The sequence below is a fragment of the Thalassophryne amazonica genome, chromosome 9 (assembly GCF_902500255.1).
Source record: "Thalassophryne amazonica chromosome 9, fThaAma1.1, whole genome shotgun sequence".
Lineage (NCBI taxonomy): Eukaryota > Metazoa > Chordata > Actinopteri > Batrachoidiformes > Batrachoididae > Thalassophryne > Thalassophryne amazonica.
This window is the reverse complement of record NC_047111.1, coordinates 85050423-85122511: the sequence shown is the minus strand read 5'-3', so window position 1 is coordinate 85122511 and position 72089 is coordinate 85050423. Positions and strand designations below refer to the sequence as shown.

Here is a 72089-nt window from a genome sequence, read left to right as displayed (position 1 = left end):
TGTGGAAATGGGCTGTTAATTATCTAGAGGCATCGCCTCAGACTTTGAAAAATTAATTTTATAGCCAGAAAATAAACTAAAATTGTCAATAATGGTTATGACCCTGTGGACTGATGTAGATGGGTTAGACAGAAATAATAAAACATTGTCTGCATATAACGAAATTTTGTGAACTACTTTTTTAACTGAAATGCCACATACTGCATGATCACATCTAACTACTTCAGCCAAGGGTTCGATGGCGAGGGTAAACAGAAGGGGCGAAAGGGGACAACCTTGTCTATTGCCCCTCCCCACCACAAATTTTTTTGATCTGAGTCTGTTTGTAATAACTGCTGCTCTGGGATCCTGATACAAAACTTCAATCCATTTGATAAACTTAGGACCTAGCCCAAACTGCTGCAGAGAGTAAAATAAGTATGACCACTCAACGCGGTCGAATGCCTTCTCCGCATCAAGGGAAACTACAATGCCGTCCACTGCACGTTGCTGACACAATTGGACTACATTAAGAAGACGCCTAACATTATTAACCGAATTGCAACCCTTTATAAAACCAGTTTGATCATTCTTTATTAACTGAGGTAAGACTGTTATGTGCAGATGTGGGTTGAAGAGCGGACCTGCGTCTGACTGAACCCAGCGCTAAATAACCAGAAAGCGGTTCCAAAAACAAAACAATTTTATTTTTCTACTGTGCAATAATTGGTGTACAACATAAAAGTGAGTTTGTCTGGCGGAGTGAAGGACAGCGCGCTCTCCAGCGCCCAAAGGGATCGAAGCCCAGCGCTTCTGGACTCACATTCACCGCCAAGCACCCCCCAGGTGGATACGACAAACTGACTCTGTGAAGGATGGAAAAGGTGAGGTAAGTCAACAGCTACAACTAATATCCTTCAAAGGCACACACTATCAGCAACACATTCAGGTCTGAATTTAAGCTTTATGTAAATGAGCAGCTTCTCACAACAGGTGGAGGATCATCATTCCGCACGCCACGGCCGTGAGAAGCGAGCTGCACAATTCTCATCAATGTTCAAATATACTGCGTAACAAAATACCAAATTACTGTTAACACTTATTCAGACAATCAATCACCTCTGATGTGTGCTGACAGCATGTGTCCCTCACCCGTCCTCCTTCACAGGCACGATGTGTCAAACCCAGGCGCGGTCCTCAGCGTCTCACAAACGAACGTCACAAGGTCGAGTTCCCGGCAATTCTGCTCGAATCACTCATGGCTTAAATGCAGAATGCCATCTCATTATCTGCTTCAGCTGAAAGTCTTTAAGGTTGCACGTGAGCATCATCCACAGGTTGTTGGGAAAGTGTAGTGACACGGACCCACAACAGGGGGCGCAAATGAACGGTCAATAGATGAGCCAAAAAGTAACAATTTAATGTTGTGAATGTGCACAACGAACATACAGACAATCACAGAATATCATAACAGTCAATACACAGAGGTGACGTGTGGGCAGGCTCGAGGACAGAAGACGTCTGTCCTGAGAAGAGCCGGAACCACACGATTTCCGCCGCCCCAGAACCTGGTGAATACTGGAGCCGCCAAGTCCCGAATTCCCAGGTGATCACCGTCCCCGACTGTCGGATCTGGTACTGCTGGCGAAGAACAAAGACAGTCAAGTGTGGGTGTGTGTACACCCAGTAACAACAACGGTGGGAATGCCACCTCCACCTCTCATTCAATATGTTGCAGCGGTCTCAGCTGAAAAGGAGCGCCGTCTTGCACAGCCTCCTCACAAACGACCGGTTCTCCTGCAAATTCTCACAATAACAGAGTTACACATCTCACAAAAAGGCTGAGAGTATTACCTCCTATGAAGTATGATATCTCGGCAACGAGGTGGAGATGACGTCTGGTCTTTATGGAGTGAGATGATGTTGAGTAGATGGGTGACAGCTGTCAAGAGGTAATGAGCGACAGCTGTCACCCCCGGCTGTGTCCATGGCGGCAGCGCCCTCTCGTGCCTGAAGCCCGCACTTCAGGCAGGGCGCCCTCTGGTGGTGGGCCAGCAGTACCTCCTCTTCTGGCGGCCCACACAACACAGGTGCTGCAAATCATGCTGATGAGGGTGAAGGACTCTTCTGCCAGCACCTTCTCCACAGACAAAAAAACAGTTTGCATACCACCTGGAGAGCAAAGACAAGAAAACAACACCAAAATGTCCAGCCAAACCCCCCAACACACAACAAAGACACCTTCAAGACGTAACGAGAGTATTTTAGACAATATTTTAAGATCTATATTAAGTAATGAAATAGGCCTATAAGAGCCACAATTTTCAGGAGCTTTGCCCGTTTTGAGAATTAAGGATATGTTTACTTCCCTAAGAGAAGGGGGAGGACACCTGCCCCAAACGAGTCATTGAGCATTTCCATATATGGTTTAGTTAATAAATCCTTGAATTCTTTATAAAATTCGGATGTTAATCCATCTGTACCCGGTGCCCTCCCACTCCAAAGGGACTTAATAGCTCTGTGTATCTCCAACTCTGAAATATCTGCATTTAGTATTGTCTTTTTGTCTTCTGAAACGGTGGGAAGATTAATTTTAGAAAAGAAAGCTTCCATCTTAGATTGGGCATTTTCACACTGCTCAGACTTATATAAGTTGCTATAAAATTCAGAAAATGTTGCATTAATGACCCCAGGGACAGTGGCGCCTCCGGGCCAGGCTCAGCCGGTGGCTCTGAAGTTGACTCTGTATTAGCATCCATGCTAGCGCTAGCCACCGTGGTAGCAGCTGTCTTGGCTTCAGTTGTTTTCACATTTTTCTTGCCGCTTTTAGGTGGTATCGTGCTGGATCGATTCAAAAAATATCCCTCAACACTCATAGTATCAAGAAAAATCAGAAAGCACCGGGGGGAGCGTCAGGTTATGCTCAAATAAAGGAAATGTGGTGCGCAGTGAAGCGATACCAACCACTCCCTATGCCGCCATCTTGGAAAAAGCCATATATATATATATATTTTTTTTTTTTTAAAGTTAGCCCAAGTTTTACTTTTTTCAGTGCAGACTAAATGAATAAGTGAATGAATGAATGAATAAATAAATATCGTGTGCATGTGTGTGTGTGTATGTGTCAACCTTTTAAGACTAAATTATTCTTGGTGGAACATGATTTTACAAAAACATCCAGTTGATTCATTTGTTGTCTATATCCACTTACTTCAATCAAGGATCACAGAGGGGCTGGAGCCTATCCCAGCAGCCAGCGGGGGCAGGCGGGGTGCACCCTGGACAGGACGCCAGTCTGTTGCAGGTCCCCATATAGACAAACTATTCAATTTCAATGTAATTCAATTCAATTTATTTCATTTATATAGCACCAAATCACAACAAAGTTGCCTCAAGGTGCTTCACACAAGTAAGGTGTAACTTTATCAACGCCTAGAGCAAGCACACAGGCGACAGTGGTAAAGAAAACCTCCCTCTGATCATTTTGAGGAAGAAACCTCAAGCAGACCAGACTCAAAGGGGAGACCCACTGCTTAGGTCATACTCGTAAAAAACATTTTTATCAATACTGAGGAACATCAATATTTTTGAAAATTATTAAGTCCACGCAGACATCCAGGACAGCACCAGTTGTTTGGGTGGGTCTCGACCTTCATTTGCACTCATGGGTGAAACACACACACACACACACACACACACACACACACACACACACACACACACACACACACACACACACACACACACACACACACACACACAGTTTACCTCCTGTGTCCATTTTTTATTGTTACTTCATCCGTGTGTTGGTTTAGTTTCCTGTTTTATTTTGTTGGTTATCTGCACTTGTTTTTGTTTAATTTACACATCCTGTCTCCTGCTCACACTTGTAGTTCCTGTCCCTGTGTGTGTTTGTCTTGCTGTGTGTGTTCAAACTCACCTCGTTTACGTCCTCTCACCAGTGTTGGTTTGGAGCTGCTGTTGCATGTTCCATGTTTTTAGTCATGTTCACCTTTACCTGGATTTTATTGTTCCAGCATTGTGTAAAGTATGGAATTTATCAACTTGGATGTGGACTTTATAAAAGCATGTAAATATAGAGCTGTCCAAACACCTGGGCTGCTTAGTGGTGGCGCATCATCACCATTTTTTCTGTACAATCTCACTTTGAATGTGCGTTGTTTACTTAATCTCCTCTTGTCAGGGGGTCCTTTTGACCGTTGGGGTTTTACATAATTATTGTATGGCCTTGCCTTACAATATAAAGCGCCTTGGGGCAACTGTTTGTTGTGATTTGGCGCTATATAAAAAATTGATTGATTGATTGATTGATTGATTGTCAATCTGCAAGCTGTACATTCATGACACCACACACTGTTTGATGATCTTTACGAATAAAACAGACATTGTGTATTTAAAAACAAGGAAATAATGTCCATTTCAAACTTGCTGGCCACTTTTCCTGCATCAGTACCACGCTATGAAAGAGATAAAGTCCAGCCCAGTCTCGTGTTTTTTTTTCATGCTCCCGTCACAAAATGAGTCAAATTTTCATGACGGGTTTTTTTTTTTTAAACTTTAACTTATTACTACTGACCCTACTCCTACCCCTAACCCTAACCTTAACCATAACCTAAAACTACTCCTCCCCCCCACCCTACCTATAACCACCCCAACCCCCCATTTCACTTTTAATTTCGTGCAGCCACCACAGAATGAATTACAACGAATTTGTTCTACCGTGACAAAAATGAGGCACTTTTCGTGACAATATCACAAACCAATAGATTAATGTATATTTTGTGCTGCTGAATCACGACTTGCTGTGAGACTGGGTTGTGAGTTCAGGTCATTTTAAAAGATGCATTACGGGTTTGTGTTAAACTCTGCAGCAGGGCTGACAAGCTGTTTTTTAACAAGATACCTTTTGTTGGACTGATTCCGATCAGACATCCTGAGATTTAATCATAATAGACTTAGTGCACGATTTAGTGCTTGTCCTGGATGGACAACTCAGACAAACCACTAACTTACACCAGAGAGTTTGTAGTCGCATCAGACAACTGGACAACCAATAATACCAAGATAGGGGTCCACATTCAAGTAAAGCAGTTCTCAGCAGTAAGTATGTAGCAAACCATTCAAGTTCTAGCATTGCTGTGTCCATGACACTATCCCAGTCACAACATAAATAATGTAGCCAGCACTCACCTCCTCAGTACTGCAGTAGCAGGCTGTAAATTTTAACATCAAGATACAATATTCCAATTCAGTGTGTGAAGCATTTCCGTGACAGCTGTAGTTGCCACCTTTTCAATATGGCGTGCATATGCTGCACATGGAATTGTGGGTATGTGACAATGCAGGCAAAAGAAGCTCTGAGGGATATGTGCACACCAGCTAGTGGTAGAACAGGGGAAATGCAAGAACATGTAATTTCATCCAAAGGTGTTCTTTATTTCCTTGAATTAATAAGTACACTACTGTGTACTGTTCTGTTTGCAATGAAATAGAAATCAAAGCATATGTAAGAATCACTGTGTTTTATGTGCATTTTCTATATTGTCCAAACTTTTTTCTGATTTGTGGTTGTAGTAATAACAACACTATAGCAGTAAAAAAAAAACCAAAAAGCAATCAGAGATTTCTGATGTCCACCAATCCGGATCTGGAAAACTTCCAAAATTTCATGGAGTCTTCCATGACCTGATATGTATCTGTGTTGTAACTTTCGCCAAAATCCGTGAAGTAGTTTTGTCTTAATCCTTCAAAGTGTAAAATCTTGATCCAGAATCCGGATTCGGATCCAGATCACCTCCAAAATTTAATGGAGTCTTCCATGGCCTAATACAGTAGTGTTCAGAATAATAGTAGTGCTATGTGACTAAAAAGATTAATCCAGGTTTTGAGTATATTTCTTATTGTTACATGGGAAACAACCCTTACCAAAAAGTAGTATATGCAAGTATGTTTCACGTATACTTCTAGTTTACTTTTTATATACCTATCAGTACTATTTTTTGGTAAGGGAAGGTACCAGTAGATTCAATAGATTCTCACAAATCCAACAAGACCAAGCATTCACGATATGCACACTCTTAAGGCTATGAAATTGGGCTATTAATAAAAAAAAGTAGAAAAGGGGGTGTTCACAATAATAGTAGTGTGGCATTCAGTCAGTGAGTTTGTCAATTTTGTGGAATAAACAGGTGTGAATCAGGTGTCCCCTATTTAAGGATAAAGCCAGCACCTGTTGAACATGCTTTTCTCTTTGAAAGTCTGAGGAAAATGGGACATTCAAGACATTGCTCAGAAGAACAGCGTAGTTTGATTAAAAAGTTGATTGGAGAGGGGAAAACTTATACGCAGGTGCAAAAAATTATAGGCTGTTCATCTATAATGATCTCCAGTGCTTTAAAATGGACAAAAAAAAAAAACAGAGACGCGTGGAAGAAAACAGAAAAAAACCATCAAAATGGATAGAAGAATAACCAGAATGGCAAAGGCTCACCCATTGATCAGCTCCAGGATGATCAAAGACAGTCTGGAGTTACCTGTAAGTGCTGTGACAGTTAGACGCCTGTGTGAAGCTAATTTATTTGCAAGAATCCCCCGCAAAGTCCTTCTCTTAAATAAAAGACGTGCAGAAGAGGTTACAATTTGCCAAAGAACACATCAACTGGCCTAAAGAGAAATGGAGGAATATTTTGTGAACTATTGAGATAAAATTGTTCTTTTTGGGTCCAAGGGCCGCAGACAGTTTGTGATACGACCCCCAAACTCTGAATTCAAGCCACAGTTCACAGTGAAGACAGTGAGGCATGGTGGTGCAAGCATCATGATATGGGCATGTATCTCCTACTATGGTGTTGGGCCTATATATCGCATACCAGGTATCATGGATCAGTTTGGATATGTCAAAATACTTGAAGAGGTCATGTTGCCTTATGCTAAAGAGGATCAGGGTTGGGAGGGTTACTTTAAAAACGTATTCCGATACAGTTACTAGTTACCTGTTGAAAAATGTAGTCAGTAACGTAATCCAAGTACCATAATATTAAAGTAATGTAATTTGTTTCTGTGTAGGCTCTCAGTTGTCCAGGTGGTTTCCATAGTAGAGAAGCTTGAATCTTCGACTGGACTGGGTTGCTTGACGCAAGGACGTTTCGCTTCAAATCGCAGAAGCTTCCTCAGCTAACAATGGGGTACTCAGGTCAAAGGAGTTTCAGTCTTTTGTTCATGGTAATGAGTCATTCATGTCATCAAGGGAACCATCAGAAAGGCATCCATCCCATCATTAGAGGGACAGCTGTCCTGCCATTAGGTGTGCTAACTAGAGCACAATAGTTGCTAATTAGAGCTATTGTTTAGTCACTAGCCTATAGCAGTCAGCCTCTCAGTAGGAGAGGTCTGGTTAGGTTTAAAACTCCAGCTTTTGTTGGCTTCTGTTTTATTCTTCTCTACAAGAGTCAGACAGAAGTCAGACTTCCAGAGCAAGAATTTTAGCTGAGGAAGCTTCTGCGATTTGAAGCGAAACGTCCTCGCGTCAAGCAACCCAGTCCAGTCGAAGATTCAAGCTTCTCTAGTAATGTAATTTGATTACTTTCATTTACTTCTGGATTACTCCAATATCAAATATGCTAACACAGACAAAAGAAACTAAATAGAAATAGTCTTGACCACATAGTACAGTTTATTAAGCAAAAATAAAACTGTTTCTTTTTCATGGCATGCTCTGTGTTGTATGGCTGGGGGGGCCTGGCTGCCGGTTTGTTTGCCTTTTGTGTTTCCTCCCAGGTGGCATGCATTGGGACTGAGTGGCTGTGTTGCTGAGGCTGTTAGGACTTCACCCTGATCACCTGCGACTCGTCAGGACTCACAGCTGAGGTGCATCTGGAGGGATTGGAGTATGTTGGCATTTAAGACTGAAGTGCACAGTGTGCATTTGCCAGAGACTCGACCTTGTGACCAGACGGGTGAGATCGTCGTCTTGGGAGCCATCTCATCAGCAGCGGACGCTGAGAATGTCCAGGTTTGATGCACGGTCTGTGAAAGAGGAGAGGGTGAGGTCTCACGCTCGTCAGCACACTTCCTGAGGTACGTTGGATTTTGTGACTAACAGTTATACAGTCAGTAAATGTGGTGTCCCTCACACCTTATTGTATTGAGCTGTATGTTAGTCATGTATCAGCTTCCACTGCGGTGGTGATTTGTGAACGGGATGTTCCATGCCTGCAGGTTGGAAGCTGATCAGTAATCAAGCCAGGAAGTGTTTGCTGTTTGTACACCTTTAAGTGTTCTGTGTGTAGAGTGTGGACTCACATAATGGTTCCTTCTTTCACAGACTCGGTTGTTGCGGCCACCTGGGGGGTGTCGGCGGGGTCCTTGGGTCCGAAACAGCTTCTGGCTCCGGACCATTAGCGCTGCTGGGAGCGCACCACACCAGACCGCACCTTTTATTATTATTATGATCACTGTTATGTATTAAATTCAGTTAGCCTTTGTACCGTGCTCTGCTTATTTCATACTGGGTCCTTCAAACGCTGGTCGGTTCTCCGAGCTGCGTCCGACACATAACACTCTGTTTTACTTCACATTATGAATTAAGAGCACCACAATATTGTTTTAAACACACCCAGTGTTCACCTGCTAAATTTTGAACAAAAAATGCCAAACAAATGAAGGATAATGAAAACTCAGGTGGTGTGCGGATGAATTTGTAATTAAAAGTGGCTTGCAGAACAATATACAAAACAAACAAAAAAAATTCTGCTACTTGTTCAGTAAACATAAAATGATTTTACTTTAGTCTTTCACATAGCATTCACACCATGTTTAACATATCAGTCCACTTACTGAACTTTCAAAATAAGAACAGCAGCATAATGAAAACCATTAAGTAAATACTGTCACTAAGGAGGCGTGATCGCCATTTTAATTCCAGGCAAGTTAGTGATTTGCGTGCATAAAAGTTCAAGAAACAGGTGGAATATGCCGGAAAGCTGCGCATGTTGGCAAAGCCAGAAATGGAGGAACAAGGGAGACGATATTTCCTTCCATAAGTAAGTGGTTTTGGTTTTTCTTGTCACTTTGTCCGTGATATTTGGATGATAAACAGCTGTACGTCTCCTGCCGTACCTGTGTCGTCCGATGACACGGACCATTAACTCTTCACTTATGTCTAGTTGATATTTTCCACTGCTAGACCAATGTCTAGTTAAAATACTTGTTAGTGATTAAAATTGTTCGACAAGACTGGGGATTATTTTTTTTTATTATTTGCACCTTAAAATAATGAGATTATAATGACCCGCGCTGTGCCGCTCACAGTCACACTCACACATAGAGATGTGTACCCACACCACTAACTTCATGAATGAAAGTCGGTCAATAAAGGATAATTGTGTAAAAATATAATATAATATAATATATATATATATATATATATATAAATGTATTGCAATGGTTTTAGGAGCTGCACTGAACACAGCAGCTGCAGCAGGACGCCTCAGCTCAGCAGCTTGCAGATCCGTGTAACTTTCAACACTAACATCTGAGAATGTGTGTGTGTGTCAGAGTAAGTTTAATACTTTCCTGACATAATTTAATGTCATTTAATCTTACTGTATCGATATCCAGGTCAAAATGGCGTTTTAACACGTACTTTGCGAGCATTTTCTGAGTGTGTTCAGTTGCGAATCTCCATTGAAAATGCATTAACATCCGGGTACTGCGTCAGTATTTTGCCCGGTTAGGAGAAGTCATGTCGCTGTCCATGAAGGGACGTTTTCGTTTCAAAGAAAAAAAAATATTATACGAGGTCTATTAGAAAAGAAACCGACCTTTTTATTTTTTAAAAAAACTATATGGATTTGAATCACGTGCAATTACGTCAGACAAGCTTGAACCCTCGTGCACATGCGTGAGTTTTTTCACGCCCGTCGGTTGCGTCATTCGCCTGTGGGCAGGCTTTGAGTCAGCACTGGTCCACCCCTCCCGTCAAAATTCCTTTATCTGAGAACTTCCTGAGAGACTGGCGCTTTGCTTGATCAAATTTTTTTTCAGAAACTGTAAGGCACATCCAAGTGGACACCAATTGAGAAATTCAGACGGTTTTCAGTGAAAATTTTAACGGCTGATGAGAGATTAAGGAGTGTTACTATCGTTTAAGGACAGCCCACAGTGCCGGACGGCGCGCCGCGCCCCGAGCCGCCGTCGTCAGCCTGTTTCGAGCTGAAAACTTCCAAATTTAAGCCTCTGTTGACCCAGGACGTCGTGAGAGCAGAGAAGTTTCAGAAAAGGTCGGGATCAGCAGTTTATCCGGACATTCCACTGTTAAAGGAGATTTTGTAATGAAAGACGTGCGGACGGATTCGCGCGTCGGCACGCAGCCGCTCATTGCACAGCGCCACAGAAAAACACCTCCGTGTTGATAACCATTCGTAAGATTCAGGCGGTTTTCGATGGCTTTCAGTCGAGTGAGTATCCGAGAAATTGTTTAACAGCTGGGCATGTTCAAACTTGTCCTGTGAGACTTCCAACGGAGGTGTTTTGCTGTGGCGCCATGCCATGAGAGGCTGGGTGTCGACGCGCGAATCCGTCCGCACGTCTTTCATTACAAAATCTCCTTTAACAGTGGAATGTCCAGATAAACTGCTGAACCCGACCTCTTCTGAAATTTCTCTGCTCTCTCACGACGTCCTGGGTCAACAGAGGCTTAAATTTGGAAGTTTTCAGCTCGAAACAGGCTGACGACGGCGGCTCGGGGCGCGGCGCGCCGTCTGGCGCCATGGGCTGTCCTTAAAGCGATACTAACACTCCTTAATCTCTCATCAGCCGTTACAATTTTCACCGAAAACTGTCTGAATTTCTTCAATGGTGTCCACTTGGTTGTGCCTTACAGTTTCTGAAAAAATTTTGATCAAGCATAGCGCCAATCTCTCAGGAAGTTCTCAGACAAAGGAATTTCGACGGGAGGGGTGGTGCTCACTCAAAGCCTGCCCACAGGCGAATGACGTAACCGACAGGCGTGAAAAAACTCACGCATGCGCACAAGGGTTCAAGCTTGTCTGAAGTAATCGCACGTGATTCAAATCCATATAGTTTTTTAAAAAAATAAAAAGGTCGGTTTCTTTTCTAATAGACCTCGTATACAGATAATATCATAAAATGCATTAAATTTGTAATCCTGCGAACTAATCCCCATTTTTACTAAACATACCTGTAATCTGAATACGTCTTTTTTTTCTGTAACTGTAGCGGAATACAGTTACCTTTTTTTAGTATCCTAATTACGTAACGCAGTTACATGTATTCCATTACTCCCCAAGCCTGAAGAGGACATGCTCTTGAAATGGGTGTTAAAACAAAACAATGACCCCAAGCACACTAGTAAACACTAGTAAACGAGCAAAATCTTGGTTCCAAACCAACAAAATTAATGTTTGGAGCGGCCTGCCCAATCCCCGGACATAAATCCAATTGAGAACTTGTGGGGTGACATCAAAAAAGCTGTTTCCGAAGCAAAACCAAGAAATGTGAATGAATTGTGAAATGATGTTAAAGAATCTTGGAGGAATAACAGCTGAAAGGTGCCACAAGTTGGTTGACTCCATGCCTCAGATGTGAAGAAATCATGAAAAACTGTGGTTATACAACTAAATACTAGTTTAGTGATTCACAGGATTGCTAAAAAAGCAGTTTGAACATAACAGTTTTGAGTTTGTAGCGTCAACAGCAGATGCTACTATTATTGTGAACACCCCCTTTTCTACTTTTTTGTAGTAATAGCCCAATTTCATAGTCTTAAGAGTGTGCATATCATGAATGCTTGGTCTTGTTGGATTTGTGAGAATCTACTGAATCTACTGGTACCTTGTTTCCCATGTAACAATAAGAAATATACTCAAAACCTGGATTAATCTTTTTAGTCACATAGCACTACTATTATTCTGAACACTACTGTATGCGTTCATGGTGAAAATGTGGTGAAAATCCATGAAGTAGTTTTGATGTAATCCTTCAAAGCCTATACAATGTGAATGTTGATCCAGAATCCATATCTGGATCTGGATCACCTCCAAAATTCAGGGGAGTGTTCCATGGCTTAATATGAATCCGCAGTGAAAATTTGGTGAGGATAAATGACCTAATCCTTAAAAGACTATATAAAGGGAAACCTTGATCCAGAATCTGGATCTGGATCCAGATCACCTCCAAAATTTAATGGAGTATTCTATGGTCAAATATGTATTTGTGTTAAAAATGTCATCAAAATCCGTGCAGCAGTTTTGTAATCCTGCTAACAGACAGACAGACGAACAGACAAGCAAACAAATGCAGGTCTTTTTATTACATCCTTGGCGGATGTAATAAAGGAAAACTAGCACGTTGCCTGTGGGGCTCGTAGTGTTTATAATATAGATTGCTGACATTTTTCAAGGGTGGTAATAAATTATGCAAAGTTTCTATGATGATTTGGAATGGCATGTGAGTCCAGAATGTAACTGTCAATGTCCATTGTTCACTGCTATTAATGTTCCGTTTTGGCAGCATACATCCTTGACCCAAAATTCATGAGCATACCAAATGCCAAATGTCAGCTCTCCCTAGTTTCTCTGTGTTTGAAGGTGTGTGTGTGTGTGTATATATATATATATATATATATATATATATATATATATATATATATATATATATATATATATATATATATATATATCTCAACAAAAATATAAACGCCAACACTTTGGTGTTGCTCCCATTTTGTATGAGATGAACTCAAAGATCTAAAACTTTTTCCACATACACAATATCACCATTTCCCTCAAATATTGTTCACAAAACCAGTCTAAATCTGTGATAGTGAGCACTTCTCCTTTGCTGAGATAATCCATCCCACCTCACAGGTGTGCCATATCAAGATGCTGATTAGACACCATGATTAGTGCACAGGTGTGCCTTAGACTGCCCACAATAAAAGGCCACTCTGAAAGGTGCAGTTTTGTTTTATTGGGGGGGGGGGGGGGTACCAGTCAGTATCTAGTGTGACCACCATTTGCCTCATGCAGTGCAACACATCTCCTTCGCATCATCCATGAAGAGAACACCTCTCCAACGTGCCAAACACCAGCGAAAGTGAGCATTTGCCCACTCAAGTTGGTTACGACGACGAACTGGAGTCAGGTCGAGACCCCGATGAGGACGACGAGCATGCAGATGAGCTTCCCTGAGACGGTTTCTGACAGTTTGTGCAGAAATTCTTTGGTTATGCAAACAGATTGTTTCAGCAGCTGTCCGAGTGGCTGGTCTCAGACGATCTTGGAGGTGAACATGCTGGATGTGGAGGTCCTGGGCTGGTGTGGTTACACGTGGTCTGTGGTTGTGAGGCTAGTTGGATGTACTGCCAAATTCTCTGAAACGCCTTTGGAGACGGCTTATAGTAGAGAAATGAACATTCAATACACGATGTCAGCATGCCAATTGCACACTCCCTCAAATCTTGCGACATCTGTGGCATTGTGCTGTGTGATAAAACTGCACCTTTCAGAGTGGCCTTTTATTGTGGACAGTCTAAGGCACACCTGTGCACTAATCATGGTGTCCAATCAGCATCTTGATATGGCACACCTGTGAGGTGGGATGGATTATCTCAGCAAAGGAGAAGTGCTCACTATCACAGATTTAGACTGGTTTGTGAAAAAAATGTACTTGAACACCCTACGGTTTTGCAAGTTCTCCCACTTAGAAATCATGGAGGGGTCTGAAATTTTCATCTTAGGTGCATGTCCACTGTGAGAGACATAATCTAAAAAAAAATAAAAAAATCCGGAAATCACAATGTATGATTTTTTTAATAATATGTTTGTATGTTACTGCTGCAAATAAGTATTTGCAACACCTACCAACCAGCAAGAATTCTGGCTCTCACAGACCTATTAATTTTTCTTTAAGAAGCCCTCTTATTCTGCACTCTTTACCTGTATCAATTGCACCTGTTTGAACTTGTTACCTGTATAAAAGACACCTGTTCACACAGTCAATCAATCACACTCCAACCTGTCCATCATGGCCAAGACCAAAGAGTTGTCTAAGGACACCAGGGACAAAACTGTAGACCTGCACAAGGCTGGGATGGACTATAGGACAACAGGCAAGCAGCTTGGTAGAAGACAACAAAGAAGACAACTGTTATGATTATTTATTAGAAAGTGGAAGAAACACAAGATGACTGTCAATCTCCCTCGGTCTGGGATTCCATGCAAGATCTCACTTTGTGAGGTAAGGATGATTCTGAGAAAGCTCAGAACTACACAGGAGGACCTGGTCAATGATCTGAAGAGAGCTGGGACCACAGTCACAAAGATTACATTAGTAACACATGATGCCGTCATGGTTTAAAATCCTGCAGGGCAGCAAGGTCCCCCTGCTCAAGCCAGCACATGTCCAGGCCCATTTGAAGTTCACCAGTGGCCATCTGGATGATCCAGAGGAGGCATAGGAGAAGGTCATGTGGTCAGATGAGACCAGAATAGAGCTTTTTGGAATCAACTCCACTTACCATGTTTAGAGGATGAGAACAACCCCAAGAAAACCATCCCAACCGTGAAGCATGGGGGTGGAAACATCATACTCTGGGGGTGCTCTTCTGCAAAGGGGACAGGACAACTGCACCGTATTGAAGGGAGGATGGAAAGGGTCATGTTTTGCAAGATTCTGGCAAACAACCTCTTTCCCTCAGTAAGAGCATTGAAGATGGTTCATGGCTGGGTCTTCCAGCATGACAATGACCCCAAACACACAGCCAGGGCAACTAAGGAGGGGCTCCGTAAGAAGCATTTCAAGGTCCTGGAGTGGTCTGGCCAGTCTCCAGACCGGAACTCAATAGAAAATCTTTGGAGGGAGCTGAAACTCCAAACCTGAAAGATTTGGAGAAGATCTGTATGGAGGAGTGGACCAAAATCCCTGCTGCATTGTGTGCAAACCTGGTGAAAAACTACAGTCAATCAATCAATCAATCAATCAATTTTAATTATATAGCGCCAAATCACAACAAACAGTTGCCCCAAGGCGCTTTATATTGTAAGGCAAGGCCATTCAATAATTACGTAAAAACCCCAACGGTCAAAACGACCCCCTGTGAGCAAGCACTTGGCGACAGTGGGAAGGAAAAACTCCCTTTTAACAGGAAGAAACCTCCAGCAGAACCAGGCTCAGGGAGGGGCAGTCTTCTGCTGGGACTGGTTGGGGCTGAGGGAGAGAACCAGGAAAAAGACATGCTGTGGAGGGGAGCAGAGATCAATCACTAATGATTAAATGCAGAGTGGTGCATTACAGAGCAAAAAGAGAAAGAAACACTCAGTGCATCATGGGAACCCCCCAGCAGTCTAAGTCTATAGCAGCATAACTAACGGATGGTTCAGGGTCACCTGATCCAGCCCTAACTATAAGCTTTAGCAAAAAGGAAAGTTTTAAGCCTAATCTTAAAAGTAGAGAGGGTGTCTGTCTCCCTGATCTGAATTGGGAGCTGGTTCCACAGGAGAGGAGCCTGAAAGCTGAAGGCTCTGCCTCCCATTCTACTCTTGCAAACCCTAGGAACTACAAGTAAGCCTGCAGTCTGAGAGCGAAGCGCTCTATTGGGGTGATATGGTACTATGAGGTCCCTAAGATAAGATGGGACCTGATTATTCAAAACATTATAAGTAAGAAGAAGAATTTTAAATTCTATTCTAGAATTAACAGGAAGCCAATGAAGAGAGGCCAATATGGGTGAGATATGCTCTCTCCTCTAGTCCCCATTAGTACTCTAGCTGCAGCATTTTGAATTAACTGAAGGCTTTTCAGGGAACTTTTAAGACAACCTGATAATAATGAATTACAATAGTCCAGCCTAGAGGAAATAAATGCATGAATTAGTTTTTGAGCATCACTCTGAGACAAGACCTTTCTAATTTTAGAGATATTGCGTAAATGCAAAAAAGCAGTCCTACATATTTGTTTAATATGCGCTTTGAATGACATATCCTGATCAAAAATGACTCCAAGATTTCTCACAGTATTACTAAGAGGTCAGGGTAATGCCATCCAGAGTAAGGATCTGGTTAGACACCATGTTTCTAAGATTCGTGGGGCCAAGTACAATAACTTCAGTTTTATCTGAGTTTAAAAGCAGGAAATTAGAGGTCATCCATGTCTTTATGTCTGTAAGACAATCCTGCAGTTTAGCTAATTGGTGTGTGTCCTCTGGCTTCATGGATAGATAAAGCTGGGTATCATCTGCGTAACAATGAATATTTAAGCAATGCCGTCTAATAATACTACCTAAGGGAACCATGTATAAAGTGAATAAAATTGGTCCTATTCCCCATTTACATGAACAAATTGTAATCTATTAGATAAATATGATTCAAACCACCGCAGCGCAGTGCCTTTAATACCTATGGCATGCTCTAATCTCTGTAATAAAATTTTATGGTCAACAGTATCAAAAGCAGCACTGAGGTCTAACAGAACAAGCACAGAGATGAGTCCACTGTCTGAGGCCATAAGAAGATCATTTGTACCCTTCACTAATGCTGTTTCTGTGCTATGATGAATTCTAAAACCTGACTGAAACTCTTCAAATAGACCATTCCTCTGCAGATGATCAGTTAGCTGTTTTACAACTACCCTTTCAAGAATTTTGAGAGAAAAGGAAGGTTGGAGATTGGCCTATAATTAGCTAAGATAGCTGGGTCAAGTGATGGCTTTTTAAGTAATGGTTTAATTACTGCCACCTTAAAAGCCTGTGGTACATAGCCAACTAATAAAGATAGATTGATCATATTTAAGATCGAAGCATTAATAATGGTAGGGCTTCCTTGAGCAGCCTGGTAGGAATGGGGTCTAATAGACATGTTGATGGTTGGATGAAGTAACTAATGAAAATAACTCAGACAGAACAATCGGAGAGAAGAGTCTAAGGTGTGTGAGGCCCACTTCATTTTCACTGAGTGCAAAAAATGTCCCTTAAATTCCCACAGAACGTGCCACAGTTCCACTTGCTGCCGTTCATCCAGACCAACACAGCTTCCTTGCCAGATACCCCGGATAGCCTCCATCCGATCTACTGGGGCATCCAGCGGGGCTAAAACATCTGCAGACAGCACAGCTGGGGTGAGTGGCGTGGGCGGGCTGGGCTGGATCTCATCCAGATGAGGACTGGCTAGCTCTGAATGTGCAGCAGTGCATGAGATGGGCGCCACCGGGAGAACCTGATTGCAGTGCGGGATCAGTTGGATAGTCTGCCCTCCCGGCAAGACGAGCACACCTGCCCGAGGTCCACTACACACCCTGTGCTTCTGAGAAAGTCCAGGCCCAAGACACATGGGTTTTTCACCTCAGCCACCCATGCCGGAAAGTCACTGTCAAACTCCCTACTGTGAAAACAAAAGTTCCTCTGCCCTTCATTTCAGCCGTCTGACCAGTCACTGTCCGTAGCCTCACTGACGTCTGCTCTGGAACGGTCCCTTCTGGGACGACATCAGGTGTCATCAATGTGGCAGTAGATCCCGTATCCACGAGGGCTGGGCAGGAAACATTTCCAACCAGCACAGGAACATGGCAGCGGTCACCCAACTCTGTCCAGCCCACAGTCTCTACCGCATCAACATGCGGATCCCGGTGAATGGTTGATGGGGTCCGTGTCATCCGGGCTACACGGACCCTTTCCCGTTTCCCTTCTGACCTTTAACTTCTGGACAGCGACGGAGCATGTGTCCTGGCTGGCCACACCCCCAGCAGACAGCATGCAGGTTGTGTTGCACTCCGCTCACACTAGGTCCCACTGACAGATTTTTCACAGCACGTACCAGCTCCTCTGCCCACACCGGTCTCTGTTCTGGCAGCTCTTTCACAGTGGTAACCATCACTGGTGTAGGTGATGACGGCTTTATGGCACAGGTGGCAATCTCCCTCTCTAGGGCCAGTTCAAGCGCCTCACCCAGTGTCACGGGGTGGGCGAGCTGTACGTGTAAGCGCAGCTCCACAGGTGTCAGTACATGGATGAACTGGTCACAGACTAGCTCATTCAGGATTGTGTTTGGCATTCCTTCATATGCGCGTCTGCCCAGGCTCTCAATCTCATGTGCCAGGGATCGCAGGGGCTCATCTGGCCGCCTGACACGGTGTTTAAACTCACACCGCAGGGAGTCTTTCAGATTAAAAAGTCCAAAGCGTCTCTGCAGAGCTCCGACCAACATAGAGTAGTCCCCTCTCTCCTCCAGGCTCAGGAGCAGGAGGCAGTCTGCAGCTTCCTCTGTCAATGAAAGTGCCAGCTGCACAGCTTTAATCTTCTCAGATCAGCCTGCAGTGGCTGCTAACAGTTCGAACTGTTTCCAGCTCCCTCTGCCGGAGAACAGCGGTGTCGTGGAGCGGGTGACAAAGAGCTGCTGGGCGCCGCCATCTTTGTTAGTCTCTGAGCCCGCGCTGCATTCAAGAGTGGGCTGCATGGCGTCCCGACTGCGGGTAACAGTGCTGTCCAGCCGCTGTGAATTCCAGCACTCCGAGGCAATCATGGTGTTTTCTGGAATGTCTATTGCGCACTCATCGGCCTCCTTCTTTACCTGCAGCCGGGCACTCGAGCTGGAGGACATCTTCTCCCCCCGCTTAAAGCAGCGGCTCATGCAGTGGGCAAATTCCGAGCTTCTGACACCAATGTAATACCCCTAGCTGCAGGGAGGTCAGCCAAAGACCATGGTTCTCTTCCAGAACTTTTATTTAACACACAAAAGAGAACAGAGTTGCTGTTGCAGCCACAACTCACGCTGACGACACCTCCTCACTCAAAAACGAGCTGCTTCCTCTCACTCCCCTTCGTTTTTTCCCCACTCTCTCACTCCCCCTCCCAACTCGTGAACAGTTAACCCTTGCGTGACAACGTGAACATTAGAACTATGATCATTACAATATACAGATGATGTACCGCCCCCTGCTGGAATGGCGTGTAAGTCCACAATGTAATTATCAACGTCCATTGTTCAGTGTTGTTAGCTAATATCTAGTCCCAGTGTTCTGTTTTGGAGGCATTAATCCTTGACTCAAAATACATAAACGTACCAAACTGCAAATGTCAGCTCTCTCCAGCTGCATGGCGTGCTGGAATGGCGTGTGAGTCCAGAATTTAATTATCAATGTCCATTGTTCACTGCTACCTATAATATCCCTATTTCTCCCAAAATATTAGTCCTATCAGCTTTCCATTTTCTCCATGATCGAAGCCATACACACTCATGCACCCACGCACACATGCACGCAGTGGCCACTTGGCTGTTTATATATAGGTTGGTCTATCAACCCCCAAATACTCCTGTGTGTGTTCTTGGAAGAAGTCACTAAACCTCAAGGTGCCAAATGCAAACAGAAAAAAGAAGAAGAATAAATTGTTCCTCCCTGTTTCAGGAGAGAAATTAAAATATGACAGGAAACAAAATTGTGACAGCATAATGCAATTTGTATCCTCACCACTAGATGACACTGGATCCTCCACACTGTAGCTTTCAGAAAAGAATGAGAGAAAACATTAAAAGAAAAGACACCAAGATGAAAATGAAACCAACATTCTATTATTTCAGATACAAATAAGAACTGACACATGAGGAAAAGCACATCTGTTGCTGCAAAATGTTAATTCTGTCCTCCTTTCTTATTTTCTGGACTTAGTGATGACTTTGGATCCTACCATAGTGCAGCCAACTCTGGTCTAGAGACCGACTGATTGTCAAGTGGGACAATCCCGTAGACGTGGACTCTTGCTGTCACAGGAGTCACCACAAACCCTCCGCTGGTCTTCTGTGTCAAAGCAGAAGAAGAACCACCATGGCCAATCATAGAGATGCTTGTTCACTCCAAGAACTTTCCTGCCACTCGCAAAGGAAACAGAAATCAATAAAAGGGAAGAGAAAAAGACATATGCAGGGAGAATCAACCAACATTCCAAAAAGTAATGTGCATTATTTATTTAAATCATCATCTTCAGTATTATCACGGCAATTGTCTTTAAACCCATCCCTGTCATCGTCCTCTCGACAACATTCTAGAAGCTGGAGGGGGAACTGGTTTATTCTGCCCTTCATCACGGTCACCTTTATGTCCTGTCAAGTGTGGGCGACCACTTTCACAATTGCCCTAGTTGGACCTTGGACATGTGACCGTTTATATTCTAAAGCCCTCCCAGACTTGGCAGCCCGCCTTGCTACATATCGTATGAATCAGGACCCCTTCCTCAAAAAAGGCTACTGGTATGACTATACGATAATTAATGAGGATTGCAAATCATCCCGTGCCCTTCCTAAATTTGGAGAGCTAGAAGGTTATGGTGATGCTTTCCTGGGCCCGGCTAACCCGGGGTACTGCTCCTCTGCAGCTCTATATGCCAAAGAGTGGGATGTCGCCATTCTTTCCTGGGCTTGCCTGAAACCCAACATGGAAGAAGGAAAGATGTATCCCACCTTCTTAAGGCCACTACCTCTGTCGTCCCGTGTACTTTTCACTGTGTTGCATTACTTCCGCTGGGCCCATGTAGCAATAATATCAGAAGACAAAGAGCTGTGGGAAGCTACGGGAAATGAGCTAGCCACGTCACTGAGGGCCCTTGGCCTGCCCGTACACCCTGTTGTTGTTATGGAGGCGGACAAGGATGGACCGCGGAGAGCACTGGCAAAGGTTCGGGAGGCAGACCGGGTCAGAGGTGAGTTTAACAGGTGCAGGTTATTAATCTAAGAAAAAAACAAAAAGAAAGAAAGACAAATATTCCACAACATAAAGAGAACTCCCACACAGCATTAGCCACCATTAATGTTTCACACTCTTCTCTCTGCAGTGATCATTATGTGCATGCCCTCTGTTTTCATCGGGGGTCAAGCTCAGTACCATCTTCTGACTGTAGCCTTGGCCATGCGTATGATTGACCGCGGCTTTGTGTTCATCCCCTATGACACCCTCCTCTATTCACTACCCTACAAGAACACATCATACCACATATTAAGTAATGATACCAAGTTGAGGAAAGCATATGACGGGGTTCTTACCATCACTGTGGACTCGAGAGAGCGCAATTTCTATGAGGCCTTCAGAGACGCTCACAACAACTATGAAATCAGCAGCAGCGCCATAGCAGAGGAGGTAAGACTCAATTAGTTTTGCTACCCCCCCCCCCAAAGTACTGGGACAACAAGTTTCTTATTTCTACTTTAGAGTCTTCAAGACATTCAGGGTTATTTAATTTCTAAACAATCAATGTGACAAGACACGTCCGTGTCTCAAACCACACCTATCAGTAACATGTTCAAATATTTTTGCTTATCTGATAATTGGGTGACCAAAAGGTGCCATGTTCTGTGCTATTTAACACATCTGGATGTTAACTACCAAGAAAGAAAAGCTGACGTTCACACTAAATCTTGTCAGTGTATAGCAAAAATATTAATTAACCTTGTCGTCCCAATACCTTTGATGAAGTAGACAGGAGTTGTGAAGTTTCCATTAAGTGTTGTTAAGTGTTAAGTTTTTTAAATGTAAAGCAAAAAACATTATTAGGTGTTCCACAAGGGTCATTTTTTGAACCTTTGCTTTACTACTACACTTAATTTGTATGATCCAGTGGTTCTTGTCAATTACACTGCATCCGGAAAGTATTCACAGCGCTTCACTTTTTCCACATTTTATAATGTTACAGTCTTTTTCTAAAATTAATGAAATTCATTTTTTCCACTCAAAATTCTACACACAATACCCCATAATAACACCATGAAAAAAGTTTTTTGAGATTTTTGCAAATTTATTAAAACTGAAAAATAATAAACTAAGAAATTACTAGTACCGTACATACGTAAGTATTCACAGCCTTTGCCATGAAGCTCAAAATTGAGCTCAGGTACATCCTGTTTCCACTGATCATCCTTGAGATGTTTCTACAGTTTTATTGGAGTCCACCTGGGGTAAATTCAGTTGACTGGACATGATTTGGAAAGGCACACACCTGTCTACATATAAGGTCCCACAGCTGACAGTGCATGTCAGAGCACAAACCAAGCATGAAGTCAAATAAATTGTCAGTAGACCTCCGAGACAGGATTGTCTAGAGGCACAAATCTGGGGAAGGGTACAGAAACATTTCTGCTGCTTTGAAGGTCCCAACAAGCACAGTGGCCTTCATCATCCGTAAATGGAAGAAGTTCGGATCCACCAGGACTCTTCCTAGAGCTGCCCGCCCGTCTAAACTGAGTGATCGGGGGAAAAAGGCCTTAGTCAGGGAGGTGACCAAGAACCCAATGGTCACTCTGTCAGAGTGGAGAAAGGAGAACCTTTCAGAAGGACAACCTTCTCTGCAGCAATCCACCAATTGGGCCTGTATGGTAGAGTAGCCGGACGAAAGCCATTCACAAATGGCAGCCCACCTGGAGTTTGCCAAAAGGCACCTGAAGAACTCTCAGACCATGAGAAACAAAATTCTCTGGTCTGATGAGACAAAGATCGAACTCTTTGGCATGACTGCTAGGTGTTATGTTTGGAGGAAACCAGGCACCATCCCTACAGTGAGGCATGGTGGTGGCAGTATCATGCTGTGGGGATGTTTTTCCACAACAGGAACTGGGAGGCTAGTCAGGACTGAGGGAAAGATGAATGAGGCAATGTACAGTGACATCGTGGATGAAAACCTGCTCCAGAATGCTCTTAATCTCAGACTGGGGGGACAGTTTATCTCTCAGCAGGACAATGAGCCTAAGCACACAGCCAAGATATCAAAGTAGTGGCTCAGAACAACTTTGTGAATGTCCTTGAGTGACCCAGCCAGAGGCCAATCCTGAATCAGATTGAACATCTGTGGAGAGATCTGAAAATGGCTGTGGACCAACGCTCCCATTAAACCCGATGGAGCTTGAGAGGTGTTGCAAAGAAAAATGGGCAGAACTGGCCAAAGATAGGTGCGCTAAGCTTGTGGCATCATATTCAAGAAGACTCGAGGCTGTAATTGCTGACAAAGGTGCACCAACAAAGAACAGAGTATGAAAACTTATGTACATGTGATTTCTTAGTTTTTTTTTATTTTTAATAAATTTGCAAAAATTTCAACAAGACTTTTTCATGTTGTCATTATGGGGTGTTGTGAGTTGCATATTGAGGGAAAAATCATTTACTCAATTTTGGAATAAGGCTGTAACATAAAATGTGGAACAAAGTGATGCGCAATGAATACTTTCTGGATGCACTGTACACAGATGATGCACATCTTTCTCTATTGATTTAAATGCCATGGGCAAGCTGATAAACGTGGACTATATCCATTGCTGGCTCTTCATACAGTTGAACACCAACAAAATCTTGTAGTTTGCACTGAAATATAAAGACAGGAAGAGAGTTGCATTTGAAAAACAGTAAGCAGGTCAGGATTGTTGGGGGTAACTCTAGGACAGTTAGTTTTTGAAATCAGTTAAGATATATATCTAAAGTTAAAGGATTTGTATCTCCAGATGATTATGAGAAAGTGGTTCATGCTTTCATGTAGAGACTGAATTACTGACAGATCATTTTGCTGGTTTAACAAAGTTTATTCTTACAAAGTTGCATATCCACCCAAAGACCAGCATCCACAACTGCTGTATATATATATATATATATATATATATATATATATATATATATATATATATATATATATATATATATAGTAAAGTAAGTCCCTTCGCTGCTCCCTTGTTTGCACTTGGGGTCGCCACAGCAAATCCAAGGTGGATCTGCATGTTGAATTGGCACAAGTTTTACATATATATATATATATATATATATATATATATATTTTACTGGCACAATTATACCACTCAGGTCACTGATTGGTGGTTATGTAACTGGACTTCAAATTAGATCTACGCATAGCTGCTGAGTGACCCTTCTGTCTACAAGAACCATTTTTATTTTTTCCTGTTTGTAAAGCAAAAGTTTGGGGGAAAACCGCTGTAGCACCTATGCAAATATAAGGCTTGACACAGCAAATTCAGGAGAGTAAAAATGTTGGCTTTGATGGAAAATGTAACAGTAGAGTGTAATTTCAGCTATATTTGGACTGAATCTTTGCCTGGATTTGGTAAAGTAGTGCCATTTTTGGAATTATCTGGAACTTTCTGATTCCAAACAGTCCCCATTCCTAACATGGTCCTGGTAAGGAAATTCAAATTGACTTAAAATCGTGACAATATACCTCAAAAAACCATGCAAACATTACATTTTCATCATGCGGCTGCACAGTTATCCTGAATTCCTTAACTTTACTGGAAAATCACATGGAAACCTGTTACCTTAAAATATAAAAATTTACACATATGGTGAAACTTTACAAAGAACTTTAAATGGATTACAGAACCACTGGATTATTGTAATGAAGTTTTAAAAAACAGTTTAATTTAGAAAAGTGAGATAACTTGATTCTTTTAATGTGCAACACCCCCCCCCCCCCCCCCCAAAAAAAAATCACAACAACAACAACAACAACAAAAAAACCCAGACAATTTTAAGTTTCCAGTCCACCTAACCTGCATGTCTTTGGATGTGAGAGGAAGCCGGAGCACCTAGAGGGAACCCACACAAACACGGAGAGAACATGCAAACTCCACACAGAAAAGCCACAGGTGGGAATCAATCCCACAACTTTCTTGTTGTGAGGCAACAGCACTAACCACTAAACCACCATGATACCAATAATAATAATAATAATGATAATAATAATAATAATAATAGAAAGGTGCAGCTCTTTCACAATAGCTCCATCTCTTTTGGGAAGGGTTGATACTTGGTCATATCTGACTCTTTTTTGCCCTCAAATTCTTTGGTGTGGTTTATTATAGTTGTTTCATTTATTTTCTTTGCTCTACTTGTACACCCTGTCATCCTGATGGAGGCTGACAAAGCACTATCAAATCACATTTGATCCGAAAAGCATGGAGAAAGTGTATGATTCTTATATGTTTAATATATGAATGCTGTGATCTGGGGCGTAGCCAGATGGTTGGGTGTGTGTGTGGGGGGGGGGCACTCTATATGACATGTTGCTGTTGTAGCAAATCATTTTCTTTTTATGGTTTTGTGCACTTTGAAACACTAAACCCCTTTCTGAAGGATTTGTTTCATAATGCATCATTGATTCTTTTTGCTCATCTTCATCTTGTTTTTTTGCCATTGCTATGTGTGGAATATTTCCTGTTGCAGTTACAGCCTAAATCCACCCAAATAGCTCCGCCTTTGTATGTGATATACCGTATTTGTTTTGCATCAAAGACACACATTGACCTGTCAGATCATCAGTCACAATCACCGCTGCCTCCTCCGGTAGGTTTCGCCGTTCTTTGGAACCATCTACAACATGATGTACTACATCGGTATGGCGGTGGAACACACCCGCTCCAAAGGAAACCGCTGGGTAACTGGCCACAACCTCCTGAAAGATGACAGTGAATTTACATTTAAAGGCTTCAATCAACACGTGTGGTCTGGCAAGAACGGTGAAGGCATGCAGACCCACTACGTGGTGCTGGACTACAGCGGATCGGGATCTTCTCTCACCCCAACTCATCTTGTGGAGGCTGAATATGCAAACGGCAGGACTGGAAGCTTGAAATACCTCGGCCGTTCAGTTCATTTTGCAGGCACCACACCCTACAAAGACTCAACCTGCTGGTTTAGATCAGAATCTGCCTGTACTGGCGGTGAGTGCCCTACTGACATCACGGCCTCTTCCCCCACTGATTCAGACATATAAACTCAAGAGTTTTAATAAATGCACTTTTAGTTTTTGTTTTTTATGAAATCAACTTCATTTATGGATAACTCACTGTGCATCATTTCCCCCTGTCAACTGTAAACTACAAAACATTTCTTAAGTATAGCTTCATATATGATGTTCATACACTAAATAAGAAGATAATGAATATTCTAAAGTGAGAACTGACATAGTGCTCAGTGTTTTCTTTGAACTGGTCAAAGAAGCCAATAAGGCATTCTACAGATTGCGGCCCCTCAATTGGCCACAGCTAATTTTTCGATGTCTGATACATTTGTTAGCCCCAGGAGAGAAGAAATCTGTACAGAAAACCATGTTTCAACAACTCATGTAAAATAAGTCCCTTCGGCTGCTCCCTTGTTTGCACTCGGGGTCGCCACAGCAAATCCAAGGTGGATCTGCATATTGAATTGGCACAGGTTTTACGCCGGGTGCCCTTCCCGACGCAACTCCACATTACATGGAGAAATGTGGCAGGACTTTCTGGACTGAAACCAAGCGCATTAACCACTTGGTCACCACCCCTGCATTTCAACAACTCATGTACTTCATGAAATATGGTTATCAATGCATTTTTGATGATATCTGATATCTTTGACCTTGACCTTACACTTTAACCTGACTTGTGTTGTAAGAAGATGCCCACTGAGTTCATCTGCCAAGTTTGATTGAAATTGCTCTTTGCGTTTTGAAGTTATTGCCATGGATAAACAAATAAATGATCAGACAGAAATGACCATACCCTCTTTCTGCTTCACAATGAGGCTAATAATGCCACCCAGACACATTAACTGATGGCAAACATATCTATCCTAGTACAGTCATGGTATAGGATTTGTTACTGCCTTTGCAGAAACATGCGTAACTACATAAATCTCTAGTTTTGGACCTGTACAGTCTTATGATTAATCCAAAATTGGCTTAAAAACTTAACTTGTTTTCTTTTTTTTATCCCCCAAGATCTGGATTTAGTCACGCTTTTATTTTTTTCTCTCCTCTTCATTCCATTGGCTGGAACTGGAGTTAATCTCTTTCTGCGTCTTAAGTATGTATAATTGAACTAACGGCGTATAAAATGAGTGCTATAAAATTTAAACTTGACTATCGTTTGGGGATTGATTTTTGATTATCGTGGTCTATCCAGGAAGCGGGGCACAGCTGGGTTAAACTTCGGTGAAGGTAATAATGGTAGATCAGGAAGAGCTGTCTTGACCCTGGAAGACCTCGTATTCATCAACACTCAAGTCAGCAAACGGGTGAGTTCTGTTGTTTTTTTTTGTTTGTTTTTTTATTTGTTGTGCTGTTACCTGTAAGACCATCCACTCTGAGCTGACTCTCCGCCACAAACTGGTTGTGTGAGCAGAAGTTAAACGAGGAAAGCATAATGAAAAGCCAGCTGGACATGAAGACACCTCACCACTCAGTGTCTGGGCGCAGCTACTTGGCCTCGACACCAGACAGCTCAAATGTTGCTGTTTTTGAGGTGAGGCCAACGAAGCCATTGCAGTTAGTCCACAAATGCTTTGGGGGTTTATTCACTGAAAACTGTCATTTTAACAACATCACAGGGCGATTGGGTTTGGTTGAAGAAATGCCCCAGCTCAGCTGTAAGTGCTGTCAACAGCAGCACCTTGGATATCTTTGTCAATGTGAGTATCTTACATGTCAGGTCCAGCAGATATCTCATATTTGATGTTGTGAGTGTATAACAGTTTAGAAGAAGTTTATCTCCAGCTGCTGATTTCTTACAAGTCTTCAAACTAGATAGTGACAATCCAGAAACTGCAAAGCCCACTGCCACAGAGATACTTAATCTGTTTATTCTGCTTCATTACACAAACCTGGTTCTAACCTTGAACACGTTCAAGGTCATTCAAGGTCGGATTAGACTTTAAGACCACATATTACACAAGCCAAACATCCAAACTCTGACACTCAATATGGTGTACACATGTGGCACACGGAATTGTGGGTATGTGATGTCAGTGAAGGCAAAAGAATGTGGACAGAAAGGAGTATAGTCAAATGGTGTGAGTGCAGAGTTTCTCTATAGTGTTGTTTGCTATCTCTGATATGGTGTTGCTGCAATGTGAACTATGGTATATGATAAAATACTCTTATTGTTTATGTTCTGTTTTTCCAGTGTGCGCTACCTGGTCAGTAAAACATCTGTGGTAGCAACATGTCAGAACAGACGCTCCTTTTTTCAGCTGTTTGTGTTATTTTGCTGCATGTTTAACTGTTTGGCAAAGACATTTATTTGTATTTGCTTGAAACGAGCATGATTACTAATTGTGTTTTTTCTCTGCAGCATGACGATCAATAAAAATATCAAGGCGTGCTCAAAACAGTGGCATTATCTGTTTGTTAGACCACACACCCGATGTCACCACCAAACGCCAATGCTCCCTAGTAATGTCTAAAAGTCACCATTGACCTGTCTGGCACAGTTTGTCCACCATAAACTATCCAGTTTGAGTGACCTTGAATGTGACATTTACAGTCAAGCAGCACATTGTTGCATGCTCAGGAAAATGTACAACACAGCTATAATGCGGCTAGTGATGATTCCTCACAATGCAAGTGGCAGGTGTCATCTGGGACTCTGTCAGTAACTGCTCATGTGACACAAGCTCATTTGAGTAGTACCCAAGGGTTATTGGAAAGACTCGATACTAAAAACATCTAGTTTGGGTGACAGGAAAAAAGTGACATTCAGTCAACAGTGCTTGCCATCCATAGTGTGATGGTTTCATTGTGTTCTTCCCAGCTGAGGGACATGAGGCAGGAGAACCTCAATCTGTTCCTGGGACTGTTCTTTGATTCGGGGATCTTTGGTGTTGTGATTGAACACTGCACCAGGGGTAGTCTCGAGGACTTGCTCAACAATGAAGACGTGCGCCTTGACTGGATGTTCAAGTCATCTCTGTTAATGGATCTAATCAGGGTACGTTGGAGATAAACACACTGATGTATTTTGTTTTCATATTTATTGTTGTCTCTCATTTCTTACAAATTCGCTTCAGGGGATGAAATATCTGCATAATCGAGACATTATCCACGGACGGCTGAAATCCCGTAACTGTGTGGTAGACGGACGCTTCGTGTTGAAAGTGACCGATTATGGGTTCAATGAAATTTTGATCTCCCAAGGCATTGACGTTGACGTCATAAAGCCAGAGGGTGAGTTCACTTGTGTTCTCAAACATTTACATGCAGTGATGTTATCAATTGACTGATGTGTTTCTTTCCCATTTCTAGATCTACTATGGACGGCTCCAGAGCTCCTACGAAGTTCCAGCATGAGAAGGAGGGGCACTTTCTTTGGTGACGTCTACAGCTTTGCCATCATTGTACAGGAAGTGATTTCTCGCTCTGCTCCTTTTTGCATGCTGGACATGCATCCTAAGGGTGAGTGACACACTGTAAATAAACAAATCAGTTGTTTTTATGGGGAAAAAACTGCTTGTGGTTGCCAGAATAATCCTATAAAAATGCAGTATTAAAAAAAATGTAAATACATTTACAGAAAATAGTTTAAATTTTGCACTATAAGGGTGATTCTTTAACTATGGGCACTATTGGCCTTGTAAATGTAATTTCCACTACACCATTGCCTTACAATATAAAGCGCCTTGGGGCAACTGTTTGTTGTGATTTGGCGCTATATACATGTGCTCTGATGTCACTGTTTATCTCCATAGAAACTACCCAAACAATCTTTCATACAAACTGTTTAAAGGGACATTACAGTGTTGTGGTGGAAATTACGGCAATAGTGTGGGACAACTACATTTAAAAAAAAAAAATCACAACAGTTGTATGACATTGAATACCCCAATTATGTTTTGATTATTTTACTGATATTTTATTCAGAGATATTTTAAAACATTAGAAAAATGTTTCTTTACCATTCATTTTTATCATTGAAGATCAAAAGTCTGGGTGTGGGACAAGCACAAAACGGCAATATTTGCATATAATGATGCTGAAAAAAGGTGAAAAAGTCATCATAGACTACTAGAACAAATTTCTTAACACACTTTCATTGTAAAGATAACTATAAAAGTGTGAAATTTCCCCTTTTTTCTGTTTTTCATACAATATGATCAAAGGACATAATAAGTGCCCGTAGTCTAAGAATCACCCAAAAAACTAACTGTAATTTACAAAAATGATATGGTCTTATGTTTTAAATACTAAATGAATCAATCAAAAAAATCAATAAAATGAGAATGAGTTACTGGCAGCCTTGAACGGTGGATATTCTGTTTGTGAAGCGAGCACACTGCCACCATTCTGTCACCTGGTATAAGTTAGTCTGAAAATGTAATGAACTGCAGAATACATTTTATCCTATTGATATATAGTCTACTCACTTCAAAACAGATATGACTGATATTTTTCAGAACTCCTTATAATAACATAATTTGTACAAATAAAGTAAAAATGTCACTATGACATACAATTCATTATATTTTCAGAGTAGCTCTTTTTGTCTGACAGCACAGTGACCCATTGCGCTTTCCAAATATCCCAGGTTCAAAGCTGCCCCAGCCCCATTCTCCTTGTAAATCTGGAACTGTGTTCAAACAACCAGATCAACATGTGGATCCTATGCCAAACCTCCCATGGTGGCCAAAGCAAAATGGGGGCAGCACAACAAAATCTCATGAAATGGGATTCAATGTATAATTAATAAAAAAAAAAAAAAAGCATTTAAATTCAACATAAATAATTAGTTTAAAAATAGCACGATAATGTTAATGGGAAAAATGTTGAATTTACCAGTTTAAAAAAATATATGTATTTTTTATTAGCTTTATACCATAAAATTTACAGGTTATTTTAGGTATTTACTTAGTTTTACTGTATTTCTTACAGAATTATTCTGCCAACTACATCTGCCAGTTTTTTTTAATCATTTAAAAATAACAGATTTGTTTCCCACATGGTGAACAGAGAACATTAAACAGAACACATATTTTAGACAAATACACTCAGCAGCCACTTTATTAGGTACACCTAGCCAGTACTGGGTGGGACCCACTATCACTTTCAGGACTGCCTTAATTCTTTGTGACATTGATTCAACAAGGTGTTGGAAACAGTCCTCAGAGATGTTGGTCCATACTGACATGATGGCATCATGCAGTCGCCCATTCAGCCACTCTGCCCATTCTCCTGCCCTCTGACATCAACAAGGCATTTTCATTCACACAACTGCTGCATACTGGATATCTTCTCTTTTTCAGACCATTCTCTGTAAACCCTTGAGATGTTTGTGTATGAAAATCCCAGTAGCACCTTCTGAAATACTCAGATCAGCCCGTCTGGCACCAACAACCAAAGTCACTTAAATCCCCCTTTCTTCCCCATTCTGATTCTTGGTTGAAACTTCAGTATGTTGTCTTCATCGCGTCTAGTTGCTAAAATGCATTGAGTTGCTGCCATGTGATTGGCTGATTAGCTGGTGTACCTAATACAGTGGCCGGTGAGTGTACATATCCATTGTGTACGTGTACACTGACAGAGATTATCAGCAAGGTCAGAGAGCCCCCTCCCCTGTGCCGCCCGATCGTGTCAGTGGATGAGGCCCCAATAGAGGTGATACAGGTTATGAAACAGGCCTGGAGTGAAGAACCGTACAAGAGGCCCACCTTTGAGGAGATCTTCAAACAGGTAGAACCTCTGTCTCACCTTCTGCTCCTCATATGTTGCTGTGTTCACTCCATTCATGTGCACGTCCATTTCACTACAGTTCAAGAGCATCACCAAGGGAAAGAAGACCAACATCATCGACTCCATGCTACGTATGTTGGAGCAGTATTCATCCAACCTGGAGGATCTGATTAGAGAGAGAACAGAGGAGCTGGAAGTGGAGAGACAGAAGACCGACAATTTGGTGGCGCAGATGTTGCCCAAGTGAGTGACCGGCAATTGCTGGAAAAGATTTAGGACATTTTTGTTGGAGCTCACTGAATATGGCTTAGACTTTATTTACATCAATCATGAAAGATTTTTGTGCTATATGGTAAATCTGTCTGGAGTAGGGGTAACGGGCACGGTGAATCAGTAGCTATATCTGCAAAACTACATATATATTTGTATCAGTTATGCCTTATTTTATGCATAAAGACATCCTCCTTATAAATTAGTGTTTTGTTTTTGGATACATTAAGGGTAAAACTAAGTGGCAAGTGAAGTCAGTTTTTTTCCTATCAAAAGTAAATTTTGTGGATGTCAATGTCTTTGTATTTATTTCTCACTACAAAGGAAAGGTGGCACAAAAAATAGTTATTAGTTAGAAGACTACCGCGTCCAACTGATGAACATGTGTTATGTCTTCTCCAGACTATCAGCTATTTGATAATATGACTTGTGTGTGTCACATCAGCCTGATCCCATCAGATCTCAGTAGCTAAGCATAGCAGGACCTGGTTAGTGCTTGGATAGGAGACCTCTTTGGTCAAAATTGGGCAAACGTTTTCTGTTGGGGTGACCAAATTTATGCACCTGCCTAATTTTGTTTAAAGAATTATTGCACACTTTCTGTAAATCCTATGAACTTCATTTCACTTCTCAAATATCACTGTGTTTGTCTGCATTAGAAGAGATGCAAAGAGGAGAAACATTTGCAAATGGCCACCTTAAATACCCTTTCTCATGAATGGATTCACCTGTGTCAGGAGATCAAGGGTCAGTGAGCTTACCAAATCAATTTTGTGTTCCAATAATTAGTGCTAAATGTATTCATATCAATAAAGCGACAAGGGTGCCAACATTGTCTATTTACTCGTTATGATCAATAATCATATTGTGGTTCCAAAGGCTACGTGCCTCAGACTGAAACGATTAGAAGCCTCACTGCAGCCGAACAGTAAAAGCCTGTGTGTGCTGAAAAGTACTAAGAGTCTGGTAAAGTGACACGTCGTCCATGATGGCAGTTCATGCCACAGAGCTGAAAACAAGGATTTGGAAATGTTGTTTTAATCTGACTTTCTCATGATGAGACTTTTTCCTACGTCCGATCCGTCATCTTCTTCATTTCAGGTCTGTGGCACAGGCTCTTAAAACAGGCAAACCTGTCAAACCCGAGCATTTCAGCGAAGTCACGCTATACTTCAGCGACATCGTGGGCTTCACCACCATCTCGGCTCTCAGTGAACCCATCGAGGTGGTCGACCTCCTCAACGACCTCTACACGCTGTTCGACGCCATCATCGGCATGCACGATGTGTACAAGGTTCGAATTCATTCATACACTCAGCGCAACAACAGTGCGAAACACTAAGCCACCGTTACATTTCATCACATGTAATTTAATGTTCGGGCCCACTGAAGAGTAGGACTATAAAATCTTTAAATACAGTTATTTAACACATTGATACAAGATACAAAATTGATACGATATACAAGTGTTTGGACACACTTTCCCATTCAATGGAATGATGAAAAACCTCATTAAGCCAGGATAATGTGGCTCAAAAGCCCCCCCACGACCCTTAATTGGACTAAGCGGTTGAAGATGAGTGTGTGTGTGTATGTGTGTGTGTGAGTTACCAGGCACAGAACCACAGTGGCTTAAAATCATACTGTGATGCCATGAGGTCCCATGAAAGGTGTCAAACTGCATGTCGGTCCCTGCAGGTCCTTGCAACTGGTCCCTGCATGTTGGGACCACACACACACACACACACACACACACACACACACACACACACACACACACACACACACACACACACACACACACACACACACACACACACACACACACACACACACACACACACACACACACAGCAGAGGTCAACAATCAATCCACCCACCTTTTTGTTAATCCACAAACAGCTCATCTGTGGTTTGGTGGTTTGGGGCATGAACAATCTTTTATATAACGGCTGAGTGGATCCTTGTCATTTGATTGGTACTTTGTATGTCACGTGACATGGATTATTCGTGCCATTTGTGTTGCGTTGCATTTAGCATGAAAATATGGTTATTCACCATGCAAATTTGGTTCCATACATTTTGTACCATTGCATGCTGGGAACCCTGCGCACACACACACACACACACACACACACACACACACACACACACACACACACACACACACACACACACACACACACACACACACACACACACACACTAGTGTGATGGTGTTTAGCTAAACATGGCAGAGTTTGTTTTGCTGACAGACGACGATTTGAACGAGCTAACTGATGGTGCTAATTCTTCTAACACACACAGACAAACAAATCCACTACACCATAGGCCGTCTGGAGGCATGAATAGCTGTTAGGATGAAAAGTTGGACAGATTTCTTATACGATTTTTTGCTGGTCTGAGGAAGTACACAAAGTCTTTTTTTTTTTTTTTGGAAGTATCACAGATCTGTTTTTCCTAGTTGACTGACAACAATTGTGAACTCTTATTTAAAGTTTGTGTTGGAATGTTGATGTCAAAGCACCACACCAAAATGTAAGTCCCTTTTCTGTTATTTCTAAATTAATATAATATCAAATGACAAGCATCTATTTTAGCCATTATATAAAACAAATAATGAATGTTTTTACATTCTTTCAGTGGAACAAGTATTTAATTCGGTGAAAGCTGGAACTTCAGTGAGCCTCGTTGAAGTTCCAGCTTTCAACAAATTAAATATTCATACCATTGAACTCATAAACAATCATTATTTATATGCTATTTGATTTGCTTTACAGAACATATTTTTGTGTTTGTCCTTCTTTATTTTCATTATCTTTACATCTATACTGTTGGCTGCTGGTACTTTTTTTTAAAATTGCTGTTTTATTATGATAGTTTTTCCAAGTGTTGTTTTTTATGAAACCTATTCAACTGCATTAAATAGATGCAGCATTGTCCTTCAAATATCTCTTGCATGTCCAACTCTTCATTTTGTGGTGGTTAGGTGGAAACTATCGGTGACGCCTACATGGTGGCCTCAGGAGTCCCTGCTAGAAACGGAAGCCGTCATGCAGCCGAGATGGCTAACATGTCTCTGGACATCCTTCACTGCATTGGTACTTTCAAAATGAGGCACATGCCCGAATTAAAAGTCAGGATCCGGATTGGCCTACACTCTGGTAAGCATTATATCTGTATTTATTTATCGTCAAGTCTTATTTCATTTTGAAGATCTTTTACATCCAAACTATGAGTGGATTTGCAGCACAGGAATACCTGAGAGGCTTCACAAGCTGCAAAAGGCAGGGAGGTATTTTTACCTCCTTTATCCTTGTCTGGAACTTATTCCAGGAATAGTTATTGGCTATCCACTTAGAACACTGTCATCCAGTTAAGACACGGTACACTTTGCTTTAGTCTGTTTTACAGAAGCCCAAATTGTAAAAACAAATTAGGGTGGTATGAAAAATGTAAAATAAATAAATAAATAAAACAAACACCAGCATCAAAGAAACAACCTAAAACAAAACCAAAAAACAAACAAAATGCAGTGGCTTTTAGGGCCCCTTCACACAGTGCCAGCAGCTGGAACATTTGTAACCACATCACGCAGTTGCTGTGAAAAAAAAAATACATGCCACCCACAGGATTCGAACCTGGAATTTACAAAAGCTCTGATTACCAGACAGGAACTTTACCACTGCGCTACAGTCACTGTCTTATAACAGGAGTGTGAAATGGCTAAAATTAACAGAGATAAATGGACTTTTTAAAAAAATTTGAAAAAAACACCTTCACAACTGACCAAGCAGTGTTTGTTATGGAGTATTTCTGCTGATACATGTCCCACTGTTGGCTTGTCATATAGTCCTGCGGCACGCCACTCACAGGACACGCGTGTTCTGTCAGACAAATGCGACATTCAGATCACCTACAGCGTGTCCACATGAACTGATGGTCCGATTTAGTTGGGACAGCCTGTCAATGTGCGCATTGTGCGTGCTATCCAGCCCATTGTAAAAATGATAAATATTTATATTTATTTCCACGTGAGGACAGCAAGCACACACACGCACGTCAGCCAAAACATGGTACGTGTTCTGCAGCTGTGACGTCAATGACCAGAGATGTCAACAGTTGCTGCTGTTGGCATCCAGCCATGCCCCCTGTCCGGTCAGTGCACAGACCAAGGTGCCACTCTGTGATCAGATGAGAGGCGCCTTGCCTGCGGGGGGGGGGTTGAGCACTTGAAACACATGTACACATGCGTTGTGGGGGGAACCCACACTCTGGCATGCCACATGTGCAACTTCACATTTGTGGGGGCACTTAGACAAATTTCACCGCCAGCTCGAAAGTGATCGTCTGCTGACAGTTTTTGTACTAATAGTGCAAATGGCCACACATTTTCTAGGTGCCAAGCGAGCGGTGTTAGATGTTCATGTGTATCACCTGGAATTTGGCTGACACCTGCCGCAAGAGGGATCAATGGGCTCTCACAGGGCACTCTTTGTCTCTCAGCCGCTGGTGTGCGCGAATAGTTGTAGCAACAGCTGTACGAGGCATTGGAGGCAGCTCTGATTTTGCACGTATAGCATACGATGCCTGCTCCATGTGCAATTCAGCCACATTCATACTATGTGTGAAAGGGCCCTTACATTTTCTTTGACAAGCATTTCGTTGCAGATTGTAACCCATGATGGGTAACTGTAACTGATGATGTTTCATGTTTTGTTTGGTCAATTTAATTTGTTAATATACGAGGTCTGTTAGAAAAGTATCTGACCTTTTTATTTTTTTCAAAAACCTGATGGATTTGAATCACGTGTGCTTACATGAGCCAACCTTGAACCTTTGTGCGCATGCGTGATTTTTTTCATGCCTGTCGGTTGCGTCATTTGCTTGTAAGCAGCCTTTGTGTGAGGATGGGTGGAGTCTCTCGTCGTTTTTTATTTGCAAGGAAATGATGGAACGACTGGAGCAGCACGACTGCATCAAATTTTGCCAGAAACTGGGCGACAGCCAGGTGGAAACCATTCGGATGATTCAGACGGCTTTCAGTGACGATGCTATGGGCATCACACAGATTAAGGAGTGGTACAACCGGTTTAAAGACGGCCACACAACGGTGGAGAGCGAGCCAGGCTCCGGGCGGCCATCAACACGCTGAAATGACTGGCTCATTTCCAAAGTGAACGCTGTGGTGATGTGGGACCGTCGTGTGACTATCCGAGAAATTGTGGAAGAGGTGGACATCAGCACTTTTTCGGTGCATTCCACTGTGACAGAAGATTTGGCCATGAAAAGAGTTGCAGCGAAATTCATCGGCACGAAGCTGATGGCGCATCAAAAGCGCCTCTGTGATGAAGCCTCACAGGACATGTTGGGACATGCCCAGCTCTTGCACCATTCGGAAGATTCAGATGGCTTTCGGTGGCTTTTCAGTCTTGTGACTATCCAAGAAATTGTGGACGAGCTGGGCATGTCACAACATGTGTTGCAGGCCTGAAATGCAGGAATGAGTGTATGTTAACAAATGAAATAAAGTTGACCACACAAAACATTAAGTATCTTTGGTACATACTGACTGTGATGAAATAAAAGTCAAAGTAAATGTAAGAATTAATACATTTAAAAAAAAATGTCATTTTCCATATTGACCCAACTTTTTCTGATTTGGGGTTATAATTTTACAAAGGTGCTATGGCACACAGGACAGATTTCACATGTTTATTTTCTTATTTCTGTACATCTAAACCCTCAAGCAACCAAGTGGGATCATTTATGACTCCTGTCAAATATCTGTTTACCAGGAGTCATAAATTTCACAGTTTTCTAATATTAATTGTAACAAAGTTTCCTAGCATGAATTTGTTAATCTACTTGTCCTGCATTTGTTCATAGAATTTTGTGAGGATTGGCCGATCCATGTGGCAAGTATAATCCCAACTTGTGCAGGGTCACTCATGACCCCGGGAAAATCTATGAGTTTTTTTGACATTATAGCTTTAGATGGTATTGTAATTTGCCAGCTCTAATCATTATATTTTACTGTTTTGTAAAGACTGTTTTGTAAAGAATAGCAAGATTTACAGCTGCACAAGCATTGAGACTGATTCTTGATGCCCAGAGTGAGGATGAAAAGGATGATGGACAAATATTTTAGAGAGGGAACTAAATATGAAGAATCCTAAAGCAATCATTCATGTAGAATTTTCGAATATAAAGTCAGTGGGGTCATAAATAACCCCACTTGGTCATATTATAGCTAAAATAGCTTGGTCGCTTGAGGGTTAATCATCATCTGATCTTGGCATGCCAAACCATTTTGGGATCCTCCATGTTTACTCTTCAGCATAGTAAAATTTCCAATCTTTATGTCAGTTTTTCAGGGTTTTAGAGCCAAAAAACCAAACCAAATTAATTTTATATAATAAAAATTAGCAGTTAGGAGCCATTGGTATCTTCAGCTAAACGTTTTGGCAGTTTATCATTTTAGCATTATCAGACTTTTCAGTTAGCGGATTACTAGTTATTGAAGCTAACTTCTGGATTAGATGTGCCCACCACTGATTGTTTTCAGTTCCCATCCCAGGAAATGGGGTTCCAATGTAAAACCAAAATGTTGCATGTTTGCAGGTCCAGTTGTAGCAGGAGTTGTGGGTCTAACGATGCCTCGGTATTGTCTGTTTGGAGACACCGTCAACACAGCATCTCGGATGGAGTCCACGGGATTGCGTGAGTGTGATCCACATTATTACTTCTACCTGACAGGTTGTGTTTGAGAGGACAGCTGTGTGCATGTTGCTTCAGGCTAAACAGGGCTTTAAGTGAGCAGTCCAACTAATCCTTTAAGACTATCAGCAGAATTAGAGCCAAATTCAAGTTTCAGTCACCACATTTGACCTACAGTACTACATGGAATGCATATTGAAAATAATGCAATACCAAAGTACACTTTTATAGCTTACAACACTTTTATAGCTTAACAACTGCAATGTTTGGTATACCAACAACAACAACAACAACAAAAAAAAACAAGTACTGTTGGGTATGCTTATTTGTTTTGGTGAAAGAAGCGTATTCTATAGTGCTGATATACCGCCCCCAAGTGGCTATGTGCAAACACGACAGACTGATATTTGCCGGTTGATATTTTAATCTTGATTTATAACATGGTTTGTTATAATGACGGAGAAATAACACAGTATTACTATTGCATTAACACCGAGTTTTATAGAAAATGCTATCCTTTATCATTGTTATTATTATTAATGATACCTAGTTCATATTTTGCTCAGATTGCCACACTGACTACATGGTGAGTTGTTGGTTATTTTTGTCTGTGTTTGTTTCTTTTTTGCCATAAAATAGACACATTTTCAATCTTCTAGCCACATAAGATTTATCACATTATTATTTTTATCCATCCTTTTTATATACCCGCTTACTCCAACTGAAGGTTACCGAGGGCTGGAACCGATCCCAGCAGTCATAGTGTGTGAGTTGGGGTACACCCTGGACAGGACACCAGTCTGTCACAGGGCCACACATAGACAGACAAACATTCACACACTCCTATGGACAATTTAAAGTTTCCAGCCCACCTAACCTGCATTTCTTTGGATGTGGGAGGAACTCAGAGCACCTGGAGGGAACCCACACAAACACAAGGAGAACATGCAAACTTCACACAGAAATGCCACAGATGGGAATCGATCCAATGACCTTCTTGCTCAGAGGCAACATTGCCAACCACTAAGCCACCATGCTGCCTGTATACACAATCAAAATTACAAACACAGGGAGAACATGCAAACTCCACACAGAAAGAGCGGGAAGAGATCCCATAACCCAACAAGTCACCATGCTGCTGCCTATTATTATTGTTGTTGTTATTATTACACATTTTACTAAGGAAACAATACAGTAAAATAGATAATGTGGGCAGCATGGTTGCTTCGTGGTTACCACTGGTGCCTCACAGCGAGAAGGTCCCGTGTTCGAATCTGACTTGAGCTGTCTGAGTGGAATTTGCATGTTCTCCCCGTGTTTGTGTGAGTTGCATCCTGGTGCTCCGGCATCCTCACACCTCCTAAGACATGCAGGTTTGGTGAATTGGTGACTCTAAATTTACGGTAGGTATGATTGAATTCGTCTGTCTTATGTCATAGACTGGTGGCCTGTCCAAGATGAGCCCCTCCTCTCACCCAGTGGCTGCTCCAGGTGGCAGCCCCTCCCCATAACCCTTAACTGGATTAAACAGGTTTTTGGGGGGAGAAAAAAGGGAATGATGAGTGAGAATGACAATATTTTCTGGGCCTCCTCTCGTCTGTCCTCTTTCCACTAAAATTCAGTCAGAATCTATCAATTGATGCATATTTTGGGGGCTGTGTGGCGCTTAGCTGTTTAGAAAAATGTGGTCAGTGGAACATTCTTCAAATTATTATACAGGTAGTCCCCCATATTTCAGCTATTCCTGTTTATTTTAATTTGCCAGAGTGAATTTGGTATAAGTCCCCATATGGATTTAGCACGTTTTCTAAAAAAAAGTAACCCTAGCAGACACAAAGAGAACATGCAAACTCCTCACATCAGTGAGCTTTGAATCCATAACCTTCTTGCTGTGACACAAGAGTGCTAAAACTTTTGACATATTTATTTTTACATGAAGTGAAAGTGATGGAACATTTTGTTTTACATCCATCCATCCATTTTCTTCCGCTTTATCCGGAGTCGAGGCACGGGGGCAGCAGCTCAAGCAAAGCCGCCCAGACATCCCGATCCACACACACCTCCCCCAGCTCCTCCTGGGGAACCCCGAGGCGTTCCTAAGCCAGCCGATAGACGTAGTCCCTCCAGCGTGTCCTGGGTCTTCCACGGGGCCTCCTCCCAATGGGACGTACCCGGAACACCTCTCCAGTGAGGCGTCCAGGGGGCATCCGGAAAAGATGCCAAAGCCACCTCAGTTGGCTCCTTTCAACGTGGAGGAGCAGTCGAGCTCTACTGAGTGACCGAGCTCTTCACCCTATCTCTAAGGCAGCGGCCAGCCACCCTGCGAAGGAATCTCATCTCGGCCACTTGTACTCACGATCTCGTTCTTTCTTTCATGAGCGAAATCTCATGAACATAGGTGAGGGTCAGAATGTAGATCTATCGGTAAATCGAGAGCTTTGCCCCCCTGCTCAGCTCTCTCTTCACCACGATGGTCTGATACAGCAACCGCATCACTGCAGACACTGCACCGATCCATCTGTCGATCTCACGCTCCATCCGTCCCTCGCTTGTGAACAAGACCCCGAGATACTTAAACTCCTCCACTTGAGGCAAGGACACTCCACCAACCTGAAGAGGGCAAGGCACCTTTTTTCGAGAACCATGGCCTCGGATTTGGAGGTGCTGATTTCCATCCTGGACGCTTCACACTTGGCTGCAAACCGCCCCAGTGCACACTGAAGGCCCTGATTTGACGAAGCCAACAGAACTACATCGTCCGCAAACAGCAGAGATGAGATTCTGTGGTTCCCAAACCGGACCCCCTTTACACCCTGGCTGTGCCTAGAAATTCTGTCCATAAAAGTAATGAACAGAACCGGTGACAAAGGGCAGCCCTGGTGGAGGCCAACGTGCACCGGAAACAGGTTTGACTTACTACTGTCAATGTGACCCAAGCTCCTGCTGCGGTCGTACAGGGACCGGATAGCCCTTAGCAAAGGACCCCGGACCCCATACTCCCAGAGCACGCCCACAGGGTGCCCTGAGGGACACGGTCGAACGCCTTCTCCAGATCCACAAAGCACATGTGGACTGGTTGAGCGAACTCCCATGAACCCTCGAGCACCTGATGGAGGGTGTAGAGCTGGTCCAGTGTGCCACGACCAGGACACTTTTGGACATGCTTGTGCTCGAACATGGTGTTCGTGATGGACAAACTGTGACTAGCACAGAAGTCCAACAACTGAACACCACTTGGGTTCAGATCGGGGAGGCCGTGCTTCCCGATCATCCCCTTCCAGGTCTCACTGTCACCGCCCACGTGGGCGTTGAAATCCCCCAGCAGAACAATGGAATCCCCATTCAAAACACTATCTAGTACCCCTCCCAGGGACTCCAAGAAGGTCGGGTACTCTGCACTGCCGCTCGGCCCATAGGCCGAGACTACAGTGAGAGACCTGTCCCCGACCCGAAGGCTTAGGGACACGACCCTCTTGTTCACCGGGGTGAACTCCAACACATGGCGACTGAGATGGGGAGCAATAAGCAATGCTACGCCAGCTCGCTGCCTCTCCCCGTGGGCAATGCCAGAATAGTGGAGCGTCCAGCCCCTCTCCAGGAGCTGGGTACCAGAGCCCAAGCTGTGCGTGGAGGTGAGCTCGACTATCTCTGGTCGGTATCTCTCAACCTCCTGCACAAGCTCAGGCTCCTTCACCCCCCAGCGAGGTGATGTTCCACGTCCCAACAGCCAGGGGCTGTGAGCGCGGACCGGGCCACCGGGCCACCCACCCTCGACTGCCACCCGACCCCCATGGCCCCCTCTGCAGGCGGTGAACCCACAGGAGGGTGGGCCCACGTCGCTCTTTCGGCCTGAGCCCGGCCGGCCCCGTGGGCTAAGGCCCGACCACCAGGCGCTTGCGCGTGAGCCCCAACCCCAGGCCTGGCTCCAGGGTGGGGTCCCGGCTCCACCATACCGGGTGACGTCTCGGTCCTTGATTTTGTACTGGTCATGGGAGCTTCATGGGAGTATTTACATCTAAATACTATATAATTTAAAACAAAGAGTGCTGAGAATTAAAGAATAACTAAATATCTGATGTGACTACATTACCTTTAAAACTGAATTCTTCCGGGTGAACTGCATGGTTTCGTATGACCATCGTTGCCCCTACCTTTCTACACTGTGTAAAGCAGAGTAAAGTGGTTCCCAGTGCAACACATTTCTTGTTTCTACCTGACAGATGTCACTTTAAGGCCATGTGCCCACTTCCTCTAAATCACAATACCACCCATGCTCATGTGAGCATGTTGGTCTACAGATGAGGTGTAAATGGACTGCATTTGTATAGCGCTTTTCCATCTGCATCAGACGCTCAACGTGCTTTACAATAATGCCTCACATTCACCCCGATGTCAGGGTGCTGCCATACAAGGTACTCACTATACACCAGGAGCAACTAGGGGATTAAAGACCTTGCCCACGGGCCCTTGGTGATTTTCTTGTCAGACTGGGATTTGAACCAAGGATCCTCTGGTCTCAAGCCCAACCAACGCTTAACCACTAGACCATCACCTCCCCTGATGCAGTTGGGTGTAAAGCTGGTGTGTTGTTAATTATATGTCACCAAAAAGTGTTTGTGCTTGCAAAATCTGCATCTAAAGTCCAGTGCTGTGTATTTATCTAAAGAGTACAACACTCATGCACCTTACAGTCACCTGCAAAGGGGTATTAGTATAATGGTGAATTATGACTACTGTTGGAGGGGAGCAGTGAAAGAAAAACACATACTTTATGAGGAAACTGTCCATCTCAACTCCAGATGCACATGGATCATGAGTATCATGGGTTTTGAACCCAGGACCTTCTTGGTTGGGGGCTCACCATGCTACCCCTACGTATTAATGAAGTAAGTCCTTATAGGGCATGAGGCCCATCAGGCCAGAGCTTATCTCCAGTTTCTGTAGCATGAAGTGGACAAGAGTCCATGACATCCCCCTGTACCCATTTACAGCTGGGTGGACTGGGACAATACAGATTAAGTGTCTTGTCCAACCATACAAGCAGGATTCATACCCAGGTCTACATATTGGACCCATCCCAAACCATGTTAACACTAGGGTGCTTCAGACTTTAGCTCAGTACTGTAAAGTGTATTGTGCAAATGTTAAGTCATTTTCTGTGGTTGGTGTCACAGCTTACAGAATCCATGTCAACCAAAGTACAGTTGATATCCTGAACAGCTTGAAGCTTGGATACCAAATTCAACTCAGAGGTCTAACAGAGCTGAAGGTAAACCAGTAAATTATGGGGGGATTGATCGATCGATCGATCTATCTGTCTATCTAAATAAATGCATAAAGATGTGTATTGAATGCTTCTTGGTTTTTATAATGTTTATAATTTAGGGTAAAGGGGTTGAGAACACATATTGGTTGGTTGGGAGGGAGGATTTCAACAAACCTCTGCCTATTCCACCAGATATAAAGGGGTAAGAAAATATTCTGGCTTTATTTATCCAATTTCCTGTAATGTGTGTGACTCTATGTTACACTGAATATCTTGTAAAGATTAATGCATCACAACTTGATATGCGTATTATCATTAATTTTTTTTTTTTATTCCAGTGGAAGCAATCATGGTATCAATCTGGAGGAGATTCCTGTTGACAGGAGACAAAAATTCCTGGATCGTCAGAAGAGGATGGGCTAGTCGGAATGTTTTTTTTTTTTTGGACAGAACTGACATGATTGTTTCCATGACAACTTCGTTCAGTGAATGAACGCACAGACAGATGTGTGAGTGGAATGTGGACAGGACACGCAGAGAACACATATGTCCTCCGGAGCGAAATGTGACCCAACAAATATTAGCTCTGTTCACCAAGAGTGGAACTCCTTCACAATTCTCACTTTGATCTCCATCAGATCTTTGGGATAACTCAGAGTGAGAATGCTATTTAAATACTATTGTGAGGCAAATTCAGATCATCACAATCTCTCATCAGCACTTTATTATAATCAGTAAACCACTTTATATTTTCAGCCTCATGCATTTGTCATTCTCATGCACAGTGTCTCTATGGCTTTGGTACCAAATGTGCTTGCACACATATGTGTGGCCATGGCTGTGTTGGTCCGCAAGTGACGTGATTATACGCAAAGACGGTATGTTCTTATGGTCCATCACAAAAAAAAAAAGGCATTTTGTTTTTTAGACCACATAAAAGCATGCCTAAGGTCTAGTATAGTGAATTTCTGGTATTTTTTGGAGTGCAGCACTCAGACACATTTAACATAAGTGGGTTCACCACATATGTGTACTCTGTGCATAGTGATAAACAACAGTGTAGACAGAAACAAGAAAGTGTGAAACAAGAAAAAGTGTACACAAAAATAGCAACAAATTAAAAGAACTTCATAGAAAAGTGCTATTTTAATTTCACTGTTTTGTATTATATTTGAATGCAATGTTTATTTTACCCTCCTTTTGTGGATGCTAAACACTGAAATGAAAATGTATCTGTTGATAATAAATCATTAAAATGCACAACAACCCATGATTTGATGCAAAAAGACTGCACAAACACTAATCACACCCTCCAACCTCGTGATAGACAAAGAAGTATCAGTCCACTTGAATCACAGTTCACAAATAAATAACACAACAGTTAAAAACAGATGAACTGCTCTTAGCTTATTTGAAAATGTAGTGCATAAAAGTAATCTGTCTGAATGGTTGAGTTCCATCTCAATGTCCAGCTGAAAGAGCTGCACTATACGTGCAGTGGTCAGTGAACAATTTTCACACAATGGAGTAACAGGTGTCAAAAGACACAATGTTCACATGGGTGTTAATCCAACTGCCATGGCAACTTCCTCTTGCCCTATGTCAGTTGGGATAGGATCCAGCTCCCCATGATGCTTGATGAGAGTAAGCAGGTATAGAAATTGAATGAATGCATAAACGCAACTACTTTGCTTACTGCACCCACCAGGATCTGGACATGCCCCAAATGGATTTACGTTCTGCTATTTAGACCATGCAATAGAGAGCTGTTGTGAAAGTGTAGTGACACGGACCCACAACAGGGGGCGCAAATGAACGGTCAATAGATGAGCAAAAAAGTAACAATTTAATGTTGTGAAGGTGCACAACGAATACACAGACAATCTCAGAATATGTTAACAGTCAATCCACAAAGGTGACGTGTGGGCAGGCTCGAGGATAGAAGACGTCTGTCCTGAGAAGAGCCGGAACCACACGATTTCCGCCGCCACCGAACCTGGTGAATACTGGAGCCGCCAAGTCCCGAATTCCCAGGTGATCACCGTCCCCGACTGTCGGATCTGGTACTGCTGGCGAAGAACAAAGACAGTCAAGTGTGGGTGTGTGTACACCCCGTAACAACAATGGTGGGAATGCCACCTCCACCTCTAACACACACTCGTGCAGCGTCTGTTTAACCACTTATCTGATGGACGTAGGACGAAACAGTCGCGACCCACGCCGGTCCTCTGGTTGACAGCTGCAAAACAATAGCTCTTAGAATCAATTAATATAGGCAGAGAAAGTTACCTCCATAGAAGTACGATATCTCGGCAACGAGGTGGAGATGACGTCTGGTCTTTATGGAGTGAGATGCTGTAGAGTAGATGGGTGACAGCTGTCAAGAGATAATGAGTGACAGCTGTCACCCCCGGCTGTGTCCGTGGCGGCAGCGCCCTCTCGTGCCTGAAGCCCGCACTTCAGGCAGGGCGCCCACTGGTGGTGGGCCAGCAGTACCTCCTCTTCTGGCGGCCCACACAACAGAGAGCTTCAAGATAGGGCCCCTGGTGCTCACAAATTGGCAAGGACCAATTTTTTTTGTCATATAGTACAAATAATGGTAACAAAATTCTACACCTATGTCATTTAAGGTTTGTGGATTTGAACAAGCCACACATTACTACAAACTCTGGCTCTACATTGGAAAACAGATCAGAACACTAAAAATGTGTTTGTTTTTGTCTAATCAATCAATCAATCAATTTTATTTATATAGCGCCAAATCACAACAAACAGTTGCCCCAAGGCGCTTTATATTGTAAGGCAAGGCCATACAGTAATTATGTAAAAACCCCAACGGTCAAAACGACCACCTGTGAGCAAGCACTTGGCGACAGTGGGAAGGAAAAACTCCCTTTTAAGAGGAAGAAACCTCCAGCAGAACCAGGCTCAGGGAGGGGCAGTCTTCTGCTGGGACTGGTTGGGGCTGAGGGAGAGAACCAGGAAAAAGACATGCTGTGGAGGGGAGCAGAGATCAATCACTAATGATTAAATGCAGAGTGGTGCATACAGAGCAAAAAGAGAAAGAAACACTCAGTGCATCATGGGAACCCCCCAGCAGTCTAAGTCTATAGCAGCATAACTAAGGGATAGTTCAGGGTCACCTGATCCAGCCCTAACTATAAGCTTTAGCAAAAAGGAAAGTTTTAAGCCTAATCTTAAAAGTAGAGAGGGTGTCTGTCTCCCTGATCCGAATTGGGAGCTGGTTCCACAGGAGAGGAGCCTGAAAGCTGAAGGCTCTGCCTCCCATTCTACTCTTACAAACCCTAGGAACTACAAGTAAGCCTGCAGTCTGAGAGCGAAGCGCTCTATTGGGGTGATATGGTACTATGAGGTCCCTAAGATAAGATGGGACCTGATTATTCAACCTAATGCTTTCAGAATCATTGTTTCCACACATGAACGTGTATAAAGGTCCCTTTGGCTGCTTCCTTGCTTACACTCGAGGTCACCACAGCAGATCTCAGGTGGCTCTACATGTTGATTTGGCACAGGTTTTACATTGGATGCCCTTCCTAACACAACTCCATATTTCATGTAGAATGGGCAGGGGTGGGGTTTGAAATCAGAAATCTTCTGCACTAGAAACAAATGCACATAACCACTTGGCCACCACCACTGCCCTACACATGAACATCAAGAAAGCATTCATGGTGCTTCACTTTTTCCACATTTTTATGTTACAACCTTATTCCAAAATGGATTAAATTTTTTCCCCTCAAAATTATACACAAAATACCCCATAATGACAATGTGAAAAGTTTTTTAAACTTTATTAAAAATAAAAAACCCTAAGAAATGACATGTACATAAGTATTCACAACCTTTGTCATGAAGTTCCAAATTGAGGTCAGGTGCTTCATGTTTCCACTGATCATCTCAAGGATGATCAGTGGAAAAACCAGTTGACTGGATATGATTTGGAAAGGCACACACCTGTCTACATATAAGGTCCCACAGATGACAGTGCATGTCAGCACAAACCAAGCATGAAGTCAAAGGAATTGTCTGTAGACCTCAGAGACAGCATTGTCTTGAGGCACAAATCTGGAGAAGGATACAGAAACATTTCTGGTACTTTGAAGGTCCCAGTGAGCACAGTTACCTCCATCATCCATAAATGGAAGTAGTTCAGAACCACCAGGACTCCTTCCTAGAGCTGGTCACCCATCTAAACTAAGTGATGGGGGAGAAGGGCCTTAGTCAGGGAGGTGACCAAGAACCCAATGATCACTTTCTCAGAGCTCCAGCATTTCTCTCTGTAGAGAGGAGAACCTTCCAGAAGAACAACCATCTCTGCAGCAATCCACCAATCAGGCCTGTATGGTAGAGTGGGCACTTTTACTAAGGCACTCCTTAGTAAAAGGCACATGGCAGCCCACCTGGAGTTTGACAAAAGGCACCTGAAGGACTCTCAGACCATGAGAGACAAAATTCTCTTTTCTGATGAGACAAAGATTGAACTCTTTGGCGTGAATGCCAGGTATCATGTTTGGAAGAAACCAGGCACCATCCCTACAGTGAAGCATGGTGGTGGCAGCATCATGCTGTGGGGATGTTTTTCTGCAGCAGGAACTGGGAGACTAGTCAGGATTGAGGAAAAGATGAATGCAGATGAATGCTTTCATCCAGGATGTACAGAGACATCCTGGATGAAAACCTGCACCACAGCGCTTTTGACCTCAGACTGGGGTGACGGTTGAACTTTTAGCAAGACAATGACTCCAAGCACACAGCCAAGATATCAAAGGAGTGGCTTCAGGACAACTCTGTGAATGTCCTTGAGAGGTCCAGCCAGAGCCCAGACCTGAATCTGATTGAACATCGCTGGAGAGATCTGAAAATGGCTGTGCACCGACGCTCACCATCCAACCTGATGGAGTTCAAGAGGTGCTCCAAAGAGGAATGGGCAAAACTGCCCAAAGATAGGTGCGTCAAGCTTGTGGCATCATATTGAAGAAGACTCACGGCTGTAATTGCTGCCAAAGGTGCATCAACACAGTATTGCGCAAAGGGTGTGAATACTTATGTATGAGTGATATCCTTGTATTCATGGTGGCACAGTGCTTAGTGGTTAGCACTGGTGCCTCACAACAAAAAGGTCGTGGGATCACTTCCCATTCTTTCTGTGTGGAGTTTGAATGTTCTCCCTGTGTCTGTGTGGGTTTCCTCCGGGCACTCCGGTTTCCTCCCACAATCAAAAACATGCTTATTTAGGGTCTGCTCCTTTCTCTGCCCCTGACCAAGGCAGAGTCTGTACATCTGGAGTTGGTTTCTGGGTGTCAGACTGTGGATGCCCACTGCCCCTAGTGGTCGGATTGTGTCTACCTGCAATTATGATGGGTTAAATGCAGAGGACAAATTTCATTGTATATATGTATGTACAATGACAAATAAAGGCACTTTACTTACTTCATTTTTTAATTTTTAATAAGTCAGCAAAAATGTCAAAAAACGCTTTTCATGTTATTATGGGGTACTGTGAGTAGAATTTTGAGGAAAAACAATGAATTTCATCAATTTTGTAATAAGGCTGCAACATAACAAAATGTGGAAAAAGTGAAGTGCTCTGAATACTTTCCGGATGCACGTTGTACCAAACTGAATTCAAGGTATTTGTTTAAAGGTTACAGACAGCAGTCACCTTAGACTTAGAGGATGGACATTTGGTAGATTTGTCTCCAGGGAAAAATGATCCCACTATCATGTGTGATATTGACAATATGTACTGTACATAGTACACTTGTACTGACCCTTGTACTTTGCATAGCTATTACAACGGATTTATCATGAACATGTAAAGAGTGATAACTACTGCTCAACTGTTCATCTTGCAGATAACTGTCTGTTCTGCACTAACTTTAAAAGCTTTAAAGGGGATATATTGTGAATTTTTTTTTAAACATTTTACTCTTAAGCATAATTACACTCTAAAATATTGCAGCTGCGTTTAGTTATGTCCACTTTCTATCTCTGTTTAACATAAAGAGCTCTTGTTGAACTCAACTTTACAAGTTGTAAAGTTGAGTTCAACATCCAAAACTTGTAAGAGCTCCTTATAGAGAGGTAGCAAGTGGTCATAACTAAATGCAGCTGCAATGTTTTAAATTTAGAGTGTAGATTTTCACATCAAACAACCTCAAACTCTCTTGGTTTTATGAGCATGCATGTGGAAACTCTTCTAATATAAGCACAACTGGGAAACTGCAACAGCTCAATTCTTATTTCTGCGACATGTGTTGCATATATCCATATCTGTACTCCTGTTTTCTCAGTAAGACACGCCCACTGAGCTGTGGTCTGTGCGACACGCACGCACAATTTCTATAAAAACAGGCAGGTATCACCTATGCTCAGAAGAAAGAGGGGCGTGGTCAGAGAGGTGGTCCTTTCCATTTAAAGTGACAAACAGAAACAGATCATTCATAAGCATCCTCTTTTTTTTCTAATGCATCACCTCAATGTCTGTGGTTTATTTGAGGCTACAAACTTTAATATTGGTTTTTAAAGATCTGGTAACCTGTTATATAAAAAAGTGTAAAATGTCATCTTAAGAATTGTAATATAATATTGCTATGATATTTACACATTAAAAGAACAAATGTATCTATATCTTTAGAATATGCCCCCCAGGACCCTTAATTGGAGTAAGTGGTTGAAGGTGAGTGAGTGAGTGAGTGAGTGAGTGAGTGAGTGAGTGAGTGAGTGAGTGAGTGAGTGAGTGAGTGAGTGAGTGAGTGAGTGAGTGAGTCCTCAAGTTAAATCATAAGACTTAAATTTACACTGGAGTTGAAACAGCTAACCTAGAAATAGTCCATAATTACAGATTTTCCTAACAAATAATTATTTCTAAAAAGAATGTGCTGGGAATTAAATGTCAAAAATGCATATTTTTCTGGTTCCAGTTATTTGTTTCCATAATGGCATATTGCTTTATTGATTCCTGTAATGATCTGAACATGGTGTAATTTTGTACCGTAACATTTGAGCACACACAAACACATCGTGACCTGTTGTGATTAGTTTATCGGGTTGTGCTGGATGAGTGAACAAACTGTGTGTCAGCAGTGAGGACTTGTCCGTCATTTCAGTATCGGACATTACATCTTCACTCACAGTCTGGATGTCAACTGACCAAAACGATCGATCACCTCCAATAATGTACCTCAGCAGATTGAGCCTTTCTGTGTATATCGCTGTAAATCTTTATCTGTGTCAGATTTATTTATTTTTTAATCAGTATCTTCTCTTTGGGATGAATGTGGTGGTCCTCTGAGCAAAAAACATTCATTAAGGACACCTCATCCCCTGACCCATCCCCTCAACCCCCTGCTCTCCAAATAATGATAAGACAGAGGCAAATAACAAAGAAGTCAGAGTCTTCTGATTCATTGCTTTGTGGCCTGGGGCAATGTACATATTGTAAATTTGTACATAGTTTGTTTCCTGTAGGGTGGATGACTTTTTGTTTTTTCGAAACAATGCAAAAGTTTCAGGCTGTGAACATTTTTTTTTCTTCTGAGAAATAAGAAATGGACACCAGATGAACTGATCATCAAGATTTTATGGTGTCGAAACATTAAATCTCTAATGAATTAAAGCCTTGAGAAAGAAGATGTTAAATGGGACATTCAGAATCATTACCTGATGAACAGAATGTGCAATTTAGGTAGGAACCCTTAATTTTTTTTTTTTTTGGGGGGGGGGCTTTTAATGAATTTGCCAAATTCAGCAATGTTCATCACGATAAACTGTATTGTACATTTTCACAGAGATGTCAGTACATTTCTGTAAATAAAACACTGTTTTAGTGAAGACTGTCGTTTTGTGTGCAGACTGTTTTTTCCTAAAGATGTTTTCACAAAGGGTTCAATCAATCCACGTCAGTCAATATATCTGATGCAAATTAAATCATAAAGAAAAAATGGGTCATTTAAAAATCAATATTCTTTGTTGCAAATCTATCAATATGATACATCCAATTCAGTCAGTCAATTTCAGCTTGCTGTAGAGCACAAAATCGACAATGTTTATAAGGTGTATGAGTAATCCCTTACCAAAAAATAGTACTGATAAGTATATAAAAAGTAAACTAGAAGTATACTTGAAACATACTTGCATATACTACTTTTTGGTAAGGGATGCTATGACAGCTATGAACAAATATGCTAACAAGTGTTAGGCTTCATTTACTTGCAACCTGGAAAAACAGCTCAAATAACATTTAAATGCATCTTTCCATAATGCAACTTTTCCTCAGTACAATGCACTCAATAAATACAATTTTAAGTGTTGATGTCACAAATTCTATGGGTCTTCGAAACAACGACAAAACACTGCTAGATATGTCTATTTAACAGATCATTTATTTATTGATCAAGGCAATAATTTACAGGATATTGGATCAAATTTCATTCATGTTTTAAAATTGTGCCTGTAAATAAATGTCTGTCTTTGCAGTTGTCAGGTTAAATAAATGCTGAATGCATATCTAAAACTACCTGGACGTTCATATCCTCAGAATCAGAGCCTTCTTCGACTGAACACGGTGTTCCTCTGGGCCTCATCAGGCCTGAAACCCCCCTAACACTAGACTGGCACCAGTTTGGAGGTGCCAGTCTGGCAGCAGAAGGTTTGTCAAGTCAGCAACAATGCACCAAAGAAGAATGGAAACGTAGCCTGCTGGCTTTCATCATAAAAGCATATTTATAACTGCAAAAAAATGAATAAATAAATTTCAAGAATAAACTGAACATTCAGATGTATCAAATATGCATTTGATGCTATAAATAGCTACCAGTAATCTTATTAGAAGAAGTGGGAGGGTTTTTTTGCATTCATTAATATACTCATATATACAGTGCAGTCAGGACTATTATATATATATATATATATATATATATATATATATATATATATATATATATATATATATATATATATATATATATATATATATATATATATATATACGAGGTCTATTAGAAAAGTATCCGTCCTTATTATTTTTTTCAAAAACCATATGGATTTGAATCACGTGTGATTGCGTCAGCCAAGCTTGAACCTTCGTGCGCATGCGTGAGTTTTTTCACGCCTGTCGGTTGCATCATTCGCCTGTGAGCAGGCTTTGAGTGAAGAGTGGTCCACCCCTCTCGTCGTTTTTTTCATTGTTTAGGAATGGCTCAGAGACTGCCGCTTTGCTTGATCAAAATTTTTTCAGAAACTGTGAGGGACATCAAAGTGGACACCATTCAAGAAATTCAGATGGTTTTCGGTGAAAATGTTACGGGCTTGGTAGAGAATAAGGAGTGTTACTGTCGCTTTAAGGACGGCCCAGAGCGACTGGTGGTGCTCGCGCTCCGAAGCCACCATGGACAGGCTGAGCGACCATTTCATTTCTAAACGGATGGCTGTATGGATCCGTGACCATCGTGTGCAATTTCTCTGGTTATCACAAGAGCTGGACATCAACCATTTTCCGTCAGATTTCACTTTTAACAAGAGATTTTGTCATGGAAAGCCGAGCGGAGGCTTCGCGCGTCATGATGGATTCGCTACTGGAGCGAGACAAAACCACCTCCGTTTTGGTCTCACAGGACAGCTTTGAGATGGCGTTCAGACAGCTGTCGGTGGTTTTTCCATCGAGTGATTATCCGAGAAATTGTGGATGTGTCTGGACATGCCAGAACATGTCCTGTGAGGCTTCATCATGGCGTTGCTTTGCACCATGCGGCACCGCCGTGACGTGCGAAGCCTCCGCTCCTCTTTCCATGACAAAAACTCCTGTAACAGTGGAATGTGCCATTCATTTCCAAACTGGACGCTGTGTTTCACCCGGGATGTCGTCTGACTAGCACAGGAATTGTGAAAAGATGTGGACATCAGCACTTTTTCGGCACATTGAGACAGACGTGCTGAGGAATTCCACGCGTCGCGGCGGTGCCGCATGGCGCACAGCAACACCATGATGAAGCCTCACAGGACATGTTCTGGCATGTCTAGGCACATCCACAATTTCTCGGATAATCACTCGATGGAAAAACCACCGACAGCTGTCTGAACGCCATCTCAAAGCCGTCCTGTGAGACCAAAACGGAGGTGGTTTTGTCTCGCTCCAGTAGCGAATCCATCGTGACGCGCGAAGCCTCCGCTCGGCTTTCCATGACAAAATCTCTTGTTAAAAGTGAAATCTGCCGGAAAATGGTTGATGTCCAGCTCTTGTGATAACCAGAGAAATTGCACACGATGGTCACGGATCCATACAGCCATCCGTTTAGAAATGAAATGGTCGTTCAGCCTGTCAATGGCGGCTTCGGAGTGCGGCGCACCACCAGTCGCTCTGGGCCGTCCTTAAAGCGACAGTAACACTCTGTAATCTCTTTGAAGCCCATAAAATTTTCACCAAAAACCATCTGAATTTCTTGAATGGTGTCCACTTTGATGTCCCTCACAGTTTCTGAACAAATTTTGATCAAGCAAAGCGGCAGTCTCTGAGCCATTCCTAAACAATGAAAAAAACGACGAGAGGGGTGGACCACTCCTCACTCAAAGCCTGCTCACAGACGAATGACGCAACTGACAGGCGTGAAAAAACTCACGCATGCGCACGAAGGTTCAAGCTTGGCTGACGCAATCACACGTGATTCAAATCCATATGGTTTTTGAAAAAAATAATGTCGGATACTTTTCTAATAGACCTCGTGTATATATATATGTGTGTGTGCGTGTGTACATGCATGCAGATATGGTTGTTATTCAGCCCAGTCACCAGGGACGAGAAATGATTATTGGTGCCAGACAGGCTGGTTTGACTATCTCACAAACTGCTAACCTCCTGGAATTTTTTTGCCTAACAATCTTTAGAGATTACAGACAGCTGAGTGGAAAATAAATTAATCTAGTGAGCAGCTGTTTTGTAGGCAAATATGTCTCCTCGGTCAGAGGTGAACAGCCAGACTGGTCGGCGATAACAAACATGTAGCTCTTAACAAATGCAACAAAAACCTACCACCAGCTGAGCGTGTGCACTCAGTGACAATATATTAGACACACAATTCTTCCTAATAAAGTGGCCCCTGACTGTACAAATGAATGAGAACAAGAACGTGACAAGACAATGTGACAGCTGCAGAACTGTTGCGTAATTTGGTCAAGTTGAACATTGAGTACTTATTTTAGTGCTGTGCTTTGGGGAGCAGATATACATCCAAGATACTTTTAAAGAGTGGCCAACTCCTCCTCAGAGAGGGGTCTGTTCCATCCACTGTTAGTGAAGCTTGGGGCTAGTGGCCGGCGATCACCTTAGTATTTCTTCTGTTTTAATTGTTGCTTAATGCTGACAAATTATACTATATTTGTTGTCTTTCTGTCGCCTGATTCTGTTTTTTCCTCTCTGTTTGATGTGCGGCTCCATCCAGAGGTGGGAGTGGGTGTCTTCTTCTGCAAGCCTCCCATTCTGTGCACCAGCATGGACTCCCAAAATTTCCTGTATATTTGTATTGTCTATTGTGTCTGTAGCATGGCCCAAGCAGAGGGCCACCACTTTGAGTCTGGTCTGCTTGAGGTTTCTTCCTCAAATCATCAGAGGGAGTATTTCCTTACCACTGTCACCTGTGTGTTTTCTGTAGGGGTTGGTAAGGTTAGACTTACTTGTGAGAAGCACCTTGAGGCAACTTGATTTGAAAAACCTAATCAGCCCTCAAATATTTGTAGTGGAGGTAAAGACTGTTGTGATGATGGTAAAATGAGTTTACCATTTTCATAATTCAGTCAGTTTATTTATAGAACACCAAATCACAACATAAATTGCCCCAGTTGCTTCACAAAGGTAAGATCTATCCCTACCGACCCACTGAGCAAACAGGTTGGCAACAGTGATAAGGAAAAAAACTCCAGACATTTTTTGATTATAAGAAGAAATGTCAAGCAGACAGGGCTAAGAGGGGTGACCATCTGCTCTGGTCATACTCCTTTCATGGCAATCCCTTAGTGATGAGAAAGATTGTTACCTCCGCCCATGAAGTTGGGCAGAGGTTATGTTTTTGCACCTGTTTGTTTGTCTGTTTGTTTGTGAACAGCCTGGAGCCCACATTTTTTCATATTTTGTTCTCAAATGTTTTACTGAAGACTTATAGGCAAGAACTGATTAAATTTCCAAGGTCATAGATCACAGGTGAAAGTCAGGAAAAATCTTGGAAAATTGGAAAAATCCCTATCTTCAACATTGAATGAATTATCAAAAATTCAGAACTCTATCAAAAAAGATCAAATTTATTTTATGTTAGACAGCATTGTGTAGAATGGTATCCTTTATCGACTGCCAAAGTTTGATCCGGATCTGTTCCAGATTACAGATTTTGTGGCCATTTAAATTTAACATTGAAAACCCCATTTAATGTATATTTTACGTTATATCTTAATCAAACGTGCCCCAATCACTATCATATTTGAAAGTGAGGTGCAGACTGACACTAACTATCGCCTGACAAAGTTTGATCCAGATCTGATCATGATTATGTATTTTGTGGACATTTGAATTTAATGTTGAAAAGCCCATTTGGTGTAGATTTTGCATTATATCTCAACCAAAAGTGCCTCAATCATTATCATTTTTCTGTTATGGAGTTACGTACACCACCAAAATTGGATGGAGGTTCCAAATTTATGTTTGTCTATCTTCTAGTTATCAGTCAGAAACCAAGCGCCAAAAAGCAATGAAAAATTGTGCATAGCAAAGATAACCAATGGTCTGTGAAAATTATCTGAAAAAGAATTCAGAAAACGAAAAAGAAACCAGTTCAAGTGCATAAACAAATACATACTCCTTACATTTGATCACATCTAATTTAGCTTATGAAAAGCCACTTCTAACAGGACTTTCACCTTGAAAATCTTGTGGAATTGGAAACTAGTGCTGACAGAGGTTTGCACTCTAGGAGTGTGGTGCTCTAGTTTCTTAATCGGTTCCCGGACAGGATGGTAGATGTGAAGAAAATCTACATCCAGGGTCAATCTAGAGACGCCAGTGTGTTGGTTGTTTTAATGTGGGAATGCCATTGCACACAGACAAACACACGGTCCTTGACAGATCCTCAGTCTTGTCCAATAGCTGGGAAATCCCAGATGATCGGGGTCTGTGGACCTGTTGTAGCCTTCGTTCACCTTCACACCTGTTGGGTTACAAGCCATCACCTCCTCCACCTGACCCTCTGTTGATTACTTCTTGTTTCACAAGATCCCATTTAGTCCTGTCGACTTCAGTATACCTGTTGGTCCTTCATGGTTACTGTAGCGACCATGGTCACAAGGTCCCCATGTATTTCCCCACAACAGGCAATCTCCTACTTGATCCATTACCCAGGTGTCACAATGTGGACAAGGGATTGGATTTTGACACCCTCTGGTCATACTACCAGCAGCGAAATAACAAAACAAAGCACAACAAAGGATTGCCAAACATGCAAACACAAGGGTGATGCAGCTAAGCACCCAGTTACTCATAACAGCCAGTGGTCTTATTAACCAATTCTAAAAACAATTAAGCTGTAAGGATGATGGACCCATGAAGTGGGCCACAATTGAGATCATCATTGAGTTTACAGTTCTGATCCTTAGAATATCACAAATGTTTCAATCCTCCAGAGTCCACCACAAGGCAACAGCGGGTCCATCATCTCCCGAGCCCCATGATCTTCAGTGATGGCACAACCAGTCCCCATAATCAACACATTCCAGTGGGATAAGGGGTAAGCATGAATAACGGAAGGCACTTTTTAAACATAAAATTGACATATGCTAATTAATATAATTTAAAAACAAGAGCAAACCAAGATTTCTGATGACCGCCAAGGGTTGACGAGGACTCAAAATAACAGATATGTGATTCACATTGTGACCCGGACTTTACGTCATTTTAAATTTATTCAGTTTCAATTTATTGAACTAATAGAGCGCCAAATCATGACAGCGTCGCCTCAAGGCGCTTCACAGAAAACAACTCAGCAATGAAAAACCAAAACAAATTAAATAAAAAGATCAAAGAACATGATTAAAAGATTAAAAGCATAATAAAAAGTTTAAAAGATAAAAAAATAAAAAGAATAAAGGAATACATAGTAAACAATATGTCAATCATATAAAATAGAAAGATAATGCGTCTTCAATCGTGACTTAAAAGTCTCAACAGAGTCCAGCTGTCTTACTAATGCAGGGAGATCATTCCACAGGACCGGGGCATGATAGGAGAAGGCTCTATTTCCAGCAGACTTTGTATTCACCCTAGGGACAAATCTTGCGTCCTGTGAATGCAAAGCCTGTAGGAGTTAAGTAGATCATTCAAGTAGGGCGGTGCCAGTCCGTGAACAATTTTATAGGCCAGTAGCAGAACTTTAAAATCTGATCTCGCAGAGACATGAAGCCAGTGAAGAGACACCAAAATGGGAGTAACGTGGTCTAACCTTCTGCTTCCTGTCAAGAGTCTGGCTGGATCTGGATTCCATAACACAATGCAATAATTGCATACTGATCCAAGATGTTTGTAATCTGATATTTAATTCACAAGATGAAACAAAATAGTGTCTTCCTGAGCTTGGTTTTACATCGTGCTGTAGTATCCGTGAAGTAGCTTTGACGTAATCCTTAAAAGTCTACACAGTGAAATCCGGATCCAGATCACTTCCAAAATTTAATGGAGTCCTCCAAAGCTTAAAACCAATGTGTGGTCCATGCCCTAAATGAAAATTTGGTGAGAATCTGTGAAGTAGTTTTGACGTAATCCTTAAAAGCCTATATAAAGTGAAATCTTGATCCAGAATCCAGATCTGGCTCCAGATCACCTCCAAAATTGAATGAAGCCTTCCTTCCTATTATGTATCTGTGGTGAAAATTTCATCAAACTTCATGCAGTAGTTTTGACATAGTCCTGCTAACAGACAGACAAACAAATAAATGTTTTTTACGTCCTCAGCGGACGTAAAAACTATTTATATTTATTTAGTTGGAGATGGGGTGGTGGACAAGTGGTTTATGCGCTTGGTTTCAGTTCAGAAGGTTCCGGGTTCAAATCCCACCCCTGCCACATTTCTCCATGTAATGTGGAGTTGCGTCAGGAAAGGCATCCGGCGTAAAACCTGTGCCAATTCAACATGCAGATCCACCTTGGATTTGCTGTGGCAGACCCCAAGTGCAAACAAGGGAGCAGCCAAAAGGGCTTACTACTAGTTATTATTACTATTATTGTTGTTGTTGCTATTATTATTATTGATATATAAATCTAAATAAATGAATAAAATATTACAATTTGTAATACATTTAACTCTTTTACGACAACAAACTCTGAGCCATGATATTATACACAAAACAAATGTGGTGACAGCTGCAACAGCTTAATGCTAACTCTAACATTGAAAATGTCATAGACATGCTAACGTGTTAGCATCAGTCCCATTTTTAAGTTATAAAATACATCTATCTGTAGCGGCTGCACTCTGCGTTGTGTTGTTATGACTCCGCCCATTTGCTCCCCTTGGGATGCGAACTCATGAGCTCCAGCATGGCAGTTGGACTCTCTAACCAGAAGGCTAAAACCCAGGGCTCTGGCCTTGTCACCAGAGAATCCTTTTGAGCTGTTGGGAGTGAGGTTTACTAACTACATCTGCACAGCGACACCTGCTGGCCTCTGTTACATATCAACTGTTCCAGAAGACCATAACAGGTCAGATTAACATAAGTGACCAAGTGGTTAATGCGCTTGGTTTCGGTTCAGAAGGTTCCGGGTTCAAATCCCACCCCTGCCACATTTCTCCATGTAATGTGGAGTTGCGTCAGGAAGAGCATCTGGCGTAAAACCTGTGCCAATTCAACATGCAGATCCACCTTGGATTTGCTGTGAGTGCAAACAAGGGAGCAGCCGAAGGGACTTACTAATTGGAGATGTGTCAAAGATTAAAGTCAGGCGTTTCCGGGATTTTATTCTGAAAAGCCTAAGCGGTACATTTGTTTGTAGCGTGTTTATCTTGACAGTAGTGGGATTGACTGTGGGCTCGCCTCAGACAGGTGGAGGAGACGTCCTCAAGCAGCTGAACTGCACCGGGCTTTTTTTTTTTTTTTTTGGGGGGGGGGGGGAGACTTGATAGGGCTGGGCTGCAGTATCAGTGCACGCCCGTGCACGGATCCTCCTGCAGCCTCCCGTGCACACACAATGAGACCTGATCCGGAACATGGTCTGGATCTTTCGCCCCATCATCCTGCGCTTTTAGAGACATGCTGAACTCTGAAATGTGGACGCGGGCAGGGACGGATTAACGAGACGCGCACATGGACGCGGATCCCGGCTCCTGAAGCAATCGGCTGATAACTTCTTTCTTTCCGCCTTGCTGGCCATGGAGAACCAGAGCGCCGAGCTGCCGCACAACTATGAAGATGTGCAGAAAAGCGGCTACCTCCGCAAACACAAATCAATGCACCGGCGCTTCTTCGTGCTGCGGGCGGCCTCGGAGCACGGTCCCGCGCGGCTGGAGTACTACGAGAACGAGAAGAAATTCCGCAGTAAATCACCTGTGCCCAAAAAAGTCCTGAACCTGGAGTCCTGCTTCAACATCAACAAGCGGGCGGATTCCAAGAACAAGCACATGATCGTGCTGTACACGCGCAGTGAGAGCTTTGCCATCGCCGCGGACAGCGAGGCGGTCCAAAACGAGTGGTACCAAGCCATGCTGGACCTCCAGTGCAACTGTAAGATCCCCTGATGTCTGCACGGGGCCTAACGTGCATCCCTGACAGGTCCCCCCCCCCCCCCCCCCCACCATCACCATCATCATCACCACCACCGTGTTCTGGCTGCAGCTGCTTTCTTTAATACATAACATTTTTTTTAATTACATTTTTACTATTTAATTTGCTTAGAGTGTGTTCGCACGGCGCGTTTTTTTTTTTTTTTTGCACCACGAGGCAGGTGGATACGACTGGAGGAGGAGGAGGTGGTGGTGGGATGTGACGCGCAACGCACGCTATGGGCGGCATGTGTAATTTGTGCAGCAAATTTGCTTTAAAAAAATACAATCCCGATCGTTTTCCGCAAATCCAATGAGAGGAATCGAATAAAACGCACTAATCGTGCAATATTCTGCTTTTATTTGGCGTTAAGACGCATCCCGCTTGGCGCGGCGGCGTGTTTTGGCATGGCGCAGTGGGCATATAGCAACCATCCGCTGGATGCATCATCTCGTAGCAGCCTATCGCCGCTCGCTCCGATGGAGCCCGTGTTTTTGTTTTTCTGCGCAGCTCCGGCTCACACCGTTCGCCTAACCTACATTCGTGCGCGCTGCTGCTGCTGCTGCTGGTGATGATGTTGATGGTGATGATGGTGGTGGTGATGGTGGTGAAGGCTCGGTCAGTGCGCACTCATTGCACGGTGTGTTTCTGTTGGCTCCCCTCGTGTTTACGTTTGTGCCGGAGCACCATCACCCTCCCTCCGATGGGCTTGCCCAGCTCAAATGTTGTCAAGTACCTCTAAAATTAGATGTACGTTTGCGCAGAAATCCCCGTTTATTTCTTTCTTTATTTTATTTTAGACTTTATTCCAGGGACAGACGCAAAGGATCCTGTGCCGCCTGTATTTTAAACGGCGCCTTTTGGCGCAATAGAGAGGCGCAGCCTTTCCAATAAATCATTCTGAAATGCGCTCACTGGTCAATTTATGAGGTAAAGAGGTGCACAGGAGAAGTCCAACCTTCTTATCTGTGACCAAAGCTCAGAAGGAAAGATGATGAAGAGTTCAATACACTCCTAGAAGAGCACTTGGTGAGCTCATATCAACGCCAAAGCATGGCAATACCACTGTTTTGCATTATGGTTAACTAAATTATGCATTCCTAAAAATGTATTCCTGTCGCCCTCCTTCAATACAACAGTTTTAACATCAGGTCACATATTTTACAGGACATAGATCAAACATCTGCACATTTCACTTTACCTCATCCAATCCAATCCACTTTATTTATATAGCACATTTAACAACAAAGACCTTCCAAAGTGCTGCACATACAACCACAATAGATAAAACCTCAATAGTCAAGAAATAAATTAAAAATAAGAAAATTAACAATAATAATAACTAAAATGTGCAAGATAAATAAATAAATAAATACAGCATACAAATGATAAAACCAATAAAAGTCTCATCTTGGGTACCACGAGCTGGAAATGGCCCTCAGACCTCAGAGCATGCGTCGAAGAGTAAATTTGGAGGTTAGTGATGTATTGAGGGGCCATTCCATTCAAAGCTTTAAAGACAAACAATCAAATCTTAAAATGAATTCTAAAATTAATAGGAAGCCAGTGCAAAGATGCAAGAATTGGGGGTCCACTGTGGAACATGAAAGACTGAGAGCAATTTGATTTTTGAGAAATTGAAATCCTCTGTATACCTCGATGTAGAAAATGATTGAAAAGAAATGATTGAGGTCATCACCAAACTTGAATGGGTTCATCTTCTTGATAAGTTTGGGACATTGGCTGAAAATGCTTTCAGAAATCAACTGACTTGTCAACAGGAAAAAAGTAAAAAGCCAACTTGCTATTTAAATGAGCTTATATTATGTTGAAGATCAAAATTTAATGGTTTCTTCACAAAATTTACATAAAATCTGTTTCCTCGAGAATGATTGAAAACATGAAGATGAACTGATTTAACTGTTATAACAACAATAACAATAATACAGAATCCTTATCCCGTTAAACATTAATTTGTAATTCCTTTTTTGGTCCTTTTCTTGGGTTAGGGTTAGATAAAACAAAGTGGGTTAGACAAGATAAAACAATGTTAGGCCTGACATTTCATACGCATTCCTCAGAATTTTCATGCACATGTGTAATGCGCATTTTGGATGTAACATTCAGAAAAGCGCATTCACATATAGGTTAAGGTTAGTGTTGGGGATAGGCTAAGGGCAAGAACAACAATATTAAGTAAAAGAGGACTTAGCACATTTTTTTTCTCAGATGAGCTGTCATGTTGTTGTTGGTGTCATCACTGCTTCCGAGTGGAAAATATGTGGGATCATATCTACAAATTTGGCTCAAAAGTACATATGAATATGAACAATTTTTTGTTCATTACTTTCCCATATGTTTTACTATGATTTTTTTTTCTGTAACAGTCTAATCACAGTGCAATTTCACAGCTGTGAGCTGGAATATACATATATGGACAAAATTGTTATATTATCAGGAAAAATGTAAAAAAAAAAAAAAGCAATTTTGTTTAATACAAATCTATTTTTTTTAAATGTTCAAAGTTATTTGGCAACAAGAACAAAGCAAAATGCTTTCATAAAGTGAAACAAAACAAAAAAAATCCTAACACTAAATGTATGCTGGACAGTTATTGGCACCCTTTGATGAATTTACAGTAAATCATCACTTTTACAGCCAATTTTCTTTCGACAAGTCAGGGGATGGATACATGAACAAAATATAGGGGTACCAACAGTTGTGGCCACGTGTGTAATCCCTTCTCATTTCATATTCCTGATTCTCACCCATTCATACATTTACTTGCCGGTTTATTGAGTGAAAAGTCAAGTCAAGTCTGGGGGCATGCTCTGGTGCCTCACTACGCCACATCCACAACACCACGGAACCGCCTTGGGTCCTGGATGGCAACCACTCAGGCAGACAAACGGCCTGTCCCCACATCTCACTGCATGTATGTCAATGGCAACATGAGTATAATTGTCTGGTTCTTTGCGTTAATGTCATGAACCATTCTGATCATTCTCCTGTGATCCTCTTGACACAGCGTTACCATCCAAAGATCTGGCACTGGAAGTTTTATTTATTTAGTATTTCACACCATTCAGCAGGTTCTGGCAACCAACAACTGAGAACAAACATTATTCCACACTTAAAATTCACCTATCTTACACCATTGTGGTGTTAAAACACCTTAAGCTTTGAACACCTTAAGCTTCTGACCATGTCTGAATGCTTTGAGTTGATGGCCCATAATTAACAGATTACAGATTTGTATTACCCAGTGTACCTAATGAAGTGACAATTGACCGTTTTTCTTTTGGATTGTTGCAAACTTCCTGCACAGTCTTCAGAAACTCTAGGAAGGTCACACCAACAGCTTTGAAGAAGACACAGGAATTAAGGGATTGTGTATATCTTTGGTTTATGTTATGTAATTAATTAGACCATATATTTAATCATGTTAACTACATTTTGACTTTGATCAGTACAGTTCATAAAGTTTAATGCCTTGTACCATGAGGTATGCTGACTTACTTATACTTTTTTGTTTGTATAACTCTACTCCTTACAGTTCGTAAGGTTTAATGCCTTGTACCATGAGGTATGCTGACTTATTTATACTTTTTTATTTTATAGGTAAAACTCCTGATGACTATGGCAGTAGTGGAGAATGTAGTTCTCCTTCTCCTATTCCAACCTTCAAGGAAGTATGGCAGGTCAAGGTTTGGCCAAAGGGTCTTGGACATGCCAGGAACTTAGTTGGCATCTACCGCCTGTGCCTAACTGACAAGACAGTGAACTTTGTCAAGCTCAACTCTGATGTGGCTGCTGTGGTATTGCAGTTAATGAACGTACGCAGGTGTGGACATTCAGAGAATTTTTTCTTCATTGAGGTGGGTCGCTCAGCTATTACTGGACCGGGAGAGTTCTGGATGCAGGTGGATGATTCTGTAGTGGCACAAAACATGCACGAGACCTTGCTGGAGGCCATGAAGGCATTAAGTGAGGAATTCCGTCAGCGCAGTAAATCCCAGTCAGTAGGGACTTCGTGTGGAGGTGGCACTGCTTCCAACCCCATCAGTGTTCCGAGTCGTCGTCATCATCCAAACCTGCCACCAAGCCAAGTTGGCTTCACCAGACGAGCCCGAACAGAGACCCCTGGAACAGGAGGGAGCAGCACAAGCACGTCACCTACATCACGTCACGGCTTCCCGAGAGCACGAACAGCCAGCATTGGGGCAAGATCAGAGGATAGCAGTGCAAGTGCCAGAGGAACATGGGCCAGTTCCAGCCCAAGTCTTAATGGTTCTTGCTCAACTACACCAACATTGCGGCCCAAGCCCACTAGGGCTCCAACCCCTGCTAAGATTACTCTCAGCCTTGCACGTTATACACCTAACCCTACTCCATCTCCAGCTCCTAGTTTGTCCTCCAGCTCTGGCCATGGCTCTGAGTGTGGCCTTGTAGGGGCGGCGGTAGGAGGTATGACAGTATGTTCCTACACTCGTGTTTCTCAGAGGGTTTCTGTATCTGGTTCACCTAGCGATTATGGCTCCTCAGATGAATACGGCTCCAGTCCGGGGGAGCACTCTCTGCTTATTCCCAACCTTTCTGCTGGATCCCATGGACACCCTGCACACGGAGAAGGCTCCTCCAGCTACATTGTCATGGGACAGCGGGAGGGCCTGTTTGGGTCACATCAATGCACCAAAGCACGACGAATGCTACGACGCTCGTCCAGTAGGGAATGTGAGGCAGAACGCAGGCTACTAAGTAAGAGAGCTTCCTTACCTTTGGCATCTCATGACCGCCAGGCACAGCATAGAAATAGAAAAGAGGAAGATGATGAAGATGATGAAGAATATGCCATCATGTCCCACAGTGCTAACAGAGATACAACTGAGTCACACAGTTCAGGAGATCTATCAGCAGTGGGTGGGCAGTCTAAAGAGAGTGGGAAAAGGACTGGAAAAAGCCGGGCAGATGTTGACGGTGGCTATATGTCGATGCTTCCCGGCGTGACATCGCCTCCTGTTTCGCTTTGTCTCTCAGTAGGTATGTCTGAAACCAGTGCTAAACCTGTGGCAGATGATGAGTACATGGCCATGACCCCCAACAACAGTGTGTCCCCTCCTCAGCACATTCGGCAACCTAGCTCAGGGGGCTACATGGTCATGTCTCCCAATAGCAGCAGCTCCACAGACCTGCACGGACTTGGAATGTGGGATAGCCGGGTCACCATGGAGGGTAGGAGTGCTAGTGACTACATGAATATATCACCTGTTAGCAGCCACTCTGCCTGCAACACGTCACCTTCCCACCCAGAGCAGCACCAAGTACAACCTAAAATGTTCAATTCTTACTTCTCCCTGCCACGGGCATATCAGCACACTCTCTACACACGCTTTGAGGAGGACTTGAACAAAGGAGATGTGAAAAAAACTAGCAGTGGTCACGATAGCACTGGAAAAGGAGGGGGAGTAGGGTGCAGCAAGAGAAACAAAATCACAATGGGCCCTGCAGGAGGCTGCCAACTCTCTATGTCTTCCTCTTCTTTCTCCTCCAGCTCAGCCAGCAGTGAGAGCCTGGAGGACAAATCCATATCAACAGGGAGAGGGTTAAGTTTATTAAGAACGGGAGCAGACTATAGGAGTGCAGGAACAAGCACAAAAGATGGGCGTCACCACCAAAAACGTATATCAAGTAGTAAGAGCCCAAAGCAACAAAGGAGGGGTCGCCCCCTCAGCATTTCTTCTGATATGACGAAAGCAAACACTCTACCCAGGGTGAAGGAGAATCTGTTGCCTTCAATGCCTCATAACAATGGCGATGAGTATGTTAGCATTGTGTTCGACGAAGATATGAAGTATAATGGAGGAAGGCGTACAGGGTCTGAACACGCCCAGCCTGTGATGCGTGGAACTCTCCATCTCTTGCACCAACCAGTCCTCTGCCTTGATAACCCTCGTAACCTCCCCCGCAGCTTCTCTGCACCATTGTCCACCTCTACCGAATATGTCAGCATGGACTTAGGAAAGTCCTCATCTCCCGTAACTCCAGCCAGGTCTACTTTGAACACCCCACAAGGTTCACCAGCTGTTGCCCCCAAGGCCAAACATGAATGCAGCACATCATCTCCTCTGGCAGCAGAAGGCAATGCAGGTTACAGAGCAAAAGTAACAATGACAGCATTGCCAACGGATGTCCCTACCCTATTTGCCGACGGCAAAAGTTCAGATTCCAGCATGTCAGCAAGATTTGGAATCATCTCGGGTCAACCCTTATCTATGGATCAGGAGACCGCCTTTTCCCCAGTCAAGGCCTTCCAGTCACCTGAGCGTAGCAGCCGCCTAGTCCGTGGTGATCTACAGGGACGACGGTCCCACCGTTCAGAGACGTATAGCTCACCCTCATCTTTACCACACCACACACCCTCTTCTACCTCCATCTATCCAGAGGGCAGCCAAGGAGCGAGCCATCGACTTGGGATGGACTGCTCACTGTGGGAGAATGGACAGGCAGCTAGTTTGTCTACCACATCTACACCACAAGCCTCCACCTCATCTGCTGAACAAGGCCTTAACTATATTGACCTTGATTTGGCCATTAAAGAGAACCCTCAAGCTGGAGCCGATCCTGCTTCTGCTGCCTACAATATGACAGGAAGCAGTTTGGGTAGCAACGCTGGCTCCAGTCTCAACACATATGCCAGTATTGATTTCTACAAGTCAGAAGAACTGAGGACGCACCAGAACAGTCGGAAGGATGGTCAAGGTGAGCACTGCTAACATCTCGACTTTACCAATCTGTTCAGTAGTAGGTGGTTAAGGAAACTCTTCACAGCTACACCCTTGACCTTGTGTTTGGATATTTTACAGATGTTCTACAACTGAGCTCCAAACTATCTTAGACATTGTGTGTTTTATGGTTTTAAAGATTGAGGCATCTTCTTGCATCTACCTTAACCAAGGTGAGGCACAGGAGGGGGCGCTGTTTCCCCCAAAGTACAAATAATAGTTGAATTAGTGGGCAGACATCATAAAAACTTTAACTAAAAATGACTAATTCAAGTTTTAATATAACCATCAATACGATAAAAAATACTGGAAAATCTGATTTGATTCCTTACATTTAAATTGGGAGATAAACTTATTTAAATGATTGAAAGTGTGTTGATGTACATATAATGTGAGAAAAGTACCACGGGATGGTGGCCACAGCACTACCAAAAGCGGCAAATGCAATTGTTTGTTTGTTTTGCTTGTTTTTTATAAATGCCAAAATACAACTGCACCAATTCAGTAACAGATTGTTACATCAGAAAACATCTTGCAAATTGAAAAAAAAAACTTGCAAACATAGGGAATACAAATATAACCTACAGCACATGCAACAGTTTCATTTGAGAATGTGTGCTGTAAATTCAAACAACACACCCAAACACAGAAATGCTTAGCAAAGCTCCACAACATAACAGAGGTAATAGCAACACAAAAAGAGGTTTCTGCCCGGAGGACTTTAACTGACTTCTGTTGTTCAGTGCAATGCAAATAAGATGGTAAAACATGGAAATATAGCTATTTTAAAAGTAAAATCTTACATCAAATAAAGTTCTGGTTGATCTACCAACCAGGTAGCGAAAAAGAGTAGAGTGCCGCGATGCATTAAATGGCCGGTCAGTCTGTTGCACTCAAAAAATGGCTCCTTGGATGAACTCAATTCAATTATGTGCAGGTTTTCCATCTAATAAATATATGTAGCCCCAACTCAAATAAAACACATCCATGCAATAATATAATAGATAGATAATATAATTTAATAGAGTTGGGACTACATATATTTATTAGATGGAATTCAAATCCAATCCAATTTTTTTAGTGTATCACACAAAGAAATGACTCATTGGATGAACTTAATTCAATTATGGGCAGGATTTCCATATAATAAATATATGTAGTCCCAACTAAATGAAATTAAATGATCTTGCATGATGCACTTTATTTGACTTGGGGCTACATTAGATGGAAATCCTGCACATAATTGAATTGAGTTCATCCAATGCATCAGTTTTTTGAGTGCAGAAACCTCTTTTTTTTTAGTTGCCAGTACTTCGGGTGTGTTGTGGCTGTTTGCAGCGTGTCTGTGTTTTGGTTGTGCTATATTGTAACCTGTGCTGCAGGTTATATTTGTTGCATTAAATTTTTAAGGTGCCCCCCCCCCCCCCCTCGCCAATTTTTAAGATATTTTTGCATGCAACTACCTAGTGCTGAATTGATGTTTTTTCTATTTTTTGGACGTGTACTCTGTGTTTGCTACTGTTGTTTTAATGTGGAAGTGTTGTGGCCCCTATCAGCTACTGGAGAAAAGTGTCATTTAATTCGATTTGATTTACTTTGTCTGATAATTCCACATTTTTTTTTAAAGGTTATTGCTACGTTTCAATGCCACATTTAAAAAAAGGTTTATTGAGAAATTTCAATCAAGAGGTGCATTTTATTACTTAAAATCACTCGAATTTTGCTTTTCATGCTTTAATGCTGTGTACTTTGGCTGTGAGCTGGTGGGCAGCGCTGCCTTTCCAGGCTGCAGGTTGTCTGTAGAGTCTGCTATTATCACAAGTGGGTGTTCAGAGAGCAAAGCCAATTGATTTGTCTGCTGGTAATGAGCCATTTCACATAAATGGAGGTAGAGGCGATGGAATATGGGCCAGGTGTTTATGTTTATGTGTGGGTGCGCTATGAAGTGCAGGACTGCACATGGCCGCCCTGAGGTTTCCCTCAAAGTGCAAGGATGGAAATTATTTAATGATGTCGACAACTGAAGACGGTTAGAGATTGGAAAAGAGATTAGGCTGATTTAAGTGCATCTGAAGTTATTGTACTTGGCCCCACAAATCTTAGAAACATGGTGTCTAACCAGATCCTTACTCTGGATGGCATTACCCTGACCTCTAGTAATACTGTGAGAAATCTTGGAGTCATTTTTGATCAGGATATGTCATTCAAAGCGCATATTAAACAAATATGTAGGACTGCTTTTTTGCATTTACGCAATATCTCTAAAATCAGAAAGGTCTTGTCTCAGAGTGATGCTGAAAAACTAGTTCATGCATTTATTTCCTCTAGGCTGGACTATTGTAATTCATTATTATCAGGTTGTCCTAAAAGTTCCCTAAAAAGCCTTCAGTTAATTCAAAATGCTGCAGCTAGAGTACTGACGGGGACTAGAAGGAGAGAGCATATCTCACCCATATTGGCCTCTCTTCATTGGCTTCCTGTTAATTCTAGAATAGAATTTAAAATTCTTCTTCTTACTTATAAGGTTTTGAATAATCAGGTCCCATCTTATCTTAGGGACCTCGTAGTACCATATCACCCCAATAGAGCGCTTCGCTCTCAGACTGCAGGCTTACTTGTAGTTCCTAGGGTTTGTAAGAGTAGAATGGGAGGCAGAGCCTTCAGCTTTCAGGCTCCTCTCCTGTGGAACCAGCTCCCAATTCAGATCAGGGAGACAGACACCCTCTCTACTTTTAAGATTAGGCTTAAAACTTTCCTTTTTGCTAAAGCTTATAGTTAGGGCTGGATCAGGTGACCCTGAACCATCCCTTAGTTATGCTGCTATAGACGTAGACTGCTGGGGGGTTCCCATGATGCACTGTTTCTTTCTCTTTTTGCTCTGTATGCACCACTCTGCATTTAATCATTAGTGATTGATCTCTGCTCCCCTCCACAGCATGTCTTTTTCCTGGTTCTCTCCCTCAGCCCCAACCAGTCCCAGCAGAAGACTGCCCCTCCCTGAGCCTGGTTCTGCTGGAGGTTTCTTCCTGTTAAAAGGGAGTTTTTCCTTCCCACTGTAGCCAAGTGCTTGCTCACAGGGGGTCGTTTTGACCGTTGGGGTTTTACATAATTATTGTATGGCCTTGCCTTACAATATAAAGCGCCTTGGGGCAACTGTTTGTTGTGATTTGGCGCTATATAAAAAAATTGATTGATTGATAAATGCCAAATGCTGTATATCCCTCATAAATTACGTACATCCAAATTTTAATCATGGAGCTGAAGACATGACTTGAGGACAAGAGCTGTGAAATCTGTTTGTGGCATTGGAAACTAGAGCATCGCGCTCGTAGAGTGCCAACCTCCACCAACACCAGTATCCAGTTCCACAAATTTTTATGGTGAAATTTTTTTTTCAAGGTTGGTATCCTTTGGTGGCTTTTCATAAGATAAAATATCATACAAAATATAGATCAAAAGGGCTTTTCAATGTAAAAATCAAATATCCGCAATACAGATCAGATGCGGATCAAACTTCATCTATTCACTGAGTACCGGTTTGCACCTGATTGTCACAAATGAGAGTGACTGAGGCACTTTTGACTGAGATATAATGCAAAATGTACATCAAATGTGCTTTTCAATATTAAATTCAAATGTCCACAAAATTCACAATCTGGATCAGATCTGGATCAAACTTTGTCAGGTGATAGTGAGTGCCAGTCTGTACCTCACCTTTAAATGTGAGAGTGGCTGAGTCATGTTTGATTAAGATATAATGTAAAATATTCATTAAATGGGGTTTTCAGTGTTAAATTTCAATGGCCACAAAATGTTTAATCTGGATCACATTCAGGTCAAACTTTGTCAGTCAATAAAGGATACCATCTCAAATATGAAAGAAATTTGATCTTTTTTGACAGTTATTAATTTTTGAAAATGTATTCAATGTTAAAGATAGGAATTTTTCCAATTTTCCATGATTTTCCTGACTTTGACCTATGACCTTGAAATTGAATAGTTCTTGCCTATCAGGATATGAATGTTCAGTAAAAATTTCAAAACGATATATGAAAAATTATGGGTTCCAGGCTGTTCACAAACACACAAACAAACAAACGGATGAAAACATAACCACAGACACATCTTGCTTTATAGATAGATTTTCCTATATATAACTTTGTTGGAGGTGGTAATTATGAAATTTGAAATGATTGCAACTGGTTCTTCAATGTCCAATTGCAACTCAATTAATGCCGCTAAAATCACATTACACCATCTGTTATAGCTACAATTTATAGCTTTGTCACATTTTTGAAGTGAGAAGATTTGTTTTGTGCATCGTAGTGGTTTCATTGCAGTGTGACTGCACTAAAGCAAAGAATAAACACACATGACAAATTTGCTCCAAGTTCATTGCTTTGGCCTCTGACAGAGGCAGACTGATTCGTGGGCTTTAACAGTCAAATATAGGAAACAAGCAGTCTTAAAAAACAGGTATTAAAAGATAAAATTATAAATACCCTATAAACCTTGTAGCAATTTGTCCTTTAGAAACTCCCATTTCTAGTTACAACCTCTAGTACTGAAAAATGAAGCCAATGCGGAAGTGGCAAATGCGGTTCCTTCAACGGCTGTCTTAGGCTGGCCCCACAAGCAAGTCACTCCTCAGAGACCCCCTTGTTAAAATCCTCAATTTTAGAGCAGAAATAAACATGTTTACAGTCTGGTACAAAAAGACGGTTTTCGTTTCTACACCTAAATTCCCCCTTCATGATAAATGTACATGGGGGCA

The 72089-nt window shown here is 42.3% G+C and overlaps 2 protein-coding genes across 3 annotated transcripts in view; both read left to right on the top strand.

The window, feature by feature from the left end:
• Positions 1–19833: 19833 nt before the first annotated feature.
• gucy2d (guanylate cyclase 2D, retinal) lies at positions 19834–44481 on the top strand. Its single transcript, XM_034178619.1, has 18 exons — positions 19834–20704; positions 20837–21138; positions 25340–25712; positions 26747–26831; positions 26931–27042; positions 27150–27269; positions 27355–27435; positions 28557–28733; positions 28813–28969; positions 29048–29197; positions 31320–31468; positions 31548–31711; positions 32840–33032; positions 34728–34902; positions 38363–38461; positions 43633–43727; positions 43844–43926; positions 44063–44481. The coding sequence occupies exons 1-18, from the start codon at positions 19834–19836 to the stop codon at positions 44145–44147; spliced, it is 3471 nt and encodes a 1156-aa protein (XP_034034510.1). The 3' UTR covers positions 44148–44481.
• A 15521-nt stretch (positions 44482–60002) lies between these two features.
• si:ch211-284e13.4 (insulin receptor substrate 1-B) overlaps positions 60003–72089 on the top strand; it is a 15982-nt gene continuing 3895 nt past the window's right edge. The window contains exons 1-2 of one of the 2 annotated variants that reach the window (XM_034178617.1): positions 60003–60494; positions 64155–67287. In XM_034178617.1, the coding sequence (XP_034034508.1) occupies positions 60143–60494; positions 64155–67287 (3485 nt within the window). In that variant the 5' untranslated portion in view covers positions 60003–60142. Of the gene's footprint in view, positions 60495–64154; positions 67293–72089 lie in introns of both variants that reach the window. The other variant, XM_034178618.1, reaches the window with a different exon arrangement.

Coding starts and splice junctions, on each gene's coding strand:
- gucy2d (XM_034178619.1), top strand. CDS start 19,834: ATGGCCAATCATAGAGATGCTTGTTCACTCCAAGAACTTTCCTGCCAC. Junction 21,139..25,339: donor GCAGCGCCATAGCAGAGGAG/GTAAGACTCAAT, acceptor CTCCTCCGGTAG/GTTTCGCCGTTCTTTGGAAC. Junction 43,728..43,843: donor GAGGTCTAACAGAGCTGAAG/GTAAACCAGTAA, acceptor TTTATAATTTAG/GGTAAAGGGGTTGAGAACAC.